Source organism: Rhinoraja longicauda, chromosome 16, assembly GCF_053455715.1.
Source record: "Rhinoraja longicauda isolate Sanriku21f chromosome 16, sRhiLon1.1, whole genome shotgun sequence".
NCBI lineage: Eukaryota > Metazoa > Chordata > Chondrichthyes > Rajiformes > Arhynchobatidae > Rhinoraja > Rhinoraja longicauda.
Genome location: NC_135968.1, coordinates 2,228,904 through 2,300,992, shown reverse-complemented (window position 1 = coordinate 2,300,992; position 72,089 = coordinate 2,228,904). Strand labels below are relative to the sequence as shown.

General features: G+C 44.8%; 1 pseudogene and 1 gene segment (V, D, J or C); both read right to left on the bottom strand.

The window, feature by feature from the left end:
- Positions 1-36,771: 36,771 nt before the first annotated feature.
- On the bottom strand, positions 36,772-55,026 carry LOC144600861 (Ig heavy chain C region-like; annotated as a pseudogene). Its single transcript, XR_013548190.1, has 7 exons — positions 55,002-55,026; positions 54,783-54,870; positions 54,119-54,209; positions 47,681-47,964; positions 45,776-46,093; positions 38,492-38,794; positions 36,772-37,186 (listed from the first exon to the last, which is right to left on the bottom strand). The product of XR_013548190.1 is annotated as an Ig heavy chain C region-like (transcript).
- Positions 54,512-57,684, bottom strand: LOC144601347 (Ig heavy chain V region-like). The segment is given in 2 exon segments: positions 54,512-54,870; positions 57,615-57,684. Coding segments are annotated over 2 exon segments (429 nt in total).
- Between the last annotated feature and the right edge of the window lie 14,405 nt (positions 57,685-72,089).

Genomic DNA, 72,089 nt, shown 5'->3' with positions numbered 1-72,089 from the left:
TCATCAGCCCCAGGGATTTTTCAAGGGAAAAATACACAAATTCTAGAGGGAATTGAAGGTGTGGTGTGTTACTTGGATTACATCCTCATCTCAGCCCCTGCCAGGCAGACACATGATGAAAGGTTGAAAGTGGTACTCAAACGACTTGAAACACACAGTGTAAGAATAAAGGCACAGAAATGTGAGTTCTTTCAGAACTCGGTAGAGTACCTGGGTCATAAGATAGACAAGGATGGTCTACACCCCACCAAGGTAAGGTTTATGCGATCAAAAATGCGCCCACTCCCAGAAACATATCTGAGATCCGATCCTTTTTAGGATTAGTGCATTACTATGGGAAGCTTGTGCCAAATCTGTCCACCTGTTTACATCCCTTGAATTAAACTTTTGAGAATACCATGGAAGTTGACACGTAAATGTGATCAAGCTTTCAAGTCATGTAAAGCTCAATTGGCAGAGAGTTCAATGCTTGTTCATTACGATGTAAATAAGCCGATAAAATGAGCATGTGATGCTTCACCATACGGTGTTGGTGCTGTGATCTCTCATGTGTTAGAAAATGGGAGGAAAGGCCAATAGCCTTTGCGTCTAGAACACTCAATGCCTGTGAGAGAAATTATGCACAAATAGAGCGAGAGGCTCTTGCATTGATTTTTTGGCGTTAGGAGGTTTCACAAATACTTGTATGGTAGAAGGTTTGTAATTGAGACAGATCACCAGCCATTGACAGTGATCCTAGATCCAAAAGCACACATTCCAACTCTGGCAGCAGCCAGAATGCAAAGATGGGCATTGATGTTGTCTGCATACCAGTATGACATTCAGTATCGTAAGGCACAGAGAACATGAATGCTGATGCCATGTCGAGATTACGTTTGGAATCGGAGGTTACACCAAACAGAGAGGACATATTTTACTTCTCTCATGTAGATGAGTTACCTAGCACACCAGGAGATATTCGGAAGGCTACTCGCACTCACAGATTTTTGTCAAAAGTGCAGGAATATATTACTAATGGATGGCCAAACAAACGGCCAAATTCAGAGGCAGAACTGTCACCATTCTTTGTTCGCAGGAACGAATTCTCAGTAGACCAAAGTTGTGTCATGTGGGGAGCGGCAGTTGTAATACCTGGAAAATATGAAGTAAAATTGGTAGAAGATCTTCATGATCAGCATTTGGGAATGTATCTAACAAAGATCCTAGCTAGAAGCTATCTATGGTGGCCTGGTCTAGATAAGGACATAGAACAAACGGTGAAAGAGTGTAGCACATGTCAAGCAGTTGGAAAGAATCCGCCCACAGTACCGCTACAGCCATGGAAATGGCCGGTTAGAGTGAGGCAAAGATTACACATTGACTTTGCAGAGTTGGATGGACAACAGTTGTTCATTGCGATTGAGAGTCGCTCCAAGTTGGTTGGGGGTGTTTCCGATGAACAAAACGACATCCAGCAAAACGATAGACATTTTGCGAGGGTTGCTTGCGCCCTATGGATTTCCAGAGGAAATTGTGTCTGATAACGGACCACAATTCTGTTCACAAGTGTTTGCACAATTCATGAAAGGGAATGCTGTAAAACATACTAGAGTAGCTTCATGCCATTCCGCGCCCAATGGAGAAGCAGACCGCACAGTGCAAATTGTGAAACGAACATTAGTCAAACAACAGCTGGATCCAAATCCAAAGAAAAGACAGTTGTCGTTGTTTCACAAACTGGCTAACTTTCTGATTACATACCGAAACACACCTCACACTGGTCAAACACCAGCTGAACTGTTCTTGAAAAGAAAACCCAGAACAAGGTTTTCACTGTTGAAACCAAACTTGGCGCAAACATTCGAAGAGAAACAGGGGAAACAAAAAGCATATCATGATGGAAGTAGAGCAAAGGAAAGGAGTGTTGAGTTAAATCAGAAGTTAAAGGTGAAAAACCATCATCACAAGTGGGTGAAGTGGTTACCTGGAAGAGTCGTAAAAAAGTGCGGACCACGGACATACTTGGTCAAGATGTTTGGAAGTGGTAATGTGAGAAAAGTACACATTGACCACGTCATGCCTTTGCAAGCACAGACCGGGTTGAAATCAGACAAGGTAGACGATTTATTCACAAAATGCTGGAGTAACTCAGCAGGTCAGGCAGCATCTCGGGAGAGAATGGATGGGTGACGTTTCGGGTCGAGACCCTTCAAAGTAGACGAGTCCGATAATTGGGTTACCCCTCAAGTACGGGTACCAGATGAACCAGAAATGGTACAAGAAGGTATAGAAGTTAGTGAGAGCTTGAATCAGCCTGAAAATGGAAGTTCATGTGGGGTTGACAGTCAAACAAAATTGACTGATGGACTGGAATTTATGAATGTAGGTCAAAAGGATTAACAACGAGTCCAGGTGGTTTTAAACAGTCAGAAACTTTTCGTCAGGGAAGATATCCAGAAATAAGGAGAAACCTAGTGGTTAGGTTAAATTTGTAAAGTTATTGGCTGAAATGTACATATCATTGTATATACCACATCGATGCATGATTGCCTCGTTTTATTCCGGTTGTATAAAAGTAAACTATCAGACAAGATTGTAATAAATTTCATACAGTCGGTTATATTCAAAACAAAATGTCCATCAGGATTTTTTTTATTAGGGTGGAAGGAATTGTAATAGCACCACCTTTTGTGGAGGATTGCAAATGTTTGAATAAACGACAATGCAGCTTTGCAGCCTTGGGAGTTAACTTGTTCTGTGTCTGAGCTCAGGATATCACAGTAATACCCTTAGAATTAAAGGGCGCTCTTTTTAAATGTGAGGAGGCACTTCCTTAATTTGTACAGCTCATTGCCACAGAGGCATGTGGAGGCCAAGTCAGCGGATCATTTTAACGCGGAGATAGACAGAGTCCTGCTTAGCACGGGTGTCAGGGGTTGCGTGGAGAAGGCAAGAAAATTGGATTAGGAGGCAGGGATCAGCCATGTTTGTACGGCGGAGTGGATTCGATTGGCCGAATAGCTTAATTCTTCTTCTATGACTTGTGAGCACGTGAACTTGTGAACAAGATAACATAGGGCCTTGTGCGATACAACATGGCAGGAACCAGGAATAACTATTTCAAAGAGAGGATGTACAGTTTCGGTCTCCTAATCTGAGGAAAGACATTCTTGCCATAGAGGGAGTACGGAGAAGGTTCACCAGATTGATTCCTGGGATGGCAGGACTTTCATATGAAGAAAGACTGGATAGACTCGGTTTGTACTCGCTGGAATTTAGAAGATTGAGGGGGGGTCTTATAGAAACTTACAAAATTCTTAAGGGGTTGGACAGGCTAGATGCAGGAAGATTGTTCCGATGTTGGTGAAGTCCAGAACAAGGGGTCACAGTTTAAGGATAAGGGAGGTCTTTTAGAACCGAGATGAGAAAGTTTTATGTCACACAGAGAGTGGTGAATCTGTGGAATTCTCTGCCACAGAGGGTAGTTGAGGCCAGTTCATTGGCTATATTTAGGAGGGAGTTGAATGTGGCCCTTGCGGCTAAAGGGATCAGGGGGTATGGAGAGAAGGCAGTTACAGGATACTGAGTTGGTTGATCAGCCATGATCATATTGAATGGCGGTGCAGGCTCGAAGGGCCGAATGTCCTACTCCTGCACCTATTTTCTATGTTTCTATGTTTCTATGTTTCTATGTACAATGCAGGGGTGCAAAGCAAGAGCAACGAGATATAAATTAAAATAACATTCCTTTAATCGTCCCATACCGGGGAAATTTACATTGTTACAGCAGCAAAGTGGATAGTAAGAGATCATTCATTATAAATGAAAGGATAGACAAGGATAAATTATCATCAGTTTTCTGTGGATCTAAGCATATAAGCATTGATCGGGCTAGATTAAATAAAGGAAAAATAGCCCTGTGAATTATTGCGCAGACCTGAATCCATCTGATATACATTGTTGTAGACGTTGTAACAAAGTAAGAGATTAAGGCCTAACATAAAATGTATGAAGACAACTTTGAATGTCATGTGAAGATACTTATAACAAAGGATAAAACCCAGAATAAGGCGCACAGCGGGGATACGGAGTGCGATGGAAATGGGTTCAAGGCTTTACGCTATTTAGTCGGGTTCAGTGTACAGTAAACTAACAAAGGTATCACGTATAAAGTGATACAAACTAGGACGGTGCCTTGCTCAACAACAACAGCGAAATTGACCAGCATCAACATATGCAAATAAGTACGTAAAACATATGTCCAAATGGAAAGCGGGCTTTTGAACGATAGATAGATGCAAGATTGTGTCAAGTTGAATATAGACGGAGAGAAGGTGTACAGCGATGTTCGTAATTGTGGGGTTGGATAAGTTGGAAATGGGGAAGGCGTGGTGTAAACATACAGAATGGAGCTCACTGTGCTACCCACGGGGCCCAAAATATATTTGGACATTGAGACACTGAAATATATAGAGGGACGTGACCTAGCGTGATAACGTTATGCAAAATAATGGGATAATTCAGTTTAATGTACGTAGTGAGAAGGCTCACTGAGATGACAATAGGTTCAGGGTCTTCCGTGATAGAGAGAGAGAGAGAATGCATCATAACATGGACAATGAGCAGAATAATATATTATGGACTCGAGTATAATACAGAATATAACCCAGCACAGAACACTGCAACGTTGGAAAAGTGGTTAGGCGTTGTGATATGTGGAGAGCAATGAACCAATGTGACATTACAACTGTGATAGTGCAATGGATTATCCAATAGACCGAAAGCCACACAATAGATAAAAGCTTCGTGTAATACAGGCAGAGAAATAATAATAATAATAATAATAATAATAATAATAATAATAATAATAATAATAATAATAATAATAATAATAATAATAATAATAATAATAATAATAATAATAATAATAATAATAATAATAATAATAATAATAATAATAATAATAATAATAATAATAATAATAATAATAATAATAATAATAATAATAATAATAATTATTATTATTATATTAATAATAATTATTATTATATTAATAATAATAATAATAATAATAATAATAATAATAATAATAATAATAATAATAATAATAATAATAATAATAATAATAATAATAATAATAATAATAATAATAATAATAATAATAATAATAATAATAATAATAATAATAATAATAATAATAATAATAATAATAATAATAATAATAATAATAATAATAATACACAACACAGCATCATAAAATGTACAGAGTTCATGTCCAGTCAAGTTGAATAAACATAGGATCTGCAGTAATTGTACAAAGAGCCTAACTGGGACAATTGAATAGAGTCGGTTTTGCAAACAGTGGCGCTTACTTAACGAGGCAGGTGAACAGGGAAATAGTCGGGATTCAGAGTAATATAAGGTTTGTTACAGACTGATAGAACGACATGAACAGGACTCAATGCGACCAGAAACAACTCACTTACAGCGATAGCACAAATAAATAGCGTGGTAACGAAGGCACATTGAATGCTTGCCTTCATTACTTGGGGCATTGAGTAAAAAAAAGTTGGGAAGTCGATGCACCTCGATACGACGAATTGTGGTATTGCGCGCTGTTCTGATCGGCCGATTACAGGAAAGATAGAGAAGCTTTGGAAAGGATGCTGAGGATTTGACCGGAATGCTGTCTCAGTGAGAGGGTTTCAGCTCGAACGAGCGGTTGAGCAGACTGGGATTGCTATTTCTGGAATGTCGTACGTTGAGAAGAGATTTGATAGAAATATATAAAATTATCAGAACGAACTGTCGGAACTTTTTCTCCCAGGATTGAAATGTCCAACACGAGAGGGCATATGTGAACGATGTGAGGGGAGAGATTTCATGGAGATATGCGGAGCAGGTTTTTTTTTAAACACAAACGGTGATGAGGCCCAGGGACGCATTGCCAGGGGTGGTGGGCAGATACTTTCGTGGCGTATAAGAAACATTTAGAGAGGCACTTGAATATAGAGGTATTCAGGGATATTGATCATTTGCAGAGAGATGATATCAGTTCAGATAGACATCCTGTTCGCCACAAACATTGTGGTCAGAAGAGCCATTCATGTGCTGTTCTATTTTGTACGTAATGCTTAAGCAAAGACCGGCATTTGTTAATGGGGTGAAGAACTGCATATACTGCTGCTTTTTTCCTGCTTCTGCCTACTTCCTTCACTGAATTTCCCGGCAACCTCCTCCCTGTGCCAGTTTCCCCTACCAACGAAGCCACAAGGAACTAGGGATGCTGGAGGCACAAGGCAGAAGTGCTCGAATAAGTGTTGAAATAACGAAGCGCGTCAAGCAACATAAGTGGGGGGAATTCATCAGCGGGAAGGGTCCCGACTCGAAACGCGCCTATCATTCTTTCCACGCTGCCGAACAGATGGTTACTCCAGCACATTTTGCTTGCTCCCCATTGAGCAATGCACTGGGCCAACCTTTTATCCCCGAACTAGCAATCGCGAGATCCCTGCGGCAAAGTGGAAAAGGGATGGAATTAAACTAAATGAAAAGATGTATCACACAGCAAAGAGTAGCCGGAAGCCAGAGGATTGGGAGATTTTCATAGGACAACAGAAGGTAACAAAACGGGCAATACGGGGTGAAAATATGAAGTACGAGGGGAAGCTGGCCTAGAATATAAAGAAGGACAGTAAAAGCTTCGTTAGATGTGTTAAGAGAAAAAGAGTAGCAAAATCAAATGTGGGTCCCTTGAAGGCAGACACGGGTGAAATTATTACGGGTAACAAGGAAATAGCAGAAGAGTTGAACAGGTACTTCGGATCTGTCTTCACCAAGGAAGACACAAACAATCTTGCAGATATACTGGAGGACAGAGGATCTAAGGAGGTAGAGGAACTGAAAGAAATTTTCATTAGGCGAGAAATAGTATTGGGTAGACTAATGGGACTGAAGGATGATAAATCCCCTGGGCCTGATGGTCTGCATCCCCGTTTCCTCACGGAGGTGGCTCGAGAAATAGGGGACGCATTGGTGATCATTTTCCAATGCTAAATAGATTCAGGGTCAGTTCCTGTGGATTGGAGGATAGCTAATGTTATCCCACATTTCAAGAAAGGAGCAAGAGAGAAAGCGGGGAATTACAGACCAGTTAGCCTGACGTCGGTGGTGGATAAGATGTTGCAGTCAATTATTAAAGAGGTAATAACGGATAATGCATTTGGATAGCAGTAAAAGGATAAGTCCAAGTCAGCATGTATTTATGAAAGGGAAATCAAGCTTGACTAATGTTCTGGATTTTTTTGACGACGTGACAAGTAAAATGGATGAAGGGGAGCCAGTGGATGTAGTGTATCTAGACTTTCCGAAAGTCTTTGATAAGGTCCCGCACGGGAGATTGGCGACTAACATTAGAGCATATGGAATTGGGGGTTGGGTGTTGACATGGATAGAAAATTGGTTGGCAGACAGGAAGCAAAGAGTAGGAGTAAACCGGTCCTTTTCAGAATGGCAGGCAGTGGCGAGTGGAGTGCCGCCAGGCTCCGTGTTGGGGCCGCAACTGTTTACCGTATATATTAATGATTTGGAAGATGGAATTAGAAGCAATACTAGCAGGTTTGCAATGACACAAAGCTGGGTGGCAGTATAAACTGTGAAGGGGATGTCAGGAGGTTGCAGGGTGACCTGGACTGGTTGAGTGAGTGGGTAGATGCGTGCAGTAGAATATAGATAAATGTGAGGTTATCACCATTGGCTGCAGAAACAAGGAGGCAGATTATTATATCAATAGAGTTAGGTTATGTAAGGTGGAGGTGCAGCGACACCTGCGTGTCCTTCTACAGCAGTCACTGAAAGTTGGCATGCAGGTACAGCAGGCAGTGAAGAAATCTAATGGAATGTTGGCTTTCATAACAAGAGAATTTCAGTATAGGAGCAAAGAGGTTCTTCTGCAGTTGTATAGAGGCCTCGTAGGACCACATCTGGAGTATTGTGTACAGTTTTGGTCTCCTAATTTGAGGAAGGGCATCCTTGTAAATGAGGCAGTGCAGCGTAGGTTCACGAGATTGATCCCTGGGATGGCGGGACTGAAATATGAGGAAAGATTGAAAAGACTAGGCTTGTATTCACTGGAGTTTAGAAGTATGAGTGGGGGTCTTATAGAAACATATAAAATTACAAAAGGACTGGACAAGCTAGATGGAGGAAAAATGTTCCCAATGTTGGGCGAGTCCAGAACCAGGGGCCACATTCTTAGAATAAAGGGGAGGCCATTTAAAACTGAGGTGAGAAAAACATTTCACCCAGAGAATTGTGAATTTGTGGAATTCTTTGCCACAGAGGGCAGTGGAAGCCAAATTAATGATGGATTTAAGAGAGAGTTAGATAGAGCTCTCGGGGCTAGTGGAATCAAGGGATATGGGGAGAAGGCAGGCACCGGTTATTGATTGCGGACGATCAGCCATGATCACAATGAATGGCGGTGATTGCCCGAAGGGCCGAATGGCCTCATCGTGCATTTATTTTCTATGTTTTCTATGTCAATGTAAAACAGTCATTGTAATAAACCTATATTGCTCTCTCCGAAATAACGCTCATTCGCCATTCCGACTGAAACGGCGACTCAATGAAACCATTCAAAATTGGAGCAAAGGAGGGGTTGTGCTTAACGTTTTTTTTTTCCAGAAATGCACTTTAATTGTAAAAGGATGAAAAAGTGAAGCTGATATGCGTGCAAACTGATTATTCACCTTGGTCAGATCATATTTAGCGGGTGGTCTCGTTTCCCTTCCCTTTCTTATGGGATAGCATCAGCGTTAGAACACTCTACACTATTCGCCCTCTCTGCAATTGATCACGTGCAAGGCACGCGATGACATAATCGGTATTCTGTGGTTGCGTAACTGTTTGGCGGAAATAACTCGCTTTCTGATGCTCGCCTCCCCTTCATTCCGCGTATTGGGATCTAAAGCCGGAATGCTCGCGCCTCCCCGACCGCTGACGACTCACTCATTTGCAAGGTTGAATCTGATAAATATGTCTTTGGATGGGCATTTTCCTTCAATTTTCTTTAAAGAAGCCTGATCCAAAATCTGCGTGCCCCCAGAAAGAAAATGAATCGCCTCATTACTCCAGGAAAAAATTGAACCCTTGAATATTAAAAATGCCCCTCGTGTTCAATTCTGTCACAAGACGAAGAATCCGAATCACATCTACTATATGAATAGCACTCATAATGTCATTTCCATTATGCCAAGTCGCCTTTTCCTCCTCTGATGGCTGAACATTACAAACATTCCCTAAAGGAGAATCTGCCCTTGCGAAATACCTGTCCATTAAATCCTCTCTTTTTTTTGCATATAAACAATATCATTCCACTTTGTATTCTAATGTTGGCATGGTGCCTCCAATCACACGAATAAGTGAGAAATAGGCTTCGGTGATTTGCAGCTGCATTTTCATCACAATAAATTATAATGTGCGGTCCCCCATTGTGGACATCTGTGAACCAAAAATTAATCTGCATCCCCGACCTCTGCAGCCTGTCACTATTCCAAATCCAGATTGGCGATCCAACTCAAATGACTAAACAGCGCTGGTTCTAATGCCACGTACAACAGATAATCCAGATATCCGGATCAGCCGTCAATTTAGCGGATGAACAAGACAGTCATCTACATTGCTATGCACTGTACTGTTAGCCGTCAGTTGTTTACCGAACTGCCTACTGCATTCGTGCCAAAGAATCCTCCTCCCCTCTGCTATTTTTGTTGTTGCAACCACAGCCAGAATATGATATTGTGAGTGCTTATGTTTATCCCCCAACTCACTCAAATACCTCGTGGCGGCAGACGTCTCTAGGGAGCAAAACCGAAGTTATTTGTAAAAAGTAAAACACAAAACGTACTCACAATTGGACAAACGTTTACTTGCCAAAGTACTACTGTCGTTACACTGTACAAAATAAACAAATCGCTTGTCATAATTATTATTACCGAACTTTGAGCATTACTTTTCGGAATAGGGTGCTGATGATTGGTATTCGAATTGAAATATGGATTCCGCCGGAACTGTCGATTATTTCAATGAGGTTTAAGTGTATTTTTAAGTTTATTATTGTCATGTGTATCGAGTTTCAGTGAAAAGTCGTTTCGGATGCTATCCAACCAAGTCGATAATACCGTACATGCGTGCAATCAAGCCAAACTCAGGTACAACGGGTAGCAAATACAACGAAAAGAGTAACGAGATTGTAACAAGATTGCATCGGATGACAGTGGATCCTCATTTGATATCAGCACGCAAACCGTCGCTACGCTCCGCCGCCATCTTTGCCCGAATTCTACAGCACTTGTCGTTTCTGGGTTGCATGTTCTATTCAGTATAGAATTGTTATGTGCACTACTTGAACCGGTTAGTAATGATATTGAAGGGATATTTGAGAGCATTCTTCAAATGTTCTCTAAATTTAGACTGCGTTCCAACATAAATACACGTGTTGGTACAGGAACTAAGAATCTCTAACATGTATCCGCTTTCTTGAAGAATGAATTTTGGGTCATTGGAATTAGAACCAGTTGGATAAATGTTGCTTGTAATCTGCACAAATAGGAAATTTGCAACATAGGTCAACCTTAACAAAATAAAACACCAGGAGATACAGAGAAGTAAAATAATGGACTTTCTCCGGCTCTCCATCTCGGGGTCACTCTGTTTCTCTCCGTTGCTCTGCGCCCGTAGTCTCCGGCGGGCCCGACTGGCTGCCAGAATGTGCCTGATCGTCAGAACATTCAGCAGCAAAATGAGGAGGAAGGGGATACATGGATTTAACGCACGGTGCAACCATTCATATACTCTCCATGCAAGTGATATATAGAAGATTGGCCTAATGCTGCAGAACCAGGGAACATTATCAACGACATACATAGGCTCATATTCAAAATATAAAGGGATGTTTCGCAAGGACGCCAGCACGCAGATGGTTACTATAATCACAGCCGCTGTTTTCTCGTTGCAGTATCGAAGCTTCAGTTTCTGGCTGCCAATAGCTAAAAAACGATCGAACGTGAACGCTACCGTTAACCACACTGAGGTGTCTTTTGAAATCCAGCTGAATATAATAACGAGACTGCAGGCAGGAGTGGTGGACAGGAAACTAAGTGGGAAATAAATAGCCCGCAGCCGACTTAATATCACAGCAGTGATAATGACCAGGAGATCCGCCAACGCCATGAACACCAGATAACGAGTAATGCATTTCGAGAGGCCGCACCTTCCTTGGGACAAAATCACAATTGTCACCAAATTCGCTGCAAAAAAAAGATATTATTAAAGTAGGTCATTGATAATCAGTCAGCCACCGATAAAGCCAATGGATTGACAGGCTAAATTCGTGTAATATTTCGCGGATTCAGCTAACCACCGAATATTTTTTGCTTAGTTAGCCTCGTGCCATGTCCGCGTTTGGTTATGGAATGGAATACAAAACGCCAGCTTCCCAAACATAATGAAAAAAAAGTTAAAATATCAATCCATTTCGCATCATACTGAAAGCAAATAACGATGTCAATTGGAGAAGATAATTTAGAATACTGTGTGTGGTTTAAATAAAATAATACATTTCCATGCCAAACTAAAATAGCGCTTCGTAATAACGGTATTGTGGACAGCTGCCATATGCGGTCAGCGATCAACCTTGGTAACCTTGGTAGATGTAATTGATACAATGTCTGCATTGAGAGCAGTAATGGGTCTAGTGGTATCAGAAGTGTAATTCCAATGGATGATGTGATCGAAGGAGTTACATCAGTCACCAAGATCACCGGTGCTTTATCGGGCGAGCTTCGGAGAGGAGAGACAATTTAAAATAATTCCATTCTGCATCCAATGATACCTTTGTGCCTCTTATCAGAAAATACAAATACTCCCGACTTGTCAGCAAAAGACGGTGCAAAAAAACAGTTTTTCTTGCAGGAACGTCAAGAGAATATTTTTTTGTAACAACCTCCTTTGCATCAGCCAACTTGATTGAATTCGTCATTTTGTACGAGATCACAAGGAACATACAGTATAGCGACGGAGAACCGGCATGCATTCGTTGAAGACAAAGGTGGTTGAAAATTGAAAATGCTTTTTAAATAAAAGACAAATCGCACATGCTTAGTTTTTACCTGGAACTCCGAAAGCGGCAAGAAAAGAATAATAAATGGCAAAGACCGGTCCATTCCCAGGTGCGTGCATTATTTCCGTGAGCACGATTGGCTGGAAATAAATTTCTGCATGAAACTTCTCAAAACTATTTATACCGCAGTTTAATCTCTGCGGCGGCAATTAATTCCATCATCATAATTGCTTGGCATAATGTTTTGAATAAACAAAGGAAAGCATATGGTACTACCTTATAACGATTTATGAAATTATATTATTTGAGCAATGTGGCTTAAAATCGTAACCAACTACTGTTGTTGTATGAAATGAAACATATCATGTCAATTGGGTGAAAACAGCTCCTGCAAGCAAAAAATATGGTTTCTTAAAATAGCGTTAGGAATAATCTGTAACCACTTGGATATCCTCAATGTCGACCCCAAAGAAAGAAATCGGCATCCTGGTGTGTGTCGCATATGTGTATGGAATCTTCTATCTACTTCTCGTCCCCACCACCACCCCACCCCACCCCCCCACCCCCACCCTCGCGCCCCCGTCCCCCCGATAAGTCGGCCTATCTTCCCCCTCTCCTCTCTCCAACACTTAGCTGCGCCTGGTGCGGTGGAACTTCTACCGCCACACCCCTCTCCGCTCTGGTCATCCCCCTTCACATGACTACTTCGTAATCCTTTTGGTGGTGATCACCCATCTATTTTCTACCTCTGTTGTATAATATCATATGTGAATCAGGAAGATTGAGGGGCTAAACTGATAGAAATAGAGTTTCTGCGTTTTAAATTAGAAATATGTTGTAATATAATTTAGACATAGAGAATTGCATTCCCGTATAAAAAACACACAGAATCGCACGCGCGCGCACACACACACACACACACACACACACACACACACACACACACACACACACACACACACACACACACACACACACACACACACACACACACACACACACACACACACACACGCACGCACACGCACACACACACACGCACACGCACACACACACACGCTGGCGCGCGCGCCAGCAACAGAGGCCAGAACAGTCTCTACGAATACGGGACCTGAAGTAATAGGCCACAGACCACATGTGATCGAGACGGTTCCCGATTAACACCCACAGATATGACCAGATTCGGTGTACATATTATTGGAACAGGGACCAGATACAGTAAGCACAGGTTATGAACGATCCGAATGGAGTAGAAACCTGTCCAGGTCATGGAAAGACAAGAGTCAAGAGTCAAGAGTGTTTTATTGTCATATGTTACAGTGACATTAGGAAATATTATCAGGTAAGCGAAAGTGAGGCATTGACGATGTGAGTAATAGAGTGGAGGTGTGGATAGGGAGGGAGGGAGGGAGAGCGAAAGAGCCAGAGAAAGAGATCTCTGAGAAAGAAATATAACAAAATAACTGCAGATGCTGGTACAAATCGAAGGTGTTTATTTACAAACTGCTGGAGTAACTCAGCAGGTCAGGCAGCATCTCAGGAGAGAAGGAACGGGTGGCGTTTCGGGTCGAGACCCTTCTTCAGACTGATGTCAGGGGAGCGGGACAAAGGAAGGATATAGGTGGAGACAGGAAGATAGAGAGAGATCTGGGAAGGAGGAGGGGAAGAGAGGGACAGAGCACTATCTAAAGTTGGAGAAGTCGATGTTCATACCACTGGGATGCAAGCTGCCCAGGCGAAGTATGAGGTGCTGTTCCTCCAATTTCCGGTGGGCCTCACTATGGCACTGGAGGAGGCCCATGACAGACTGGGAATGGGAGGGGGAGTTGAAGTGCTCGGCCACAGGGAGATCAGTTTGGCCAACGCGGACCGAGCGCAGGTGTTAAGCGAAACGGTCGCCGAGCCTGCGCTTGGTTTCGCCGATGTAAATAAGATGACGTCTCCGAGAAAGAAGTTGCATGTTATCAAAACAGATCGAATATACCATGCATAGATAGAATCAGTTGAATAGATAGATCGCATGTACAGTGCAGAATATTGCACAGCAGCGCATTAAATTGTATCTGTTACTTAAGACAAAATTCAATGTCTTCAACGGGTCGAGTAGAATCGAACGGATCCCTTGATTATGGAAAGAGAGTTTAGAAGCCTGTTAATGGAGGAGAGAAAGCTGTTGCTGAGTGTGGTTGTGCGCGTTTGAAGCTTGTCCCCGTCCCGTCCCCCCCGCCCCGGAATGCAGCATGGAGAAGAAAGAATGAGCAGGGTGGGACAAATCTTTGATTATGTTGGCTGCCTGTCCGCGCAGCGCAGTGTGGATGAAGTCAATGGTGGGACTTCTGGTCTGTGTTATGGAATGGTTTACATCCACAATCCTCAGCAAGGTCTTGCGGACTCAAATAGGGCTAATCCGAAACCACGATGTGAAGCAACCCAGCAGCAAGGTTTCAATGGCTCATCTATATCTTCCCAACTCCGTTACCCACGGGAGGAATGCGCCCTCCACTTGCGACTCGCGAGGTTACGGCCCGCGTGATCCGGTCTCCGACCCGCGAATGCCGAGCCACGAAGCTCTGGCTTCGGCTTCTCAGTGACACCTCCGGAAAGCGTCTGCCGCCGTGGGTCCCATGGTCGACAGAGCCTGCGGCTGGATCGAGGTCCTACCGCCGGCCCGCTAGGCTCATCCGCCGCAGCCGGAGGCCCGGACCGCATTGTCTCAACTGCGGCCCACGAGGCCCAACCGCCGGCCCGCGATGCTCAACCGCAGGCCCGCGAGGTTCAACCGCCGGCCCGCGAGGCCCGACCTCCGGTCCGCGAGGCCCATGCACCGACTGGCGAGGCTCTGACTCCGACTAGCATGGTTCCGGTCTCGGCTTCTCAGCGGCACCCCCGGAAAGCGTCTGTCGCAGTGGACCCTCCGGAGGGCGTTTCCGACCGGCCCCTGGCTAGACGGAGCCCGCCGCCCTGGCCTATATCGGCGCTATGCAGGCGTCTGGAGAGGATCCGGCAACGTTCGTGGAGTGGTCGTGAGAGCGCCGACCAATGCCGACGGACACGTGGAGTGAGTACGCCGCTGCAGCAGGAAGGAACAAAGGAGGATCCGTCGTGGGGGACCGCCATGGTCGAGGGTGAAGAGCAAAGGGGACCCGGCATGGGGGTGGCGGCTTTACCTTGAAGGGGGGGTGTAGAAAAATGGACAATGATTACCCGGCGTGAGGGGAACGCCGTGAAAAACAACGAACAATGGGCAATGGAAGACCCGGCGTGGGGGGGGGGGGGGGGGGGGTCGGCGTGAGGGAGGGAGAAGAAAAATGGTCAATGAAGGACTGACGTGCGTGGAGGTGGGGGTCGGAGAGGGGGTAGAATAAAGGGGTTACTGGCGCTGGGGCGGGGGTTTGTAACTTTGTCAGCGCTCTTTACAGGGCGACTATTTACCTACCTTGGCAAGGCATACAAGCAAATAATTCCACTCTTACTTGTCACATGTGACAATGATGTATCCAAATCAATTCAATTCAATTCAATGCATTTGAACAACAGTGTCCCCATTTCTCCCTTTAATTTCCACGTCATGGAAATTTGGAAATAACTCTACTGCTCTCCATCGTAACTGCGTCAGAGTCCTGTAATACCCTGCATCAGCTCTCCCAAATTGCTGATCACAATTGCCTTTGTGTAAGTGTGGATTAAACACCTCCCTGAACATGTGGCGTCGTCTTGAGGAAAGTGTTCCCGCCAGGCTGGCGGGGTTGGTATTCCAGGATTTTAATGCTGGGACGATGGAGAGCAGTACATTTATTTCCAACACTCTATGGCATGGAAATTAAAGGGAGAAATGTGAACATTCTTGTTCCAATGCTTTAAATTGAATTTAATTGAATACTTTAGATTTAGATTTTTTAGATTTAGATTTTTTAGATTTAGAGATACAGCGCGGAAACAGGCCATTCGGCCCTTGGAGTCCGCGCTGCCCAGCGATCCCCGCACACTAACACTATCCTACACACACTAGGGACATTTTTTACATTTATCCAGTCAATTAACCTACATACCTGAACGTCTTTAGAGTGTGGGAGGAAACCGAAGATCTCGGAGGAAACCGAAGTTCTCGGAGAAAACCCACGCATGTCACGGGGATAACGTACAAACTCCGCACAGACGGCGCCCGTAGTCAGGATCGAATCTGAGTCTCCGGCGCTGTATTCGCTGTGAGGCAGTAACTCTACCGCCACTTTATTGTCATATTTAACTTTATTGCCTTTCATCACAGTGAGGAATGTGGAATCCACTGTGATGGATGTATATGTTAATTTTATGTGGTTGTGTGTCTTGTTGGTTTTCACTTAGTCTGGCTGCATCATAACTCAAATTTCACCATGACCTTGAAACCTTGTAACCTTGAATCGGTAGCAATGAAGGCAAAATTAATGCATTTATATCAAGAGGACTAGAATACAAAAAAAACTGAGATGTAATGATGAAGCTCTACAAGGCGCAGGTCAGGTCGCATTTGGAGTACTGTGAACAAATTTGGGCTCCAATTATGAGGAGGGATATGGTCCAGAGTGTGTTCACAAGAATGATTCTAGGAATGAGTCGGTTAGAATATGTTGAGCGTTTCGCAGCACTGGGCCTCTACTCGCTGAAGTTTGAAGGGGGATGGGGACACCTCATTGAAACTTACAGAATAAAGAAAGGCTGTCTGTACTGGTGGGAAAGTCCAGGACCAGAGGTAGTTGTAATGGCACCACATTTGGTGGAGGATTGTAAATGTTTGAATAAACGACAGTGCAGCTGTGCAGCCTTGGGAATTAACTTGTTGTTCTGTGTCTGAGCGCAAGATATCACAAATTGGCGACGAGCGTGGGATTGTCGCCTACCCAGCTTTACTTGTCTGTGTAGATAAGGAATTCTACAGAGATACGGAGAAGGTTGTATAACTTTTGGTGTCAAGGAAAGCTGGAAATCGGCTCACGAGGTTGAATTCTGTGAGACTGATAAAAAAATATATATCTAAAATGGCGATGCCCAGTGGATATATCGGAAGATTGAGCGAGTTCCAGCAAAGCCGGGAAACATTCAATGCGTGCTTCGAACGTTTAGAGATGTTTTTTGCTGCAAATAACATCACTGAAGTAGTAGCTTTTGATGCAGAATCAAGACGTTTGAATGAAGCAATTAAAAATAGGAAAAGAGCAATTTTTCTCACTGAAATGGGTCCCGAGGTTTATGATACTGTGAAGAATTTATTAGCTCCAGCCAAACAAAAGGACACGCCCTTGAAGGATATTTTGAAGAAGTTAACAGAACATTATGACCCTAAGCCTTTAGAAATAGCTGAAAGCTATCGTTTTGGAACGAGGTGCCAACTTCCAGAGGAGGATATTAGTAATTTTATCGTGGTACTGAAGAAGTTATCAATTCATTGAAATTTTGGAAATTTCCAAGACCGGGCGTTAAGGTACCGTTTCGTGGGTGGACTGAGAAGTGAGCGGATCCGAAGTAAGTTGATGACGGTGTATGACCTGACCTTTGAAACAGCTTGTAAAACTGCTTTGTCAATAGATATGGCAGAAAGGGGTTCGAGAGAACTCAGGACAACATCTAGACAACCAGCGGAAGAGTTGAACAAGCTATAGTCGACAAAGACGTCAGAGAATCGTTGTCCATGGAAGGGTAGCAAGACAACGGCAAAGTCATGCTATCGCTGTTTGGGCTCACATCTAGCACAGTCTTGTTCGTTCTTCAAGGCAGAATGTTACTCGTGTCACAAGATGGGACACCTAGCGAAGGGTTGTCGAAAGGCTAAGCAGAAAATGTTCAACAACAAGTAAGCTGCATTCTGTGGATCAACTGCATATAGAGGAAGAGGTACTCGAAATATACACCATCTGCAGCAATGAGCTAGTAAACCGGAAGACAAAGAATGTGTCCGTGTAAATCCAGTTGAATGGAGCTCAAGTCAGCATGGAAGTCGACACAGGAGCATCTGTGAGCGTGATTTCAGAAATGGTGTATCGGGAGAAGCTCAGTCAAATTCCTTTGGAAGCGAAGAAAATCGAGCTACGTGGTTACTCTGGAGAGAAGATTACAGTGTTAGGATGCGTACATGAACCAGTTAGGTATAAGGAGCAACAGGCGGAGTTGCCCCTCGCAGTTGTAAAGGGGGGTAAACCTGCGATGCAAAGTCGAAATTGGGTGCAGATCGTGAAGCTCAACTGGAACGAGATATTCCTCGTTCGTGAAGAATTAAAGTGTCCGGAGGGCGTAATCAAGAAACAACCGAAGGTGTTTAGCGACCAGAGAGAGCCAATTAATGGGTACAAGGCGAATGTACGTGTGAAGCAGGATGCGACACCAGTGCATTGCAAACCACGGGTTGTGCCATATGCTCTTAAGGATAAGGTCGAGAGAGAACTGAAAGGACTTGAAGCTGAGAAAATTATCAGTAAGGTAGAAAATAGTGAATGGCCAACACCGATTATAGTTGTAACTAAATCTGATGGTAGTGTTGGACTGTGTGGGGATTATAAGGTGACCATAAACCAGGTACTGGAAGATAGCAGACCAGATACCCTACCAACGGCAGAGGATTTGTTTAGCACCCTCACAGGCGGCCACGTTTTCACAAAAATGGACTTGACAAATGCCTACTTGCAGTTGGGTGTAGATGACGAATCAAAACCAAGCTAGCTGTTAACACGCATTTGGGATTGTTTCAGTTCAATAGGCTTCCATTTGGTATATCATCGGCCCCAGGGATTTTTCAAGGGGTAATGGAACACATTCTAGAGGGAATTGAAGGTGTGGTGTGTTACTTGGATGACATCCTCATCTCAGCCCTTGCAAGGCAGACACATGATGAAAGGTTGGAAGTGGTACTCAAACGACTTGAAACACACAGCGTAAGAATAAAGGCAGAGAAATGTGAGTTTTTTCAGAACTCGGTAGAGTACTTGGGTCATAAGATAGACAAGGTTGGTCTACACCCCACCAAGGGTAAGGTTGATGCGATGAAAAATGCGCCCACTCCCAGAAACATATCTGGGATCCGATCCTTTTTAGGATTAGTGCATTACTATGGGAAGTTTGTGCCAAATATGTCCACCTGTTTACATCCCTTGAATGAGCTTTTGAGAATACCATGGAAGTTGACACGTAAATGTGATCAAGCTTTCAAGTCATGTAAAGCTCAATTGGCAGAGAGTTCAATGCTTGTTCATTACGATGTAAATAAGCCGATGAAGTTAGCATGTGATGCTTCACCATACGGTGTTGGTGCTATGATCTCTCATGTGTTAGAAAATGGAGAGGAAAGGCCAGTGGCTTTTGCGTCTAGAACACTCAATGCCTGTGAGAGAAATTATGCACAAATAGAGCGAGAGGCACTTGCATTGATTTTTTGGCGTTAGGAGGTTTCACAAATACTTGTATTGTAGAAGGTTTGTAATCGAGACAGATCACCAGCCATTGACAGTGACCCTAGATCCAAAAGCACACATTCCAACTCTGGCAGCAGCCAGAATGCAAAGATGAGCATTGATGTTGTCTGCATACCAGTATGACATTCAGTATCGTAAGGCAGCAGAGCACATGAATGCTGATGCCATGTCGAGATTACGTTTGGAATCGGAGGTTACACCAAACAAAGAGGACATGTTTTACTTCTCTCATGTCGATGAGTTACCTAGCACATCAGGAGATATTCGGAAGGCTACTCGCACTCACAGATTTTTGTCAAAAGTGCAGGAATATATTAATAATGGATGGCCAAACAAACTGCCAAATTCAGAGGCAGAACTGTCACCATTCTTTGTTCGCAGGAACGAACTCTCAGTCGACCAAGGTTGTGTCATGTGGGGAGCGACAGTTGTAATACCACATTCACCACATTCAAAACATCACTGAAGTCTCACCTGTTCAACACTGCCTTCAATCACTGACAGTCACCTCACCTTATTTTTTCTTTTCTGTTTGTCTACTTATTTTTTTTTCTATGTTTTAGTAAACCATGTAAAGCGTCTTTAGAAAAGCGCTATACAAATGTAATGCATTATTATTATTATTACCTGGAAAATATGATGTAAAATTGGTAGAAGATCTTCATGATCAGCATTTGGGAATGTGTCTAACAAAGAACCTAGCTAGAAGCTATCTATGGTGGCCGGGTCTAGATAATGACATAGAACAAACGGCGAAAGAGTGTAGCACATGTTAAGCAGTTGGAAAGAATCCATCCACAGTACCGCTACAGTGAGGCAAAGATTACACATTGACTTTGCAGAGTTGGATGGACAACAATTGTTCATTGTGATTGAGAGGCACTCCAAGTTGGTTGAGGTGTTTCCGATGAACAAAACGACATCCAGCAAAACGATAGACATTTTACAAATTGTGAAGCGAACATTAGTCAGACAACTGCTGGATCCAAATCCAAAGAAAAGACAGTTGTCGTTGTTTCACAAACTGGCTAACTTTCTGATTACATACCGAAACACACCTCACACCACTACTGGTCAAATACCTGCTGAACTGTTCTTGAAAAGAAAACCCAGAACAAGTTTTTCACTGTTGAAACCAAACTTGGCGCAAACAGTAGAAGAGAAACAAAAGAAACAAAAAGCATATCATGATGGAAGTAGAGCAAAGGAAATGAGTGTTGAGTTAAATCAGAAGGTAAAGGTGAAAAACCATCATCACAAGTGGGTGAAGTGGTTACCTGGAAGAGTCGTTAAAAAATGCGGACCACGGACATATTTGGTCAAGATGTTTGGAAGTGGTAATGTGAGAAAAGTACACATTGACCACGTCATGCCTACGCAAGCACAGGCCGGGTTGAAATCAGACAAATAGACGAGTCAGATAATTGGGTTACCCCTCAAGTACGGGTAGCAGATGAACCAGAAATGGTACAAGAAGGTATAGAAGTTAGTGAGAGCTTGAATCAGCCTGAAAATGGAGGTTCAAGTGGGGTTGTCAGGCAAACAAAATTGACTGATGGACTGGAATTTATGAATGTAGGTCAAAAGGAAGGCGTGACTGGATTAACAACGAGTCCAAGTGGTTTTAAACAGTCAGAAACTTTTGGTCAGGAAAGGTCTCCAGAAATAAGGAGAAACCTAGTGGTTAGGTTAAGTTCGTAAAGTTATTGCCTGAAATGTACATGGGCGGCACGGTAGCGCAGCGGTAGAGTTGCTGCTTTACAGCGAATGCAGCGCCGGAGACTCAGGTTCGCTCCTGACTACGGGTGCTGCACTGTAAGGAGTTTGTACGTTCTCCCCGTGACCTGCGTGGGTTTTCTCCGAGATCTTCGGTTTCCTCCCACACTCCAAAGACGTACAGGTATGTAGGTTAATTGGCTGGGTAAATGTAAAAATTGTCCCTAAATTGTGTAGGATAGTGTTAATGTACGGGGATCGCTGGGCGGCACGGACTTGGAGGGCTGAAAAGGCCTGTTTCCGGCTGTATATATATGATATGATATGATATGATATCATTGTATATACCACATCGATGCATGATGCCCTCGTTTTATTCCGGTTGTATAAAAGTAAACTATCAGACAAGATTGCAATAAAATTTCATGCCGTCGGTTATATTCAAAACAAAATGTCCACCAGGATTTTTTTTTATTAGGGTGGAAAGAGTTGTAATAGCACCACCTTTTGTGGAGGATTGTAAATGTTTGAATAAACGACAATGCAGCTTTGCAGCCTTGGGAGTTGACTTGTTCTGTGCCTGAGCTCAGGATATCACAGTAATATCCTTAGAATTAAACGGCGCTCTTTTTAAATGTGAGGAGGCACTTCCTTAATTTGTACAGCTTATTGACACAGAGGCCTGTGGAGGCCAAGGCAGCGGATCATTTTAACGCGGAGATAGACAGAGTCCTGTTTAGAAGGGGTGTCAAGGGTTAAGTGGAGAAGGAAAGAAAATTGGATTAGGAGGCAGATATCAGCCATGTTTGTACGGCGGAGTGGATTCAATCGGCCGAATAGCTTCATTCTTCTCCTATGACTTGTGAGCACGTGAACTTGTGAACAAGATAACATAGGGCCTTGTGCGATACAACATGGCAGGAACCAGGAATAACTCTTTCAAAGAGAGGATGTACAGTTTTGGTCTCCTAATCTGAGGAAAGACATTCTTGCCATAGAGGGAGTACGGAGACTGTTCACCAAATTGATTCTTGGGATGGCAGGATTTCATATGAAGAAAGACTGGATAGACTCGGTTGGTAGTCGCTGGAATTTAGAAGATTGAGGGTGGATCTTATAGAAACTTACAAAATTCTTAAGTGGTTGGACAGGCTAGATGCAGGAAGATTGTTCCCGATGTTGGGGAAGTCCAGAACAAGGGGTCACAGTTTAAGGATAAGGGAGATGTCTTTTAGGACCGAGATGAGAAAGTTTTTTGTCACACAGAGAGTGGTGAATCTGTGGAATTCTCTGCCACATAGGGTAGTTGAGGCCAGTTCATTGGCTATATTTAAGAGGTTAAATGTGGCCCTTGTGGCTAAAGGGATCAGGGGGGTATGGAGACAGGATACTGAGTTGGATGATCAGCCATGATCATATTGAAAGGCGGTGCAGGCTCGAAGGGCCGAATGGCCTACTCCTGCACCTATTTTCTATGTTTCTATGTTTCTATGTTTCTATGTTTCTATGTTCCTATGTTTCTATGTTTCTATGTTTCTATGTTTCTATGTTTCTATGTGCAAAGCAGGGGTGCAAAATCAAGAGTAACGAGATATAAGATAAAATAACATTCCTTTATTCGTCCCACACCGGGGAAATTTACAGTGTTACAGCAGCAAAGTGGATAGTAAGAGATCATTCATTATAAATGAAAGGAAAGGCAAGGATAAATTATGATCAGTTTTCTGTGGATCTAAGCATATAAGCATTGATTGGGCTAGATTACATAAAGGAAAAAGAGCCCTGTGAATTATTGCTCAGACCTGAATCCATCTGGTGTACATTGTTGTAGACGTCAATAGACAATAGACAATAGGTGCAGGAGGAGGCCATTCGGCCCTTCGAGCCAGCACCGCCATTCAATGTGATCATGGCTGATCATTCTCAATCAGTACCCCGTTCCTGCCTTCTCCCCATACCCCCTGACTCCGCTATCCGTAAGAGCTCTATCCAGCTCTCTCTTCAATGCATTCAGAGAATTGGCCTCTATTGCCTTCTGAGGCAGAGAATTCCACAGATTCACAACTCTCTGACTGAAAAAGCTTTTCCTCATCTCAGTTCTAAATGGCCTACCCCTTAAACTTGAACTGTGGCCCCTTGTTCTGGACTCCCCCAACATTGGTGACATGTTTCCTGCCTCCAACGTGTCCAACCCCTTAATAATCTTATACGTTTCGATAAGATCTCCTCTCATCCTTCTAAATTCCAGTGTATACAAGCCTAGTCGCTCCAGTCTTTCAAGATATGATAGTCCCGCCATTCCATGAAATTAACCTAGTAAATCTACGCTGACGCTGCACGCCCTCAAACAAAGTAACAAAGTAAGGGATTAAGGCCTAACATAAAATGTATGAAGACAACTTTTAATGTCATGTGAAGATACTTATAACAAAGGATAAAATCCAGAATAAGGCGCACAGCGGGGATACGGAGTGTGATGGAAATGGGTTCAAGGCCTTACGCTATTTAGTCGGATTCAGAACACAGTAAACTAACAAAGGTATCACGCATAAAGTGATACAAACTAGGACGGTGCCTTGCTCAACAACAACAGCGAAATTGACCAGCATCAACATATGCAAATATGTACGTAAAACATATGTCCAAATGGAAAGCGGGCTTTTGAACGATAGATAGATCCAAGATTGTGTCAAGTTAAGTATAGACGGAGAGAAGGTGTACAGCGATGTTCGTAATTGTGGGGTTGGATAAGTTGGAAATGAGGAAGGCGTGGTGTAAACATATAGAGTGGAGCTCACCGTGCTACCCACGGGGCCCAAAATATATTTGGACATTGAGACACTGAAATATATAGAGGGACGTGACCTAGGGATAAATGGGTCCCTTTCGGAATGGGAGGCAGTGACCAGTGGGGTACCGCAAGGTTCGGTGCTGGGACCCCAGCTATTTACGATATACATTAATGACTTAGACGAAGGGATTAAAAGTACCATTAGCAAATTTGCAGATGATACTAAGCTGGGGGGTAGTGTGAATTGTGAGGAAGATGCAATAAGGCTGCAGGGTGACTTGGACAGGTTGTGTGAGTGTGCGGATACATGGCAGATGCAGTTTAATGTAGATAAGTGTGAGGTTATTCACTTTGGAAGTAAGAATAGAAAGGCAGATTATTATCTGAATGGTGTCAAGTTAGGAGGAGGGGGAGTTCAACGAGATCTGGGTGTCCTAGTGCATCAGTCAATGAAAGGAAGCATGCAGGTACAGCAGGCAGTGAAGAAAGCCAATGGAATGTTGGCTTTCATAACAAGAGGAGTTGAGTGTAGGAGCAAAGAGGTGCTTCTACAGTTGTACCGTGCCCTGGTGAGACCGCACCTGGAGTACTGTGTGCAGTTTTGGTCTCCAAATTTGAGGAAGGATATTTTTGCTATGGAGGGCGTGCAGCGTAGGTTCACTAGGTTAATTCCCTGAATGGCGGGACTGTCGTATGTTGAAAGGCTGGAGCGATTGGGCTTGTATACACTGGAATTTAGAAGGATGAGGGGGGATCTTATTGAAACATATAAGATAATTAGGGGATTGGACACATTAGAGGCAGGAAACATGTTCCCAATGTTGGGGGGTCCAGAACAAGGTGCCACAGTTTAAGAATAAGGGGTAGGCCATTTAGAACGGAGATGAGGAAGAACTTTTTCAGTCAGAGGGTGGTGAAGATGTGGAATTCACTACCTCAGAAGGCCGTGGAGGCCAGTTCGTTGGATGCTTTCAAGAGAGAGCTGGATAGAGCTCTTAAGGATAGCGGAGTGAGGGGGTATGGGGAGAAGGCAGGAACGGGGTACTGATTGAGAGTGATCAGCCATGATCGCATTGAATGGCGGTGCTGGCTCGAAGGGCTGAATGGCCTACACCTGCACCTATTGTCTATTGTCTATTGTCTATAGCGTGATAACGTTATGCAAAATAATGGGATAATTCAGTTTTATCTACATAGTGAGAAGGCACACTGAGATGACAATAGTTTCAGGGTCTTCTGTGATACAGAGAGAGAGAATGCATCACAACATGGACAATGAGCAGAATAATATATTATGGACTCGAGTATAATACATAATATAACCCAGCACAGAACACTGCAACTTTGGAAAAGTGGTTCGGCGTGGTGATATTTGGAGAGCAATGGACCAATGTGACATTACAACTGTGATAGTGTAATGGATTATCCAATAGACCGAAAGCCACACCAATAGATAAAAGCTTCGTGTAATACAGGCAGAGAAATAATAATAATAATAATAATAATAATAATAATAATAATGATAATAATAATAATAATAATAATAATAATAATAATAATAATAATAATAATAATAATAATAATAATAATAATAATAATAATAATAATAATAATAATAATAATAATAATAATAATAATAATAATAATAATAATAATAATAATAATAATAATAATAATAATAATAATAATAATAATAATAATAATAATAATAATAATAATAATAATAATAATAATAATAATAATGTAATCAGACACAACACAGCATCACAAAATGTACAGAGTTCATGTCCTGTCAAGTTGAATAAACATAGGATCTGCAGTAATCGTACAAAGAGCCTAACTGGGACAATTGAATAGAGTTGGTTTTGCAAACAGTGGCGCTTACTTAACGAGGCAGGTGAACAGGGAAATAGTCGGGATTCAGAGTAATATAAGGTTTGTTACAGACTGATAGAACGACATGAACAGGACTCAATGCGACCAGAAACAACTCACTTACAGCGATAGCACAAATAAATAGCGTGGTAACGAATGCACTTTGAATGCTTGCCTTCATTACTTGGGGCATTGAGTATAAAAGTTGGGAAGTCGATGCACCTCTATACGACGAATTGTGGTATTGCGCGCTGTTCTGATCGGCCGATTACAGGAAAGACACAGAAGCTTTGGAAAGAATGCTGAGGATTTGACCGGAATGCTGTCTCAGTGAGAGGGTTTCAGCTGGAACGAGCGGTTGAGCAGACTGGGATTGCTATCTCTGGAATGTCGTACGTTGAGAAGAGATTTGATAGAAATATATAAAATTATCAGAACGAACTGTCGGAACATTTTCTCCCAGGGTTGAAATGTCCAACACGAGAGGGCATATGTAAACGATGTGAGGGGGGGAGATTTCATAGAGATATGCGGAGTAGGTTTTTATTAAAAACAGAAACGGTGATGAGGCCCAGGGACGCATTGTCAGGGTGGTGGGCAGATACTTTCGTGGCGTTTAAGAAACATTTAGAGAGGCATTCAGATATAGAGGTATTCAGGGATATTGATCACTTGCAGAGAGATGATATCAGTTCAGTTAGACATCCTGTTCGCCACAAACATTGTGGACAGAAGAGCCTATTCCTGTGTTGTTCTATTTTGTACGTAAGGCTTAAGCAAAGACCGGCATTTGTTAATGGAATGAAGAAATGCATATACTGCTGTTTTTTCCCCATACGGCTTTTAGCTTGTAAATATTTATAACACCAGTGAGAAATTAATTCAAGTCTGATGTAATATGAATAGTGGCGGAACACAGTGCGAAACGAGCAATAACTCTACATGATGCACAAAGGCAGGCCAATCGCCATAATGACACAGAAAACATTAAGTGTCAGGGAAAACATTGTATGTGCCTGTAGGTCCTGTTGCATTGATGATTTGCTGTATATCAGGCACACATATCAGTAAGCGAAAATCTAGTGCTGTATCGTGATGTGCAGACTTATTTTAAGTCGGGTTGCTGACTCGCGCAGTAATAGCGAGACTAGGCCCTGGTTCACACTGGATCCTGGATTAAAGCTGAATTAAAGCTACGACAGGTAGAAATATCTCCTTGTGCCAATTTGCTTCTCTCCTTGATAATATATAGTAGACCATTATGATCGTTACAAATACGTTGTTGTTTCTGGGAGCTGGCCAGGCACGCATTTCCTCTCATTTTACTACATTCTGATTGCGGACAATTTCAAAAACCGCCGCAGCGGGTGCAGACGGCTTTCGGCCATCGGGCGACATTGACCGGACTTAACGAATTCAACAGCTGTTTTTCAAATGCTAAAGTTTTGCAATACAATAATTGATGCTTAATTGCTGATGTGTTATTGGGCCCGTGTGTCTCTTTTTTGGCCCATGTTGAAGTTGCTGAGTTAAACGTGCAGAGACCTATTGACATTTCGCCATATATGGATTTCAAGGTGAGCACCAGGTTGGTCAGGGGTGTCGCAAGAAGCTGGGCAATGAAATTCGCCGAAGCGACTTCTTAGTATTCCCTGGGAGACATAAAATGCTGCAGTAGCTCAGCGGCACAGGCAGCATATTTTGAGATAAGGGATGCGTGAAATATCGGGTGGAGAGCGTTCTTCAGCCCTTCTTAATGTTCCCTAACAACCGATTAGAGGTGCGCCGTGGTTTGATCTGTGCAAACATCTAAATGTCCGAAAACTCTCTGGTCACTTTCCATAAGCTGCCATTATTCTTTATCAAAACGCATTCGTCAGTTGAGAGAAATCAACGAGTAACTTTGTTGATGCGTTTAATTCTGATGCGGGCGCAGCTGGACGCCACGGAGACGTCGATCAAAATGATCTAAGAAATCGAAGTCGGAGATTAGAACACTAAGAGACAGAAACAGAACAAAAAAATTGTCGCCGCCTACGCAACACAGAAATAGAGAGAGTGAGACGGAATCTTCAACAGATTCACCAGCAATGGTAGATCATTCAGATGTTCTTCTTTTAGTGATGGATCCATAAAATGGTGAAGCTATCCACGTTCACATGAAAAAGATCCCAAGTGCAAACAAAGAACTGGAGCAATAAAATGCGGAGGCGTGGAGTGATTCCTTGCTTTCATAAAAAGTAGTAAATCGAACAGTCGAGCCAGGGAATAGGCCTTTCGGGCCACAATCCCTGTGTCCAGCAAGCTGCCAGTTTAAACTAATCTCCCCTGCCTGCGTGTGATCCGAAACAATCTACCCCCGACACCTTCACCTCATGAAGGACAGAAGACCTCCGTGCGCCTTATTTCCAAATCTATATACTTACCTTTCCACTTTCAGTGAGCTCCCAAGATCCATGTACACCAATGCTGTTCAGAGTATTTCCATTAATTATAAACATCTCACTTTCATTCAACTCGCAAAATGCATCTCATACGTGTTTGGATTAAACTCCACCTGTCCTTTCACGGCATATGTCTGCAGAGTAACAATAATACAGCGTGGCAATGTGTGATTCGGTGCAACTCGTCAATGTTGAACAAATTAAACGAATTTAAACGAATTCAAACGAATTCTAAACGAATTCAACTTCCCCTTGTTTACCACACATTGTTCAAAAATCCGCCTTTTGATGTACCTGTACAAATGTTATTTAAATGTTGTTATAATACCTGTCTCCACGACGTCTGATGCAGCTCGTTGCAAATATCTACTGGATTTCTGAGTGGAAAAGAATGCTGATCATTTATTCTCAACACCCGTCTCTCCAAATAGATGCGCATTTCTCCTCGTGATCCACTGCAGTGTCCTGCTTACCTCTGCCGTTAGGCTTGCTGGTCAATAGTTCTCAGTTATTATACTTTCCAGTCTTCTTAAATTAGCATAATTCCTCGTTATAGACAATGGACAATAGGTGCAGGAGTAGGCTATTCGGCCCTTCGAGCCAGCACCGCCATTCAATGTGATCCTGGCTGATCATTCAAAATCGGTACCCCGTTCCTGCCTTCTCCCCCTATCCCTTGACTCCGCTATGTTTAAGAGCTCTATTTAGCTCTCTCTTGAAAGCATCCAGAGAATTGGCCTCCACTGCCTTCTGAGGCAGAGAATTCCACAGATTTACAACTCTCTGAATGAGAAAGTGTTTCCTCACCTCCGTTCTAAATGGCCTACTCCTTATTCTTAAACTGTGCCCCCCTGGTTCTGGATTCCCCGTCACTGGGAACATGTTTCCTGCCTCGAAAGTGTCCAATCCTTTAATAATCTTCTATCTTCCAATAAGATCCCCTCTCATCCTTCTAAATTCCAGTCTTTCAACATTCCGGGAATTAACCAACTGAACCTACGCTGCACGTCGTCAATAGCAAAAATGTCCTTCCTCAAATTTGGAGACTAAAACTGCACATAGTACTGCAGGTGCGGTCTCACTAGAGCCCTCTACAACTGCGGGAGGACCTCTTTGCTACTATACTCAACTCTTCTTGTCATCAAGGCCAACATGCCATGAGCTTTCTTCACTGCCTGCTGTATCTGCATGCTAACTTTAAGTGACTGATGAAAAAGGACACCCAGATCTCGTTGTACGTCCCCATTTCCTAACTTGACACCATTCAGATAATAACATACCTTCCTGTTCCTACCACCAAAGTGGATAACCTCACAGTTATCCACATTAAACTGCATCTGCCATGCATCTACCCACTCACACAACCTGTCCAATTCGCCCTGCATCCGAATAATAATAATAATAATAATAATAATAATAATAATAATAATAATAATAATAATAATAATAATAATAATAATAATAATAATAATAATAATAATAATAATAATAATAATAATAATAATAATAATAATAATAATAATAATAATAATAATAATAATAATAATAATAATAATAATAATAATAATAATAATAATAATAATAATAATAATAATAATAATAATAATAATAATTATTATTATTATTATTATTATTATAATTATAATAATAATAATAATAATAATGATACATTTAATTTATATAGCGCTTTTCTGGAAACTCAAAGACGCTTTACAGAGCAAACAAAACATAAAAACAAACAAACAAACGAAAAAAATATCCAGACGGAGAAGCGGCGAACAAACAGTGCCATCGTCCTCTCACGTCAGGGTCTGGCGTAAATGGTTGACAATAAACAATAAACAGTAAATGGTTGACAGTGAACAATACAGAACACAAGACACACAATTACAATTTAACACGGACAACCATCACAGTGATTCCTCCAGGCACACCCTCACTGTGATGGAAGGCAAAGAAAAGTCTTATCTCCTCCTCATTCTTCTCCCGCCGTCAGGCAGTCAAACTGCTGCCTCGAGGCGATCGAGTCTCCCGACTTTTGAAACCACCGCCGGGCGATGGATGGTCCCATGGCCGAGCCGGGCAGGCCGATGAAGGTCCTAAGCCCCCACCGCGCGATGGAAAGTGCCGCGGCCGAGCCACGCAGGGCGATGAAGGGCATACCATCCTCACACTTCACACTACCACCCTGCTTTGGGTCATCCGCAAATTTGCTAGTTACTTTTAATTCCTTCATCTAAGTGAGTAATGTATATTTGCTATTGAGGGCGTGAAGCGTAGGTTCACTAGGTTAATTCCCGGAATGGCGGGACTGTCGTATGTTGAAAGGCTGGAACAATTAGGCTTGTATACACTGGAGTTTAGAAGGATGAGGGGGGATCTTATTGAAACATATAAGATAATTTGGGGATTGGACACATTAGAGGCAGGAAACATGTTCCCAATGTTGGGGGAGTCCAGAACAAGGTGCCACAGTTTAAGAATAAGGGGTAGGCCATTTAGAACGGAGATGAGGAAGAACTTTTTCAGTCAGAGGGTGGTGAAGGTGTGGAATTCACTACCTCAGAAGTCAATGGAGGCCAGTACGTTGGATGCTTTCAAGAGAGAGCTGGATAGAACTCTTAAGGATAGCGGAGTGAGGGGATATGGGGAGAAGGCAGGAACGGGGTACTGATTGAGAGTGATCAGCCATGATCGCATTGAATGGCGGTGCTGGCTCGAAGGGCTGAATAGCCTACTCCTGCACCTATTGTCTATTGTCTTTTGTCTAAATAGCTGCGGACCGAGCCTTGCGGTACGTCACTAGTGACTGCCTGCCATTCTGAAAGGGACCCGTTAATCCCTACACTTTGTTGCCTGTCTGCCAACCAATTTTCTATCCATGTCAGCACCGTACCCCCAATAATGTTCGTGCAACATTAGCCAGCTTCCTATCTTCCACCACCTGTCCCGGTGTCTAGCGATGGTTTATCGTTGGTTCTCGGTGTCTTTGAACTAAGCACAACGGACTTAAGATATTGGTTCACAGAACGCTACAAATTCGGTCATAGCTCAGCGAATCAATCAGCATTTTCAGAGAATGGATAGTCTGAAGAAAAGGCAGACCCGAAACGATGGAAAAAATGGATCGACTGGGCTTATAGGAAGGAATTAAGAAGAATGAGAGGGGATGTTATAGAAGCATATAAAATGCTTGAGGAAATGGACAGGCTGGATGCAGGAAAAATGTCCCAGATGTTGTGTGAGTCCAGACCTATAGGAACAGTTTAAGAATAAGAGGTGGGCCATTTCGTACCGCGATGAGGAAAAACTTTTTTTCAGCAAGAGAGTTGTGAATTTGTAGAATTCTCCGCCACAGAAGGCAGTGAAGGCCAACTTGCTGGATGTTTGCAAGAGAGAGTTAGATATACCTCTTGGGGCTAACGGACTCAAGGGACATGGGGAGAAAGCAGGAATGGGGTAATAATTTTGGATGATCAGCCATGATCACATTGAATGGCGGTGCTTGCTCGAAAGGTTCGGCCTACCCCTGCACATATTTTTTGATGTTTCTATATTTTACCAATGTCTTCGAAGCAACCTGCGATATACTTGCTGTGTGCATTGTTCTATCAATTAACTTGGTCCTTCCTAAATAACTTGCTTGCCTATGTGCCACCAAGCCAAAGACAATATTGTCTTCTACATTTAGGAGACATTTTACCGAAACTGAGTTCTTCTGGGGAGTCTTTCTCCTTGGGCATGAAAATCCACCCTGACTACGACAAACCCTTAGTGTGACCTGCTTCTACTAAATTATTCGCAAGAGCCTCCACGAGAATCTAAGCACATCAGCTACAATTTTATAAACCCGATAAGGGATCCATTCGGCCCTGGTGCCGAAGAAGTCTTTGCATGCCATATTGTTGATTCCACTTCCTTCCACTTTATTGGCAAAACGTCTAATGTATGCTCTATCTTCCCGTGGGTAGTATATCTGGAAGGGCACACGGCCCCGATACTGGGCCCCATGACGACGGACCAAGTCAGTGTTCAAACAACGTATTGTCCGAAAAGACAAGCCCCATTCAGTGTTGATGTTGCACTATCCCACAGAAAGTAGGCCCAGTCTCTATTAAAATTACTCTGGGCCCAATAACTGTTGCCGCGGTTACCCCATTATTGCGCTTAATGGGCCAAATGCAATCAGACGAGACCAGTCCAGGATGTGGGATGAGCAGGTTGCATCGCTTTGTGTCTCCGTGTGGCTATTCTTATTTTGGGGGGCCGATACTCCCTCACTCACCCGCCATCAAAGGCCGCACCAATGTCCAAGTGAAAGCCGACCCAAGATGGGTACGAGGCAAATCGATCTGAACTAATTTACTATCCGTTGGTGTAATGTGATCCCAGCTAATTCCAGATGCTGGCGATTAATTCTTAATGTATATCCTTGTCTCTTGCCCGATCTATACTGCATACACAGAATCATACCCACGAACTTTGTTGATCTCTCTACCGGTGTCGGCTGTATCAAATGCACTCCCTTTGGTTTCAAACATTTTCAGAATATTCGCCGGTAATATAAGAAGGTATTGTGATATTGCTTAGTGCTTGGTGGAGCAGACAGTTCGTTACGAGGACCTATTTGTACAAGACAGCCACTGTTTAAGGGGAGGTTGCGAAAAGCGCTTATGTTGTCGTCTTCTCCTGGAACTTTGGCATAAAATGCACGCAAATATATATAACCTTCACGTAATCGGACAGCCAAGCGCACAATGGCCGCATAATCGAAGTGATTATTGCTCTACGAACCAGTGACGATATGAGAGAAAATATCTTGAAGGAAATGGAGGAGCACGAAGAAATACGAGAGCGCATTTAGCGCAAGGTGTTGGTTCCTCCGAGAAACCAGCATAGCAAACGGGGTTAGGCATTTTGTAGTTCCGCCTTTATTTGTGATTTAACAGAAAACATAATACAGAGAAGCTTTTAAAAGCATAACACGAAGTGTTCAAAATAATTGAATTCCACACTGAGGCCAGGTACGCTGAACATTTTGCTCGAGTGTCGACGGTTACCTCTGAATTAAGGAAAGGACAGTTGTGCAGGAAAGGAGTAAATAGCTATTTGCTCATACGCGGAATATGCGCACGCGTTTGATTTCGGGTATGTATGCATTTACATTACATTTTATGTACAGGACTTCGGTTAGGCCGCACTTGGCGTACTGTGTGGTGGTCAGGTCATCCCTTCGAAGGAATAATGTGGAGGCTTTGGAGAAGATGCAGAAGAGGTTTACTAGAATGTTGCAGGGGTTAGCGTTATTCGCTATGAGAAGAGGTTGGATAAACACGGGAAGCGTCGGTGGGTGAAGGGAGACCCTAGAGAAGTTTGTAGAATAAAGACAGGCATAGATAGTAAGTCTGAATTTAACATTAAGTTTACGATATCACACAAACGGCGTTCCCGACAATTTACACCACGGCATTCAACATTGGAAGGACACAAATATGGCCTATGCTAAAGAAAAGAATATATAGAAAATAGTTAAAAAGAAAAAAAGAAACATGTCGTCCGTTTGATAAAATCTGCTTATTTTCACATAATATTCAAATTACGATTTAAGTAGTTTGATGCTTTAACGCGACACTAAAGGAAACTAGGCAATATCAAGGAAGACAAATCGACAGAATGAACAATTGCTTCTGATATTGTCCGCTTCAGGTTGGAACATTCCCTTGGTTACAACGGAATTGCCCATAGACCGGTCAGAAACGTTCTATCGTCACTTAACCTGCAAAGAAAGGGCGAGAATATGAAAGTGCATTAGCAGTCTGTGACTTAGATGCCAGGACCTCCAAAGAGTACGATAATCGTTTTTTGCCGTACTCTTCAACCAGGTGGAAAAGTAAGTGGAATTAACTCACCTTCACTAGAGTTAAGGCAGCGCCGTAGGAAATGCTCAGAAAGAACAGGCTAATGAATGTGGAAGCGGTTCTCCAGATGTTGTTTTTGTCTTCCTCGTAGTCCTCAATGGCGGCGTAATCTACGAAAAGCAGAACGCGAAGACGTTCACAATGTTTTCTAAGAAAAAACAATGTATTTTATTTATTATTTACCAAAATAATACGAATATTAATATCGGGGATATTAATTTACCTATGAACTGTTTTTACGTTGAGGTGATCATCCTCAACAATTACATACAAAATCATGGCCACTTGTAGCTACCGCAGCTAATAAAGAACCGTTTATGGATAGATATGGAGAAAGCCATGTATATGTATGTTTCTGGGATTACTTGTTCATTCGACAAACGTCCGCTTTCCATTAATGTAATTTACTCACCGGAATGGTATAAGAATTGAAACTGGTTATTGCTTGCATTGTTATCAGATAACCCTTTAATTGGAGATGGTGACCGGAGTTCGGCGAATGATCTCACTGGATGGAAACATTGGATCCAAATAATTTGCCATAATTCCCACATGAGAATCCTGTTTTCGGATAGGGGATGGAGGAAGGTTTGTGTACAAAAAATAGCTTTAAACCACTTTACAGGCATTATTTTTGCTAGTGTGAAATATGGGGCACGAATGATCTCCCGTTACGTTAAATCTTTAGGAGCCCGTGGAAAACTAGTGGCTAAATGATCTGAATTGCCCTCCCGTTTCCCTTTAACTACGTGGACGTGTATGATTATCCTAACATCGTTTTCGTAATGGTTCACAGTTGTGTCTGTGTGTCTGTGTGTGTGTGAGTGTGTTTGTGTGTGTGTGTGTGTGTGTGTGTGTGTGTGTGTGTGTGTGTGTGTGTGTGTGTGTGTGTGTGTGTGTGTGTGAGAGTGTGTGTGTGAGTGTGTGTGTATGTGCGTGTATGTGCGTGTGTGTCTTTGTGTCTTTGTGTATACGTCTGACAACATATAATGCGTGCATTGTTGTGGGAAATATACTTCAACAGCAATCAGCATTTGTGAAAAAGAAAACATATAATATGAGCCAAAATATCTGCTTACGTGTATTGTCACAGGAAATTTCCTATGAAAGTCCATTGGTATAAAAGTGAGCGCCGACATGTATTTGTGTTGTTTTAATGTGGGTTTTTGTGCAAATATACGCTTTGAGCTAACCGTCCCTATTATTTTGCATTTCAAAGAATGTTTGATTGCTGATCTGTTTAGGTGGATGTCCACGTGTCGTGGTGTGGATATGTCGTTAATTGCGTTTTATGTATGTTTATCTACGACCCCATAAATTACTTTATTTTCGTGGGGTTTGTCATGATTTGTGGTTAGTATCCTTCGTGTACATCTGGGGGGAGCTGGAGACGGATGTGACCTTGTCTAATGCTCGAGCCGGCGTGCTGTTAAATCTCACGCCGCCTATGATATTTGGCTCGAAGTTCGTGTTCTCAAGAGTCACTCGTTGTGGTTATCCCATCAATCGCCTGCACATATTATCAAGCGTGATGACCGTTTAATAACTGAACGCCACAGCATTCTCGACCGGAAACTAAATGGCCCAATTCTTCGTGGGGATAATCTATAATTTTATTCTTGTTCTTTAGGTTCCACTTAGTTGTACTTGGAATTACGTTGCTTTCCTTGCATAGCTATATTGTTTCTGCTCTACGTTCCTGAAGACATTCAGCATCTTGTACATCAAAGGACCGATTACACTCTCTTATTATTAATATATGGACGTTCCTCTCCCATTGCTCCTTTTTGGGCGAGTTTATGTGTGTGTGTGGTGTGCGCGCGTGCGTGTGTGTGTGTGTGTGTGTGTGTGTGTGTGTGTGTGTGTGTGTGTGTGTGCGTGCGTGTATGTGTGTATGTGTGTATGTGTATGTGTGTGTGTGTGTTTGTTTTTTTACATCCTCGTGCAATTGTGTTCTTATATGTTGAGTATATGGCACCATGTAAATATTTCATGCGATTTTGCAGATGGGCATTCATATAATAAGACAGTGCCTGTGCATTTCATTCTATATGTGGAAATAGAAATGCGCAGAAATATACGTGACAGACTCACGGCAAAATGCACTTTGCCCTCATGCGGGGGTGAGTTGCTACTATTTTTTCGGAGAGGCAACCCCTACAAAGCGCAACGTCTGAGATCCTGCCTCAGGTCTGAATGGATCAGAAAGGGGAGAACGAGGGAAACGGAGATCCAAAGACATGGACCCATATCTCCCCAGCAAGAGCAAGAATGTTGAAATGTGTCTTTGATTCGTGCAGAGGTGCAGCTGTGAATTATCTACAAAACCCCGATGTTACCGTGCAGTCTGCATCCGTTTTCCATGAATTGTCGCCAAGATTGTCCAATTTCAAGGTTTATATATAATCATCGTTTTGGCAAAATTATCTATATAATTAATTGAGTGGCCATGTGTTCAGCTCAAGATTGGAAGGTGAAGGCATTTATTAGTATTTATTTCAGATAAAAATGCAGCTAAATCATTCTCATTGACAGGAATTGACAGTATCCATCAACACAAGGGAAACGTTCACAAAACTGGGTTTACCGCTGGACTTATTGACCGTTCTGACGATGGTCATCATGGGGAGTGCTTCGTGCCCCACCAGACAGGAGAAAGAGGCTCCGCTTGCCCACTGCTCTGACCCAACGGATAATAGGCTGTACATGAAGAAGGAATTGTTGCCGTTCTCCGCCACCACCTCGATGTTCCTGTACTTGCTTCTCATTAATTGTCCACGTGACGAAGATCCTGCGAGGTGAGAATCCTCTCACAAAGCAGGTAAGAGTGACAGTCCTGTGAACGGAGATTTCTTCTGTCGGCGCCAGAAGGACTTAGACGGACGGTGTCAGCAGATGTTGACCTACGGAACAATTCAAACGGCGTTTATTACACCATTCGATTAAAGGAATGAAAAGCTAATATATTTATATGTGAGTGAACTGCCAACCGATAAACTATGCATATTGCATTTCCCTTTTGTGACTTGTCTCTTTGTTCAGACATATACACATGAATGTGCCTCTGTTCTGTGCAAGGCAAAAGATTTGTATGAATAACTTCAAACTCTTCACAACACAAGATCAAGCCTTTTGTCCTCTCTGATCTGTGTTATTTCTGATGATCATGGTTGTCTCCTGTTATTTTTGTCATTTATTACCAAATGCAGTTCCACCTTAGTTCATCTGTCTCATTCAATTCCCAAGAGTAACCGAATGAGATTTTATCAAACCATGGTAGGAGTAATCAGTGGATGCCAGCGGAGAATATTTAGCATGCAAACTGATGCTTTGCAAGTGAATGATCGAAAACGATGCAAATGATGGATTTCTAAAGTGAATTCAGGCATCGCAGGAAACAATTAGCACGTTAGACAGCGTGTACGCAAAGGGACAGTAAGAGACGCATTTGTATGACAGGTGGGGAAAAACGACTCATTCTTAAGTTACAGAGATGGTGTTGTCGGGAAATGAATTTCGCAATGGGCATTTTGAGCTGGACAATACAAGAAAACTGGAAAACGAAACACTCCTGGGCTCTTTGGCTGCGGCCTTCCTCTGCGTTACACCGAATCCGGATGGCAAGCTTTCAGAATGGCATTCCTCAGACTGTCTGTGTAGATACAGAGCATTGGAGTCAATATTAAATGACCTACATTCAGGTGACGTCTTTCCAATATACGGCATCTGAAGGTTCCTTTTTTTTTAATTTCAAGAAACTCGTTTCATGTGCCTCGCTCAGAAGCGGGCATTTCTGCTGTTAGTGAGAGTACCTGCGCTTAGTAATCTCTAGCAACACAGCATAAATTGCTAGGCAAACCCATATCCCTGCAAGTTACAACACCTTGCGCTTTAAAAATAAACGCTGCAATGCTCTAAATATACAGACTGTTGCATTGACTAGAGACAACGTATCTGCACAGTGACCAATTTAACATCGATGCTTCCATTAACCTGTCCGCACCTCATATTCACTGCAAAGCGAACTCGTATTCTCTCTTTTACAGTTCTGAACAAAGACTCAATGAAGTGTTAGCACTATTTTCTTTTGCATATATAGTGCGTCGCCGACGGAGTGATCACAATCATTAATTTTGGTCTTATCTCAGAAGAAAGGTGCATCAGTCACCTCTAGCCCACCGAACCTTTCTGCAGCTACCCCAGCTCACCTTTCTTCCAGTTGATTCGTTCAGTTTTTGCAGTCATCATATCTTCATGCTTTACCACGCATACGAAATTATCCCCACTCAGCCAGTCACGTGACGAAATTTTTACTTTGCTCTCTACGATATCCGCATACTCTGAGTGCTGGATCTTTGATTCCAAAGGGATATTTTTGCGGTTCCAAGATACTTCGATATCATACGGTGCATCGGATACCAGACAGGATAACGTCACGGTCATCTCGAATAACTCTTGTTCAACAGGTGGTGGAAGGATTGTGATCTTTGGCTCGCCGCAGAAACTATCCTCTGTGGCACAATAATTAATGTGAACATAAGAATTGCCGAGTAACCGGGATCGAATGTTTACAGCAATCATCCGCCCCCCCAACGTTAATGTGTTCATGACCCCTTCTGAGTATTGATTCTAGGAATTGTGGTCCTAACTCCTGTTGAACGGACTTTTCTCTCTGTGCAGAAAACAACGCAATGAATTGAATGAGAGATCGCGTCATGAGATGTCCCACGATAGGCACACAATGCTGGAGTAACTCGGCGGCTCCGGCACCATATATGCAGAAAACGAATACGTGACGTTTCTGTTTGAGACCGTGCTTCAGACGAAGAGTCAGGGAATGCGTACCCAGATGTACTAATAGGTACGAATAAACAAAACAAGGATCTCCGCCTCCGTGCCAGTGATAACACACATATTCCGTCTCCACCGGCTCCCTCCAGTTGGACTGCACCGGATGACCTTCTACCCTCCTGGTCATTTTCATTTCTAGCTGCTGCCGTGGGCCGTTTTAACCTTTTCAGTCCCCTTGCCAACACTCACTCTGCAGCACTCTAGCGTTAGCATCGAACCCGCCGACAAGGGAGGTGCCTTGGTCGTCTGGCTGAGGCCACAGCCCAACGCAGGGACACCTCCTCCTATTTACCACTGGAACATGGCTCCACAGACCAGGCCATTATATCGCAGACCATCTTTAATTTTATCACTTCCGGCTGTTTGCCCTCAAAAGCCACCCGTACCTTATCGACCCTCGTCACGCAAGGCGCGGTTTCACCTGCTCCCCAAAATCCGTTATTTTTGTCTGCCAGATCCTGCCCCACTGAAGTCATTTCCATGCATCGCAGCTCCATCCTATCTCCTCCGATTCAATCCCTCCCGACCTATGTCCAAGACACGTCACATGTCCTTCGTTCCTTCAATTGCTTCCGTTCTCCAGCCGCCAGTGCCCTCAACATTACAATGGGCAGTGTTCTGTGTGGCTGTGTTCTGCAGCTGCGGCTCACCGGCAGTCTCTCTGTTTTTTGTTGTTGTTTTTTTGTCATTGTCGTTGTTAAATGTACGTTTTGTTTTATTTTTAATTCTGTGTATGTAGGGGGGTGGTGGGGAGGTTGGGGGAAACCTTTTTTCAAATCTCCTCCTCAACGGAGATGCGACCTTTACCGTGTCGTATCTCCGTTCGCGCTACGGCCTAACATCGTGGAGTCGGCGGCCTCCAGCTGGGATCGACCTCAAAGACTCCGGTCGCAGGGCCTGGACTTACCATCTCGGAGGCTTCGGCCGTGGGCCCTGCAGACCGCAACATCGGGAGTTCGCAGGTCCCTGGCTGGCGACCGGCTTTTGGGAGCTCCAGCCGTAGCAGCTTCGACCGCCCCGAAGCGCGAGATATGATCAACCCGCCCGCAGGCCCTTCATCGCCCTGCGTGGCTCGGCCGCAGCACTTTCCATCGCCCGGTGGGGGCTCAGGACTTTCATCGGCCTGCTCGGCTCGGCCCTGGGACTTTCCATCGCCCGGTGGGGGCTCAGGACTTTCATCGGCCTGCTCGGCTCGGCCTTGGGACTTTCCATCGCCCGGTGGGGGCTTCAAAAAGTTGGGAGCCTCGATCACCTCGTGGCACCACGGGAGAAGAATGAGGAGGAGATAAGACTTTGCCTTCCATCACAGTGAGGGTGTGCCTAGAGCAATCACTGTGATGGCTGTTTTGTGTAAAAAAAATTATCTGTGTGTCTTGTGCTTTTTAATGTCTACTGCCGGACCCTGACGTGAGAGGACGCTGGCGTTGAGTATTAGCCGCTTTTCCGTCAGGATAGTTTGTCTGTTTGTTTCTATGTTAATTGTTTTTGTAAAGCGCTTTGAGTATGTGATAAGGCGCTATATAAAATAAATGGATTATTATTATTATTATTATTCATTCTACACATCCATCCCCCATCAGGTAGGTCTTAATGCCCTACGTTTCTTCATGGACCGTTGAACCAGCCTATTTCCCTCTACTACCATTCTAATCCGCTTAAAGGAACAACTATTCACTCTCACCAACGTCTCATTAGAATCCTCCCAATTCCTCCAAAGGAAAGACGTAGGCATGGGCCCATGGGCTCGCATTCGCCCCAGCTACGGTTGCCTCTTTCTCCGCTACATTGACGACTACAAAAGGGCTACGTCTTGTACCAATGCTGAACTTACAGACATTGTTAACATCATTACCAATTTCATCCCTGCACTCAAATTCACTTGGACAATCTCCGCCCTCCTCCACTTTCTTGATCTCACCGTCTCCATCACAGGAGAAAGCTATCGTCAAACGTCTATTACAAACCTACGGACTATCACAGCTTGCTGGGCGACACTTTTTATCCTGTCTCCTGCAAACACACTAACCCCTAGACACTTTCCCTCTCTCTCCACCGCATCTGTACCGGAGACGAGCTGCTCCATACAAGGACAACCGAGGTGTTCTCATTCTTTAGGGAACGGAGGTTCCTCTCTTCTATCATAGATGGTGCCCTCGCCCATGTTCCCACAGTATTCTGCAGATCCACTCTTTCTCCCATCAACCCCCCCGTCTCAAGAGGGACGGAGGCCCCATATTCCTCAACTTTCGCCCTATCAGCCGTTGCATGCTGCACATAATTTTCCGAAATTTTCGCCACCTGCAACGGGATTCCACCATCGGTCACATCTACCTATCTCCACCACTTTCCGCCTGTCCAGTGAACTTCCCTCAGCAACTCCCTGTTTAATTCATCCCTTCCTGCAGCAATCATCCCACCACTTGCAACAGCAGGAAACGCAACACCACCCCTGATACTTCCTCACTTGACTTCATCCAGGGACCTCGACAGTCCTTTCAGATGAGGCAGAGGCTCATTTGCACCCCCACCAACCGCTGTATCCGCTGTTCTCGATGTGGGTTCCTGTACATCGGAGAATCAAAGCGCAGACTGCGGCGGTCGTGTCGCTGAACACCTTCACTCTGTCCGCCTTGCCCTGGGCGATCACCAGCTTGTCAAACACATTTACACCACACCCCATTACTGCCACCAGGTGCAGTACCGCTCCTCACCGCCTCCCCGGGGACGCCGACTGCCTAGGCCTACCTGAGGCCGTCACCACCGATCTCCACCGCCTTCCCGGGTCCGCTGCGACCACCGCCGACCTCCACCGCCTCCCCGTCACCACCCACCGCCTCCCCGGGGCCGCCGCCGCCGACCTCCATCACCTTCCCAGGGCCGTTGACTGCCGAGGCCTACCTGAGGCCGTCACCACCGACCTCCACCGCCTTCCCGGGTCCGCTGCGACCACCGCCGACCTCCACCGCCTCCCCGGGGTCGTTGCCGCCGATGTCCGAGGCCCCCCTGAAGCTTCCACCGCCGCTGCCGTCGACTTCCACCGCCTCCCCGGGGCCGCCGATTGCCGAGGCTTACCTGAGGCTGCCGCCGCCGACCTCCACCGCCTCCCCGGGGCCGTTGCTGCCGACGAGCGAGGCCTCTGCAGCGCCCCTGCTGCCCACGTCCTTCCCGACCCTTTCACCGCTGCCGCCGACCTTCCCGACCCCTTCACCGCCGCCCACTCCCTCCCCGGCCATCCGCTGACCGAGCCGACCGCCACTTACCCGGACTCCAGGTCCCCGCGGGCCTCCCCCAGCGACTGTGCCGACCCGCACCGCTCCACTGCCCAGCAGCAGGTCACAGCCGTCGCTGTACCCGGCTCCCGGGACCAACAACAGGCTGCAGCTCCACCCGGCTCACAGACACCGCGCTGGGCCCACAGCCCCACCAGGCAGAGCCCTTCATCACTGGTGGGTCCTATTGCCCATCCCCTACTATAGGTAACTGCAGCAGGGGCTCCACTGGGTCTCCACCTCCCTCCTCCAGCCAGTTGACACCAAGTACTCCCCACATCGGTCCTCATGCCCCCCGTTGCCCTGATAACCCACCACCCCCCACCATACATCCCCTCCTCCTGCCCCCCTGCCTCCATCCGACCCCAACCCCCACCATTGCCGGGTTCACCATCCCCCCTGACCTCCCCCTTTCAGACAGCGAACGGTCGGTCCTCAGCAGAGGCCTTACCTTTGTTCCCCTCCGCCCCCACATCAACGAGTTCCGCTTCCGCCATGACGTGGAGCTCTTCTTCCGCCGCCTCCGCATCCGAGCCTTTTACCATGGTAAGGAGTCCCGACCTCCCACTGATGACCCCTTCTCCCGTCTCCAATGGACCCCCTCCTCTTGGACCCACCCCCGGGTGGCCAACTACCCTCACGAGAACTTTTTATCTCAAACTGCCAGCGTGACATCAGCCACCTCAAATTCTCCACTCCCCTGACTAACTCCAACCTCTCCCCTCCTGAACGTGCAGCCCTCCACTCACTCCGCAACAACCCGGACTTATCATTAAACCCGCTGACAAGGGAGGGTCTGTGGTAGTCTGGCGTGCTGACCTCTACCGGACCGAGGCCAGACGACAACTGTCAGACACCTCTTCCTACCTATCCCTGGACCATGACCCCACCGATAAACACCAGACCTTTATCAGCAGCACCATCACTGACCTCATCATCTCCGGCGATCTACCCCCCCCGTGCCTCCAATCTCATAGTTCCCCAGCTCCGCACGTCCCGATTCTACCTCCTACCCCCAATCCACAAACACAACTGTCCCGGCAGACCAATTGTCTCTGCCTGCTCATGCCCCACCGAACTTTTCTCTACCTACCTCGACTCCATCCTATCCCCCCTGGTTAAATACCTCCCCACCTACGTCCAAGACACCTCACACGCTCTCCATCTCCTGGATAACTTCCGGTTCCCAGGCCCCCACTCCCTCATTTTCACAATGGATGTCCAGTCACTCTACACTTCCATCCCCCACAAGGATGGTCTCGAAGCCCTCCGTTTCTTCCTCGACAGTAGAACCAGCCAATCTCCATCGACCAACACTCTCCTCCGCCTAGCAGATCTGGTTCTTACCCTCACAACTTCTCCTTTGACTCCTCCCACTTCCTCCAAACCAGAGGCGTAGCTATGGGCACTCGCATGGGCCCTAGCTACGCCTGCCTCTTTGTCGGGTACGTCGAACAATCCCTGTTCCAGACGTACACTGGCCCCATCCCCGAACTCTACCTCCGCTACATCGACGACTGCATTGGTGCTACCTCTTGCACCCATGCAGAACTCACTGACTTCATACACTTCACCTCCAATTTCCATCCTGCCCCTAAATATACCTGGACTATCTCTGACATCCCCCTGCCGTTTCTGGACATCACCATCTCCATCACAGGAGACAGACTAGTGACGGACATTTACAACAAACCCACCGACTCGCACAGCTATCTGGACTACACTTCTTCCCACCCGGTCCCCTGCAAAAAGTCTATCCCCTACTCCCAATTCCTCCGTCTATGCCGCATCTGCGCCCGGGATGAGGTGTTTCACACTAGGGATTCCGAGATGTCCTCGTTCTTCAGAAAACGGGGCTTCCCCTCCTCCATTATAGATGAGGCTCTCACTAGGGTCTCTTCTACATCCCGCAGCTCCGCTCTTGCTCCCCCTCCCCCCACTCGCAACAAGGACAGGATCCCCCTCGTTCTCACCTTCCACCCCACCAGCCAGCGGATCCAACATATCATCCAGCAACATTTCCGTCACCTACAACGGGACCCCACCACTGGCCATATCTTCCCATCCCCTCCCCTCTCTGTGTTCCGCAGAGACCGTTCCCTCCGTAACTCCCTGGTCCACTCGTCCCTTCCTGCCCAAACCACCCCAACCCCGGGCACTTTGCCCTGCAACCGCACCAGATGGAACACCTGTCCTTTTACCTCCCCCCTGAACTCCATCAAAGGACCCAAACAGTCTTTCCCGGTGAGACAGAGGTTCACCTGCACCTCCTCCAACCTCATCTATTGCATCCGCTGCTCTAGATGTCAACTTATTTATATCGGCGAAACCAAGCGCAGGCTCGGCGATCACTTCGATGAACACCTGCGCTCGGTCCGCATTAACAAAACAGATCTCCCGGTGGCCCAGCACTTTAACTCCCCCTCCCATTCCCAGTCTGACCTCTCTGTCATGGGTCTCCTCCAGTGCCATAGTGAGGCCCGCCGGAAATTGGAGGAGCAGCACCTCATATTTCGCCTGGGCAGTTTGCAGCCCGGTGGTATGAACGTCGACTTCTCCAACTTCAGATAGCTCCTCTGTCCCTCCCTTCCCCTTCTCCTTCCCAGATCTCCCTCTATCTTCCTGTCTCCACCTATATCCTTCCTTTGTCCCGCCCCCTGACATAAGTCTGAAGTAGGGTCTCGACCCGAAACGTCACCCATTCCTTCTCTCCCGAGATGCTGCCTGACCTGCTGAGTTACTCCAGCATTTTGTGAATACATCCCATTCATATGCTGTCGGTTCTGTCCTGGGCTTCCTCCAATGTCAGAGTGCAGCTAAACGCAAATTGGAGGAACATCACCACATATTTCGGCAACCTAAAACTCAGTGGTATGAATATTGATTTTTCTAATTTCAAGTAACCCTTGCATTACATCTCTCTCCGTCCACCTCCCACCCTAGTCAACCTACCAGTTTCAATGCGGTCCTGTTTCGTCTCACTATTTGTATCTACTCGTTATCCCATTTCCAGAGCAACAATGGACCATTGTGGCCTCGACCTTTCCTGGTTCAACGTTGCTGGATTTGATTTGTTCTTTTCATACCTTTCATTCATTTTTTTTGTACATTCTCATACCACTATCTTCCCTCTCCTCTGATTCTAAGTCGGAAGAAGAGTCTCGACCTGAATCGTCACCTGTCCATTTTCTCTAGAGACGCCGAACCCACCTAACCCGCTGTTACTCCAGCATCTTGTGGCTCCTTTCGGTGCATACCAGCATCTGCACTTCCTTCTTACACATGGGCTTTCCCAACGTCAGTGAAGTTCTACCATCGTGAACGCTAATGTTTGCACTAATACCTGAGACATACCACGAATGTATTTCTTACCTTGCGACCTAGTGATGCTTTGGCTTTTCAAAACTTCTTCATGGTTGACTTGGCAGGTATAGACGGAACCTGCTAACCACTCTCTTGCTGGGAATGTCAACTGGCTGGTCGCCGAGAAGTTACCTTCACCGTTCACCTCGAAGGCGGGAGAGGTGACGATGCCAGAATCCAATGGCTTTCCATTCTTCAGCCAGTTCACAGTAAATTTCGCTGGGGTGAAATCGGTGATCAAATACACGGCGATAGCTTTCCTGCTGCGCTGGATTTCATCAAGGGCAGTTGTGGTAATGGTGACGGTTGGATGATGTACCACGCGATCTTGAAGAAAATAAACTTAATTGAAATTAATCGTCGATTAATATTGACGCCCATTCTTTTGCCCAAAAAAAGAACACTTTTTCTGATTAAACATAGCCTCCCACTCACCTGGACTTGACGGGATGTGGCTAAATTATTTGTTTATCATGGTACATCGAGTGCTCGTAAATGGGGAAATTGTAGCTCGGTCAGTCGTCGTCGCCGGGATGTAAAGGGCCGACAGTTCTGCTTTTACCCTGTATGACTCTGTGTCTGTGTTGCTAATACGCTTGATAATGATTTTAACGATGCACTCAGGCGCATTGATGGTTCGTGAGTTAAAATGTAATTTATCTTTGGATTGATCAGTTCCTCGCGAATGATATGGATGTGCTCGTGATGATAATACATTTATGAGCACTCTTTTCAAGATCCCTTCCAAGTAAATTTTTATTTTTTAATGATTTTGTACATGGTGAATTGCCTCGATAATTGAAGCATCGGCTTTCGTTCCGCACTAAGAACGAACGACAGTGCTTCGATATTATCAATATCGCTCTCGCCCCTCGGTGCTAGGAAACAAAACTTACCGTACATGTCGAAACATGAACAGCAGATGTTGTTTGATTTTTTTAAAAGACGCAAAGTGCTGGAATAGTTTAGCGGGTCAGGCATTTTGTCCGTTTCTATTGAGACTTTAACCCTTTGGTGGTTAAGTTGAAAATTGAGTTTCATCATTGTTCCAGATGTTGCATGGCATCTGTGAATGCAGCCGCACTTTCACATACTTTTGAGACATGAATTGAATGTCTTTGACCGGGTGGATCATGGAGCTCAGATAAACGTTCAACATGTCAGTATGACATCTATATACTAAATCTCTCGTTTGTTTGTTTGTTCCTGAACTACACGCAAAACGGAACACGATAGCGTGGCAATTTTAGGCCCACCTTACTCACTGTCGTTCTTTTGGTGCTAATGGAAGCAGTTTCTTTGAAATCGGTGTGATATTTTTAAAGTTATTCACATTTTAAAGTTTAAAGTTATCTCATAGGGAGGGAGGGGCGAGGGAGGGAGAGAGGGGGGAGGGATGGAGGGGGTGGAGGGAAGATAAGATGTTTGAGGGGTTGGAGTGGGGGGAGGGTAAGTGAAGGGGATGGGGAGGGGGAGAGGAGGAGGGGGTTCAGGAGGGGGAGGGGAGAGGAAGGAGAGAATGCTGGGGTGAGGGGGGCGAGAATATGGGGGTTGAGGGGCATGCAGTTGGGGGGAGGGGAAGGGGAGAGGAAGGGCTAGGGGATGGGAAGGGGGAGGCGGAGAGCACGTGGATGTAGTGGGAAGTGAGGAGGAAGAGGGAGGGGGAGGGAGGGAGGGAGGGAGGCGGAGGGGAAGGGGAGTGGGTGAGGCGGAGGGGGGAGGGGGAAGGTAGGGGAGAGGGGCAGGGTAGGGAGAGATGGTGCTGCACCAATGCAGGAGCGGTTTGGGCTCAACGGGTCCACTTGGTCTAGTGAAGAACAAAACCGAATAGGGCACATTAAGTAAAGTACTTATGTTCAATTGCCAAACCCCGCACCCTCAACTCCACTCTCGGCCTCGCGGTGCTACACGAACCTCGTACATTCATGTTGTACACTTTGTTGTCGTGCTGAACCACGCAGTAGATGTCGCCTCTCCCTGCCTCCGCCTCGGTGATGGTTAACTCGCTGGTCCGGTTGTCTGTAACACTGCCGGGTAGGTCTTCACTCCGGTGATCAGATCTTTATCATCTTTCTTCCAAGAAACACTGGCGCCCAAAGGGGAATAGCCCAACACCAAACAACCGTATGTCAACGAACCACTGGAGCCGTGATCCTCACAGGTGAAGAGAATGAAGGGGCTGGGTGCGGATGGAGCCGCTGCAAGTCAAAGATCACATGAATGTTAAACCCACTCTCGTGCTCGTTTCGCAAAATATTCAGTAGGACGAAACAATATACCGCAATTCGTTACGCAGCTTTCTATTTCATTAAACTTCACGAGTATCATAAACTATTAATTCAACCATTAACCTTGGTCCCAAGTTGGATCACATTGGTGGAAAACTTCTTGGGATGCCAATATTTGCTAGTTACTGTCAAATGTACGCACAATCTCGAGTTGGAAATATATCGATAGGCTTCCAGTATTAATTAAGTATAAATTCCCAGGGTTACTCAGGACTGTATCTGAAATATGAAATATGAAATAAATAAATAAATACTCAATGCTCAGTAGCTATAACTAACGTTGGCCTCTGGGTTACAATCTCACAAAACTGGAGCAAGGGCAGAACTACAGAGATCAGTGTAGACATGTGCGTGGGCGTCATCTGTGGTAAAAGTTGGGAATACCCGCTCCTTTTAGGATGAGAACCTCGGGTATCCTGGTATGGAACAAATCATCTTGGGAGCAGTTGCGTTGAGACGGAATAATTTGGGGTTGGGACATGGAGTCTTTGCAGAGGCAGGGTGGGAGGAGGTGTAGTCCAGGTAGCTGTGGAGTCCGTTGATTTGTAATTTATGTCAGTCGGTATTCTATCTCCCGCGATGGGGAAGGTGAGATCAACAAAGTGGAGTTATGTGTTGGAGATGCTCCCGGTGAATTCGATCGTAAGGTCTATGTTTGTCAACAGATTAATGAATTCGACGAGTTCTGCATGGGTACAGGATGAAGTGTTCGGGGATAGGGGCAGTGCACGTCTGTGTCAGGTATTGTTCCATACACCCAACACAATCGTAGGTTTCGCTAGGGCCCGTGACGGTGCCCATGGCTAGACTTTGGATTTGGAGGAAGTAGCAAGTGTCTTGGTTTTATAAATGGTTCATAGATTATCCGATAAAATCAGAGAAAATGGAAAGATAACTGTGGTTACCATATCGGGCGGCACGGTAGCGTAGCGGTAGAGTTGCTGCTTTACAGCGAATGCAGCGCCGGAGACTCAGGTTCGATCCTGACTACGGGTTCTGCACTGTAAGGAGTTTGTATGTTCTCCCCGTGACCTGCGTGGGTTTTCTCCGAGATCTTCGGTTTCCTCCCACACTCCAAAGACGTACAGGTATGTAGGTTAATTGGCTGGGTGAATGTAAAAATTGTCCCTAGTGGGTGTAGGATAGTGTTAATGTGCGATCGCTGGGCGGCACGGACTTGGTGGGCCGAAAAGGCTTGTTTCCGGCTGTATATATATGATATGATGATATGATATGATATCGAGCGTCCGAACATAAATTGGGAGAAAACAAATGAAACTATCACAATCTTGTTCGTAAAGTTTGACCTAAAATGTGTCCATCGTACAAAACCAACTAAGGGGGTGGATGTCATTGCGACGGTAGCTGTGTTATTTAACGAGAAATAACACACTTATAATGCCACTCTTTTATCGTATTTTGTTCTCCGATCATTCACAACATTATTCTGCTCATTTGTATGCCGACAGTAATTGCAAGTACTGTAAATTCCAGAAAGCAAACCAGTCGACAGTAGGTAAGAAAATTAAATTCATACCAGATTAAAAACATGTAAGAGATTGCGTTGGTCGGGATTAAAAATAACTCTCGCAGTATAATGTCTCAACTAATAAACGTTAAGTACACAGCTTCAAGAAACTAGATGCAACATATAAATTGTAAGATCATGTTCATACTTCGTAATTAAATCAATTGGCACTGGTGTCAAATTTAGTCTGTGTTCGCCATTGCAATGGACTGCGCCTTAATGAATTCAATAATAATCAAATAAAGATTAATGTTTATACAATGACGCTCAGTGCAGTTTCCAGCATCTTTAAAATGAGTTTACGTTTACAATGTCATCGGCACTGAAGAACTAATGATTAACATTTTATCACAATCCGATAGGAACCGAATAAAAAAGTTACCAATAATAAATTACAAACTTCAATCTATTAAAATATATATCTACGTTTGCTTCGTGACTTTAACAGCAAAAGGCGTGTTTTAATTCATATAGAGGGAGTCTACTTTCAATAGTGAAAATGCACAATGTTGCTAAATCAATGTTTTAATTAAATAAATGCTAATATAATTTTAACGTCACTCAAACCCTCCAAACAGCTATCGAATTCAATTCTCACTCTATTGACGGATTAGTGGGATAACCTGTTCTATAATTAAAATCGCAGAGAAAATTTCGTTTACAACATTCCACATCATTTCCCCAATTTTCATTTTTTACCATAACAATTCGTAAAACTGCCATTTTTCATTAGCAATTTAGTAAATGGAGGAAAGATTTATGTTGAAATTTCTTTGGGAGCCATCGCCAAAAATGAATTCAAATTGTCTTTCTAATAAATGCATGGATGAAAAATTATTTAAATACTACAGCTGTGCCGAAATCTCCCCATTTTACATGCAACATGTTTTCCGAATAGGTAAACTCGTGATTTTTAACAGAAAACATAGAAGTGCATCATCGGGTTGGGCAGCATCTGTGGAAAGAAAAAACCAAGAAATTTCCATGTCGATGATGCTGGGATGATTAATCCATGGCAAATTCAGTTTCATTTACAGATGTAGCATAGAAATACATCCTCTGCTAACCGAATCCACGGCGACACACGAGTGCTACGTTATCGCATTGTCGTATCCATCCCCGACACGCCAGGGACAACCACAAACTGGCAAACCTGCACGTCTTTGGGATGTGGGAGGAAACCAAAGCACCAGTAAGAAAGCATAGGGAGAAGGACATTCCTCATTGTCCGTGCCAGATTTCGGGACCGAAATCGGGTCTCTAGCGGCACCAGCAGTCTATCGGAACCCCTGCCTAGGATTTGTCTCTCGCCACAGGCTGCGTGGCCCTCTGAGTGTTTGCAGAATTTACTAATCCTGTTTAAGATTTCCAGCAATTTCTTCTTATTTTTATTTTTTTAACACATATCTTCTTGCGATCAGGGCGGCACGGTAGCGCAGCGGTAGAGTTGCTGCTTTACAGCGAATGCAGCGCCGGAGACTCAGGTTCGATCCTGACTACGGGTGCTGCACTGTAAGGAGTTTGTACGTTCTCCCCGTGACCTGCGTGGGTTTTCGCCGAGATCTTCGGTTTCCTCCCACACTCCAAAGACGTACAGGTATGTAGGTTAATTGGCTGGGTAAATGTAAAAAAAAAATAAAAAAATTGTCCCTAGTGGGTGTAGGATAGTGTTAATGTACGGGGATCACTGGGCGGCACGGACATGGTGGGCCGAAAAGGCCTGTTTCCGGCTGTATATATATGATATGATATGATATGATATCATTGAAATATCCTAATCCGGAACTCCGTACAACACGGAACCCGGTCGCTCCCATTCGAATGGAACGTACAAAAACGTCACATTGCAACAATATCGTCTCCAGCAATGACTTGCTGAATGGTACCGCTGATGGTCTGAATCGCATAACCCAAAATTACTGAAACTCTTTACAAAAATCCAAATATCTCTGTTTAAAGACCACAGAAATCCAATGGTCCAAAAACCACCGAGCCAGTCGTTGTTGATAAAACAATAAATTACACAATAACAATGAATTACACAATAACAATAACACAATATTAAGTAGATACATAGACAATTGGCGCAGGAGTAGGCCTTTCGGGGCATAGAGCCAGCACCTTCATTCAATGTGATCATGACTGATCATCCACCATCAGTTCCCCGTTCCTGCCTTCTCCCCATACCACTTGATTCTGCTAGCCCTAAGAGCTCCATCTGACTCTCTTTTGAATGAATCCAGTGAATCGGCCTCCTCGGGCTTCTGAGGCAGATCATTACATAAATTGACAACTCTCTGTGTGAAAAAGGTTTTCCTCGTCTCAGTTCAAAATGGCCTAACCCTTATTCTGAAACGGTGGCCCGTGGTTCTAGACTCCCCCAACATCCGGAACATGTTTCCTGCACCGAGCCTTTCCAATCCCTCAATAATTTTATATGTTTCGATTAGATCCCCTCTCATCCTTACAAATTCCAGTGAAGACAAACCCAGTCGCTCCATTATTTCATCATACGACAGTCCCGCCATCGCGGGAATTAACCTAGTAAACCTACGATGCACTCCCTCAATAGCAAGAATGCCCTTCCTCAAATTAGGAAACCAAAACTGCACACATTACTCCAGGTCTTGTCTCACCAGGGGGCTGTACAATTGCAAAAGGACCTCTTTGCTCCTATACTCAACTCCTCACTTTATGAAAGCCAACATGCCATTATCTTTCTTCACTGCCTGCAGTGCCTCGACGCTCACTTTCAGTGACTAATGTACTAGGACACACAGGTGTCGTTGTACATCCCCTTTTCCTAACTTGACATAATTCAGATAATAATCTGCCTTCCGTTTCTCGCCACCGAAGTCGATAACCTCAGATTTATTCACATTATACTGCATCTGCCAATCATCTCCCCACTCACCCAACCTGTCCAAATCACCCTGCATCCTCATATTATCCTCTTCACAGTTCGCACTGCCACCAAGCTTTGTGTCACCTGCATATTTGGTAATGTTACTTTTAATTCCTTCATCTAAATCATTAATGTATATTGTAAATAGTTGCGGTCCCAACACCGAGCCTTGCGGCACCCCTGCCAGTCATTGACTGCCATTCTGAAAGGGACTTGTTAATCATTACACTTTATTTTTCCTGTCTCCCAACCAATTTTCTATCCATGTCAATACCCTACCCCCAATACCATGGGCTCTAAGTTTGCCCACTAACATCCTGTGTGGAACTTTATCAAAGACTTTCTAAAAGTCCAGGTACACAACTGCCACTGGCTTACCCTTTTCCATTTTACTTATTACATCCTCATAAAATTCCACAAGATTTTCAAGCACGGTTTCCCCTTCGTAAATTTATGCTGACTTGGACCAGTCCGTTACTGCTATCCAGATACGACGCTAATACATATTTAAGAATCGTCTACAGCATATTTCCCAAAATCGATGTCACGCTAACTGGTGTATAATTCCCTGCATTCTCTTTCCCTCCTTTCTTGAAAAGTGGGATAACATTTGCTACGATCCTATTCACAGGAACTCATCCGGAATCTATAGAACATTGGAAAATGATCACCAACGAGTCCACGATTTATGGAACTACCCCCTTGCCGACCTGGAGATGCAGACCATCAGGCCCTGGGGATTTATCAGCCTTTAGTCCCATCAGTCTACCCAACACCATTTCCTTACTAATTTGAATTTCCTTCAGTTCCTCTGTCACCCTAGATCCTCTGTCCTTTACTACACCTAGTAAATTGCCATTATATAGATAGAGTTTCACGGACTTTGCTTTCTGAGCTTTGCTGTAACATCGGCTCACATTGCCAACTCGTTGTACTTCAATATAGACACTAAGCGGTGGAGTATCTCAGCGGGACAGGCAAAGTTACTCCAGCTTTTTGTGTCTCCCGTCAGTGTAATCCAGCGTCCGCGGTTCCTTCCTACTCGTTGCACTTGAAGATAACTGCGCAATTAACCCTGACGCTGATCCTTACACTTTTGCGTTTTGCTGCTAGAAAATGTTACTTCTCCCATGAAAGTTTTCTCAGCGACTGGATTAAAGGTGGCAATGCGATTCTACCAATTAACACGCGCTTCAAAAACTAGAAAATTGTACACAAAGGATTAATCCTATCCTCTCGTTTGTTTTATGTGCGCTGAGGGGAAACAAAGTGAGACAAAGTATCCGCTGTTGATTAGAAAGCATAGTTTGATCCATCGCAGATCATGGACCAAAAAAATCTCAAACAATTTGAAAGCATGGTGAAGGCAAATTGATGCACATTTTTCGGCTAATTAAGAACTAAACAGCATCAGTCTCAAAGTCAAAGGATCGGAAGTCATAGCACATAAGGCAAGTTAATTCGGGAATCTCACTGCAGCAGAATCACATAACATTTCTAAATTAACGTCGATCCAACATTGCAAAGAATGGGTAATCAATCCAGAAGAACTATTTCTTACAATTGTTGGAAATATAGAGTAAAATTACAACTGGATACATCTAGATACTGAACAGGATGAAGTTTCTTACCGTTGGTTACCGTCAGCATGGTGCCTCCTCCCCAGTATTCAATACAGTCACGGTGTTACATTCTATGGAGTTCTCCATACAAGAATATGATCTGCACAAAGTAGGCAAAAAAGAACAACATTTCTGTAATTATTCGTATTTCACATCTAAGGCGAATGCCTTATTGCTCTTTGAAAAGAATGAATGCGTTAAAAAGAATAATTTCCAACAATAATACGGTACAACTGTGTTGTGTATTAAACAGGGCAGTGAAATGTGATAAGAATAATTTACATGTAAAATATAAATTACCCCAAGTTACCGATACAATAAAATGTCCTAAGATATTCCTGGACATGCATATGCTCCTGTTGCATAAAACATTGAATTGGAAATATCATATCCTGGTCCTGATCACAGTATTATGGGATGTTGATGTTTCTGCATTGGTAGGAACCGCTGTGCCATTGTTCTCGCACAGTAATAGGCAGAGGTGTCTTCGATCCTCAGGTTCCCGGCGGTCACGGTGAATATATTATTGGAAAGGTCTTTGGACGGAGACACTCGGCTCTCCATCCCCGGAGCGAAGTTCTTCCTAGAAGATGAGTAGTAGGAGAGCAGCCACTCCATCCCCTGCCCGGGGACCTGACGGACCAAAAACATATAGTAGTTGCCAAGTACGAACCCGCTGGTATTACATGTCAGAGTGATGGAGCCTCCAGGACTGTCGGTCTCTGCCTTCGGCTGAGTTAAAACGACATCGGAATGGACACCTGCAAGTTAAAAAAAGGCATGAAAGGCAAAGTTAAATTATTGACCATTGATCCCCGACTCTAATTAACAAGGGGAAAGAAATTGGGAGGGTGCTAGAGCGTGTAGCAGGGGAATGGCGTAGAGAATATACCACTGAGAATCTTGCTCGAAGAATTTGTCCAACTAATTACTCACGGGCTATTAACGCCAGGAATAGGCTCAGTGAAACCGCCGACCTCATCCCGCTGGGAAGTGTGACCTGGGTTGTTTCTGTGCAGAACCTCGCAACAAACCAACTGCAAGCAAGTTGGATTTCGGATCTCCTAGAGAGAATTAAATACCCGGCAAAAGAGGGTGTGGCTGTGGGCGGGGCCTGTAAACCGAGAGGAGAAGCGGTCGGAGCTGAGACACGGCTCCGAACTCAACAGCAAGATGGACTCACGCTTTCACATCTATTAACTGATACAGATGCACAAGAGGTTAATAAAACTAACAAGATCCAGGACCAGTCTTCTGAATAACATATCATCATTATCACTGTGAACTGCGACAGGCGTCACGGAGTACGAACGGAATAATATTTCTGAACCGATTACTTCACGGCCACATACTTGCCTACCAAGAGACAGATCTGTGAGCGGATTCCCACAAATGCCCTCAAAGTAAATTAAACCGATGCTCCGCGGCAGATAATTGTGTGACGGGTCCTTATTTCAGTGGGGCGCGCAGGATGAAAGTCGACTAAATGCTGCGGCCTCAGTTTAGTTCCTAAAATATTTATTGTTATTTTCCATCTTCATTGATATATTAAAACTGCAGTGCTCACTGGGCATTGAAACCTCTAAGTTGCTGATACCGTACGTTTCCTCCCCTAACACAATATAAACTCATGGTATAGTTATAAATCGGATGGTTCAAAGATTAGTTTCAAGGTGCAGGGTTTTTTTCCGTTAAATATGTTTGGAATTCCTCAAATTTGTGTAAAAATGCGACAGACCTTATAATCTTTATCGATAAGACAATATCAAATAGACAATATACAACAGGTGCAGGTGTAGGACATTCGGCCCTTCGAGCCAGCATCACCATTCAATTTGATCATGGCTGATCATTCACAATCAGTACCCAGTGCCTGCCTTCTCTCCAGACCCCCTGACTCCGCTATCATTAAGAGACCTATCTAGCTCTCTCTTGAAATCATACAGAGAATTGGCCTCCACTGCCTTCTGAGACAGAGAATTCCACAGATTTACAACTCTGAGTGAAAAAGTTTTTCCTCATCTCCGTTCTTAATGGCCTATCCCTTATTCTTAATCTGTGGTCCCTGGTTATGGACTCCCCCAAAATTGGGAACATGTTTCCCGCCTCTGGCGTTTCCAATCACTTAATAATCTTATCTTATATGTTTCAATAAGATCCCCTCTTATCCCTCTAAATTCCAGTCTACACAAGCCCAGTCGCCCCAGTCTTTCAACATACGACAGTCCCGCCATTCCGGGATTTAACCTAGTAAACCTACGCTACACGCCCTCAATAGCAAGAATGTCCTTCCTCAAATTTAGAGACCAAAACTGCACACAGTGCTCCATGTGCGGTCTCACCAGGGCCCTGTACAACTGCAGAAGGACCTCTTTGCTCCTATACCCAACACCTCTTGTCATAAAGGCTAAGATGCTATTAGTTTTCTTTACAGCCTGCTGCACCTGCATGCAAACGTTAAGTGACTGATGAACAAGGACACCCAGATCTCTTTGCACTTCCCCATTTGCCAACTTGACACCATTCAGATAATAATCTGCCTTCCTGTTCTTACCACCAAAGCGGATAACCGCAGATTTATCCACATTAATCTGCATCTGCCCATTCACACAACCTGTCCAAGTCATCCTGCATCCTTATAGCATCCTCATCACAGTTCACACTGCCACCCAGCTTTGTGTCATCCGCAGATTTACTAACGTTACTTTTAATCCCTTCATCTAAGTCATTAATGAAAGGGGTGGGGGGGGGGGGGAGATGGGAAGATGTGGCCAGTAGTGGGATCCCGTTGAAGTTGACGGAAATGTTGGAGGCGAAATATGTTGGATACGCTGGCTGTTTGCGTGGAAGGTGAGGACAAGGGGGTTCTGTCCTTGTTACGAATTGGGGGTGGGGAGGGGGAGCAACAGCGGTGCTGCGAGATATAGAGGCCCTTGTGAGAGACTCATCTATAATGGAAGAAGGGAAGTCCCGTTTCGTAAAGAATGAGGACATCTCTGATGCCCAAGTGTGAAACACCAAGGACGAAAACCAGAGATTAAAGCTGATCATATATAGAAGGGAGTAAATCGATAAGATGTGTGTGTGTGTGTGTATGTATGTGTGTGTGTGTGTGTGTGTGTGTGTGTGTGTGTGTGTGTGTGTGTGTGTGTGTGCGTGTGTGTGTGTGTGTGTGTGTGTATTTTTTTGTGTTTGTGTGCTTGTGTGTGTGCGTGCGTGGGCGTGTGCTTCTGGGCGTGCGTGTACTTGCGCGTGTGAGAGGAAGAGAGACGAGAGGTGAGAACAAATATTTGAGCAAGGATCACAGACAGACAGAGATACCTGCCTTTGTTGTGATCAAAGGGAGACACAAAATGCTGGAGTAACTCAGCGGGACAGGCAACGTCTCTGGAGAGAAGGAATCTGTGACGTTTCGGGTCGAGGCCTTCTTCAGACTTCTTCAGAGATGCTGCCTGACCCGCTGCGTTACTCCAGTATTTTCTGCCTACCTCCGATTTAAACTAACATCTGCTGTTCTTCCCTACACATTCGTTGTCATCAACATGAGCCGTTCCAATAATATTGGGGCTGTCCATTCCAATATCGGGGTTGGTTACAGAAAAGGCAGTACGGGGAATTGATAACAAAGCAAACACAAAATTCTATTAAAATGTCATCATGAGATGGAAAGGAAATTAATGGGTGGCAAAGTGCAGGATGTTATTGATCATAGCCATTGATGGAAAATAAGGGATATGATACATGTTCTCAGTTCGTCTAGCTTTGTAGGAAATATTATTGGCTATCATCATCTGTAGCACTTCGACTTTACACATTTTTTTCTATAGGGGAGAACGTTGACAACATAAAATAAATGTATCTGAAGTAATCTGTTGGGAGATTTGCATTTCTTTCTCACTTTATCTGTTTTGCGCCTCTGGGTAAACATTGTTTATGTTTCTGTCCTTCAGTAAACGAACCTGGGTCTGGGGCTGTTGAAATCAGCGTTTATTTAAATCAGCTCATCTGTGTTTCCAGCCACTTTTAGAGCAATACGAGCGAGGCAATGAAGATATCATTCTCGACGGCGATTAAATGTTTTAAGGATATTCGCAGTTGACGCGAATCAACTGAATTCTCTGAGAGAGTCTATTTTATCATATTTTGTTCAAAGCAATTGATTTGTGATTTTTAATTATGGATTCACTTCAGAAAAATATTTTGCTGTCTAGTTGAATCTCCACTTGAAGAAATGTTTAAACACGCGAAGTCAATGAAGGAATCGAGTTCTTTCCACGCCTCCACTCTAGGTTTTGCATTATAAAACACACACACACTCACGCCCACACGCTTACACACACACATACACACACACACGCACCAACACACACGCACACACACACACAAACAACACACACACACACACACACACACACACACACACACACACACACACACACACACACACACACACACACACACACACACACACACACACACACACACACACACACACACACACACACACACTCACACACACACACACTAAAAAATACACATATATCAAGCACAAGCCCCTGCCATGTACGTCCAGGCCGAAGTAGGAATTTAATTGTACCGCTGTCGGCATTTATGACAATTACACATTTTTGATACTTGACGCTTCATGTCTTAGAAACATGGAAGAAACATAGAATATTGAACAATAGTTGCAGGAGTAGGCCATTCGGCCCTTCGAGCCGGAACCACCATTCAACATAATCATGGCTGATCATCTAAAATATATACCCCGTTCCGGCTTTTTCTCCATTTGCCTTCATTCCTTTAGTCCAAAGAGCTATCAAACTCTGGATAGGATAGACTGGAAATTTATACTTAAAGAGTTGAATGTGGAGATGCAATGACAAAGATTTAAGGGCCGCATGTGAGTCCAAAAATTGGTTATCCCTGTCTGGCGAAAAAAAATAAAAATTTAAGTATAAATTTCCAGTCTATCCTATCCAGTTCCCGTCTGATACCTTCAAAGTATATTAATAGTTGATTAATAACATTGTCTTTGCGCTGTATATAAAAGATGCTTCAATCGCATTTGCTATTACATATGGTCTTGAAAAGAAAATATCATTCCTCCACAGTGATAATGTAATCAGTTTCCATTTAAATCGGAAAAAAAGCTTTAATCTCACATTTCATCCTCTCTTGCCATCTTATGTAAATGTAAAATTGTCTCATCCGAACGGAGACGAGACCTTTTGTTCTGGGTCGTGTCTCGGTTCCCGCTGCGGCCTACCATCGGCCATGCACCTGGAGCTGGCGGCCTCTACCTGGGACTCGCCTGTGGAGGCTCCGGCCACGTGAGTCCAAATAGGCCGCGGTATTTTCTCTGCCCGGCGGGGGCTTCAATGTCGGGAGCCCCGACCGCCCCGACGCGCAGCGGCAGCGGCAGCGGCAGCGGCGGCGTCTTCGCCCGCCCCAGATCGCGCACCTTTCACCGTCGGGCGCGGCCTGGAACATGGCAACTACAACAGCCTGACCGCGGAAGAAGACGGCAGGGGAAGCTAAAATATATTCTGGTATTCCATCACAGTGAGGAGGTGACTGGAGGAGACTCACTGTGATGGATGATTCTTTCTGTTTGATTGTGTGTGTTATTGCTTATTTTTATTGCTCTTATCGTTGGACTGTGGGTAATCTTTCATTTCACTGCAAATTTATGTGTATGTGACAAAAAAACTTCAATTGACTTGAGAAGACAAACCTAAAATGTGGGAGCGGAAATGTTTAATGCAGATAGGCGAAGCAAGTCTTTTTACACGGAGTGTGGTACGGACCCGTAACGCCTGGTGGTGGCGTGGGTGTATATGATAGCGGTGTTTAAGATGTTCTTTGTCGGCACAGGGAAGTGCAGAGAACGTAAGGATGTGGATTAGGACAGGCAGATCAGTTTAGTTTGGAATAATGTTCGCCACAAACATTGCGGAGAGAGTGGGGGAGGTGAGAGGGGGGTGGTGGGTAAATGGTGGGTGGGGGAAAAAGCGAGAGTGGGAGGAGAGAAGGGGGAGGAGGTGAGAGGGGGTGGGAGGGAGAGAGAGTGTGGGTGGGGGGAAGGGGAGATTGGGGGTCAGCGAAGCGGGGAGAGTGGGGGGAAAGGAGTGGGGGAGGAGTGAGAGGGTGTGGGAGTGAAAGGGGGGAGGTTGCGTGGGGGGAAGGGGGACAGTGAGAGTGGGGGTAAGGGGGTGGGGAGGCGGAGTGTGGGAGAGGAGAGAGGTGGTTTGGGGGGAATGGACAGTGGTGATGGGGGAAGAGGGCGTGGGGGTGGGGTGGAAGGGCGACAGTCGGTGGCAGGGGAGATTGGGGGTGGGGAAGAAGGGATATTGGGGCGGAGAGTGGGGTGGGGGTAAGGTGGTTATGGGGGTGGGGGAAGGGGGCTGGGGGGAAAGGCGGGAGGGGTGGGAGGGGAAGGGGACAATAGACAATAGACAATAGACAATAGGTGCAGGAGTAGGCCATTCGGCCCTTCGAGCCAGCACCGCCATTCAATGTGATCATGGCTGATCATTCTCAATCAGTACCCCGTTCCTGCTTTCTCCCCATACCCCCTGACTCCGCTATCCTTAAGAGCTCTATCTAGCTCTCTCTTGAATGTATTCAGAGAATTGCCCTCCACTGCCCTCTGAGGCAGAGAATTCCACAGATTCACAACTCTGTGACAAAAAAAGTTTTGGCTCATCTCTGTTCTAAATGGCCTACCCCTTATTCATGAACTGTGGCCCCTGGTTCTGAACTACCCCAACATTGGGAACATGTTTCCTGCCTCTAACATGTCGAACCCCTTAATAATCTTATACGTTTCGATAAGATCCCCTCTCATCCTTCTAAATTCCAGTGTATACAAACCTAGTCGCTCTAGTCGTTCAACATATGACAGTCCCGCCATTCCGGGAATTAACCTAGTAAACCTACGCTGCACGCCCTCAATAGCAAAAATATCGCTCCTCAAATTTGGAGACCAAAACTGCACACAGTACTCCAGGTGCGGTCTCACTAGGGCCCTGTACAACTGCAGAAGGACCTCTTTGCTCCTATACTCAACTCCTCTTGTTATGAATGCCAACATTCCATTGGCTTTCTTCACTGCCTGCTGTACCTGCATGCTTCCTTTCAGTGACTGATGCACTAAGACACCCAGATCACGATGTACGTCCCCTTTTCCTAACTTGACACCATTCAAATAATAATCCGCCTTCCTGTTCTTACAACCAAAGTGGATAACCTCACACTTATCCACATTAAACTGCATCTGCCATGCATCCGCCCACTCACACAACCTGTCCAATTCACCCTGCAACCTCATAGCACTTCCTCACAGTTCACACTGCCACCTAGCTTTGTATCATCGGCAAATTTGCTAATGGTACTTTTAATCCCTTCATCCAAGTCATTGATGTATATTGTAAATAGCTGCGGTCCCAACACCGAGCCTTGCGGTACCCCACTAGTCACTGCCTGCCATTCTGAAAGGGACCCATTTATCCCCACTCTTTGCTTTCTGTCTGTCAACCAACTTTCTATCCATGTCAGTACCCTACCTCCAATACCATGTGCTCTAGTTTTGCCCACCAATCTCCTATGTCGGACCTTGTCGAAGGCTTTCTGAAAGCCGAGGTACACCACATCCACCGGCTCTCCCCTGTCAATTTTCCTAGTTACATCCTCAAAAAATTCCAGTAGATTAGTCAAGCACGATTTCCCCTTCGTAAATCCATGCTGACTCGGAACGATCCTGTTACTGCGATCCAAATGCTCCGCAATTTCGTCTTTTATAATTGACTCCAGCATCTTCCCCTCCACTGATGTCAGACTAACTGGTCTATAATTTCCCGTTTTCTCTCTCCCTCGTTTCTTGAAAAGTGGGATAACATTAGCTACCCTCCAATCCACAGGAACTGACCCGGAATCTTTAGAACATTTGAAAATAATCACTAATGCGTCCACAATTTCTAGAGCCCACAAGCACCCTGGGATGGAGACCAGCAGGCCCTGGGGATTTATCAGCCTTGAGTCCCATTAGTCTACCCAAAACTTTTTCCTGCCTAATATGGATTTCCTCCAGTTCCTCTGTCACCCTTGGATCTCTGGCCACTAGAACATCTGGGAGATTGTTTGTATCCTCCTCAGTGAAGACCGATCCAAAGTACCGGTTCAACTCTTCTGCCATTTCCTTGTTCCCCATAATAAATTCCCCTGCTTCTGTTTTCAAGGGACCCACATTTGCCTTGACTATTTTTTTCCTCTTCACATACATAAAAAGGTTTTTACTATCCTCCTTTATATTATTGGGTAGTTTACCCTCGTACCTCATCTTTTCTCCCCGTATTGCCTTTTTAGTTATCTTCTGTTGCTCTTTAAAAGAGTCCCAATCCTCTGGCTTCCCACTCTTCTTTGCTATGTTATACTTCTTCCCTTTATTTTTATGTTGTCCTTGACTTCCCTTGTCAGCCACGTGTGCCTCTTACTCCCCTTAGAATCTTTCCTCCTCTTTGGGATAAATTGATCCTGCAACTTCTGCATTATTCCCAGGAATACCTGCCATTGCTGTTCCACAGTCTTCCCTGCTAGGGCCTCCTTCCAGTCAATTTTGGCCAACTCCTGCCTCATGCCTCTGTAATCCCCTTTGCTATACTGTAATACTGACACCTCCGATTTTCCCTTCTCCCTCTCCATTATAGAGTAAAACTTATCATATTGTGGTCACTGCCTCCTAATGGCTCATTTACCTCGAGTCCCCTTATCAGGTCAGGTTCATTACATAACACTAAATACAGAATTGCCTTCTCCCTGGTAGGCTCCAGTTCAAACTGTTCTAAGAATCCATCTCGGAGGCACTCCACAAACTCTCTTTCCTGGGGTCCATTACCAACCTGATTTTCCCAGTTTACCTGCATGTTGAAATCTCCCATGACCACCGCAGCATTACCTTTGTGACATGCCAATTTTAGCTCCTGATTCAACTTGCACCCTATGTCGAGGCTACTGTTTGGGGGCCTGTAGAGGTCTCCCATTGGGGTCTTATTACCCTTACAATTCCTCATCTCTATCCATACTAATTCTACATCTCCCGATTCTAAGTCAGTGAGAGTGGGGGGTGAGGGGTGGCGGGAGTGGGAGGGAGGGAAAGGAGAGAGGGAGTTTGGGGGAAGGGAGGTGGTGATGGGGGAGAGGGAGTGGGGTTGGGGAGGAAGGGAGACAGTCGGTATCAGGGGAGAGTGGGGGTGGGGAAGAAGGGAGAGTTGGGGAGTGTGGGGGTGGGGGATGGGGTGGTAGGGGTGGGGGGGAGGGGGAAAGTGAGAGTGCGGCTGGGGAGGAGAGAGTGTGGGTGGAGGCTGTGGGGCAAACGGGGGAGGGGGGAAGGGGGACAGTGAAAGTAGGGTTGACGTGTTGGGGGGAGGGGGAGGGAGGGAGAGGAGAGAGTAGGGAGGAGGGGGTGGGGGGAAAGGGGGGTGGGGGGAAGGGGACAGTGAGAGTGGGGCTGGGGAGGAGAGAGAGGGGGAGGAGGAGGTGTGGGGGAAAGGGGAGGGGGTGAGGGAAGGGGACAGTGAAAGTGGGGGTCGGGGAAGAGAGAGTGTGGGTGGAGGCGTGGGGGGATGGGTGGGGGGATAAGAGTGTAGGGTGGGGTGGGGGAGGATTGGGGCTGGGGAGGGAGGAGGGAATAGTGGGGAAAATGGGGTCCGGAAGAGGGAAGATTGGGGTGGGGGGAGTGGGTCGCGGCAGGGAGAGTGGGGGAGGGTCTAATAGGGGTTGGGAGGGGGGTGGAGGCTGGGATGGGGGAGTGGGGGTGGGGGAGGGGCAAGTCGGGGTGGCGCAGGGGAGGGGCAAGTGTGGGTGCGTAGGGGGGGGCGGGTGGAATGTGTCAGTGGGGGGAGGAGTTGAGGGATAATGGGGATTGAGTGGGGGGTTGAGGGTGCTACACAAATACAGGAGAGCCTTTTGTTCAGGGCTGCTCAGTCACACCCTCTCCTCTTCCCTGTCCCCCCTCTACGATAAATAGGCCCAACTGGCCCATTTGGTCTAGTTTACACTAAATTTCTGCACCTGTTTATATATATTGTTTGCCTGTTTTCTGTATTTACCACGATCAGAGGTGATATGCATTTTACCTGTTCAGATATGTTGTTTATTTGATCTCACGATATATTTTCTCACTTGTTGTTTTATCTAATCTTGTCTTTGTCCCGCATAAATCATATTAGACTTAGCCCTATATTCATTAAACTCAATGTAAATGAAAAGGAAATATTTAACCGCTCTTTTCACAATACATCGTGTTTTCTTTTCTCATATTCAATTCAGTTTAGTTTAGAGACAGAGCGAGGAAACAGTCCCTTCGGCCCACCGAGTCCACGCCGAGCAGTGGTTCCCGTACACTAACACTATGCAACAATTAACCAGGTATGTAGGTTAATTGGCTGGGTAAATGTAAAAAATTGTCCCTAGTGGGTGTAGGATAGTGTTAATGTACGGGGATCGCTGGGCGGCACGGACTTCGAGGGCCGAAAAAAGGCCTGTTTCCGGCTGTATGTATATGATATGATATGATATGATACAGACCTATACGATTTTCGAGTATGGGTGGAAACTGGAGCACCCGGAAAAAAACGCACGCGGTCACATGGAGAACGGACAAACACGGTACAGACAGCATCCAGTCATAATCGAATCTGGCTCTCTGGCACTTTAAATCAGCAGTTCTACCACTGTGACAGCTTGTCGCCCCATATGGCACTGTGCCGCCCTATATCGACAATAATAGACATCGTCCTTGTTTAAGGGTTGTATTTAGTTATATAACAATAGACAATAGACAATAGGCAATAGGTTCAGGAGGAGGACATTCGGCCCTTCGAGTCAGCACCGCCATTCAGTGTGATCATGGCTGATCATTCTCAATCAGTACCCCGTTCCTGCCTTCTCCCCATACCCCCTGACCCCGCTATCCTTAACAGTTCTATCCAGCTCTCCCTTGAATCCATTCAGAGAATTGGCCTCCACTGCCTTCTGAGGCAGAGAATTCCACAGATTCACAACTCTCTGACTGAAAAAGTTTTTCCTCATCTCAGTTCTAAATGGCCTACCCCTTATTCTTAAACGGTGGCCCCTTGTTCTGGACTCCCCCAACATTGGGAACATGTTTCCTGCCTCTAACGTGTCCAACCCCTTAATAATCTTATACGTTTCGATAAGATCTCCTCTCGTCCTTCTGAATGTCACCCATGTTTTGTTTTGGTCACCTCCTTGCTTCTAACTTGATCACTAGTTCTGCACTTTAGACAGACTGTACACATTAGAACTGTACACATTCTGGACCTAAATTAATACCCGGATGACATACAAAAACTTTGGCAACATCCTTGAAGTTTACAATGGAGCTCTGATCCAAACATGGAGCAGACACTGTGTTGCAAATGTGAGGTGAGAATGGATGCCCTGGACATCAAAGCTCAATTTGATGAACATAGCTTCAAGTAACCTTGGTAAATATTCCACAGGTAGAATCATATATCACAAAGGAAGTGGTCTGTAGTCATTGAAGTCAAATATCCCAGCCCGAGAATATCACTGCATGAGTTCCCATGGCAACGCCCTGGGCCCAACCATCTTCAACCGCGTCATCAATGACCTTCCTCCCATCATAAGGGTATATGTGAAGATATTTTCTAATGATTGCACAATGTTCAATTCCATCTCCTCGGAAATTAAAGCAGCCTCTGGCTGCATAGAAGACAATTTTCAGATGTGGATTGATAACATTCGCACTACAAAAGTGCCAGGCAATGAATTGATCAAATTAGATGAAAACAAAATGATTTTATTCATGATGAATCATCCATTTGAAACCTTCCCAACATAAATTGGAGTTCCTATGTCCAGAAAGTGAGTGTCATATTTAAGTCATAAAAATAAGATCAGTATTTCCAATTCTACGTTTGAGCCACTCATTTCGTACTGGACCCCTCCAAACATAGGTCTGAAATTCACCTGGAGTGGACTGACCATGAGCATGCTTTTATAAAGCTGGGACAAAAAATTGTAAAAGTGTCATTCACAGACAAATGACTTGTGGGGTAAAGAGTCTACCAATGAAAGAAGAACTCAGAAACCCAAATTGTTCCCATCATTTCCGGCAGACACATCGAGAAGCATGGCCTGCAATATAATTTTGAATGTCTAAGCTAAAAAAAAAAAAAGCATCGCCCCTTGTTCTGAAGCACAATTCCATGTCACATTAGGGCCTACGTCTCGATAATTCACACTTAAACACGCATTCATCTGTAAAGTCCAACGTCTGTATGTGCTTAAATCCCAACCTGACTCAACCTTCTGTATCTTACACTGAGCACACTGCCTAATCGGCTTGCAAGGATATTGCATAGAACCTAGAAATGTACAGCACAGTTACATGCCTTTCAACTTACAATCTCTGTGCTAAATATAATGCCAAGATAAACTAATCTCACCTATGAGCACATGTTTCACATCCCGCCTGAATGTGATTGTTAAAAATAACTAGATGTAAACCCAGAGAGCGTATAGATTGCAATATATTACAGAATAACATTTTACAAATGACGTAACATTGTGAAAAAAATCTAATAGCGTTAAAACTGCAAAAGTAACAACGTTTAAGAAGCAGGAGAGCCAGAAATGAGCAGGAGAAAGGTCAAACAGTCGAACATCTATCAGAGGGGAAATATGGAGTGCCATGATTAAGCAGATAATATCCGGGTGCTTAATGGTATATAAGCGCTTCTAACAGATTGTCCATTATTTTTTGAAAAGGCAACGGTATTTGAAAAAATCCGTGTAAGACTTTCAAGATGAAATGTATGTCCTGGTTTGATTCTGGATGAGGTACTTGCACAGATCAGTTATGGCATGTTAATTATTTACAATGCGTGATAATAACATCACGATGCACACCGATTACCGTGTCTCGGCCTTTTCACGGCACAAATAGAGTTCGGGTGAGAAGTGTCAGGCTAACACAAAGAACCTGCGGTGTGATGTGTTTAATGGGTACGAAATTGGCAGATATAACAACTACAGCATGGAAACAGGCCTGTCCGGCCCTACCAGTCCACGCCGACCATTCTCCCTGACCTAGTCTCATCTACCTGCACTCAGACCATAACCCTCCAATCCCCTCCTATCCATATACCTATCCAATTTACTCTTAAATAATAAAATCGAGCCAGCCTCCACCACTTCCACCGGAAGCCCATTCCATACAGCCACAACCCTCTGAGTAAAGAAGTTCCCCCTCATGTTACCCCTAAACCTTTGTCCCTCAATTCTGAAGCTATGTCCCCTTGTTGGAATCTTCCCCACTCTCAAAGGGAAAAGCCTACCCACGTCAACTCTGTCCGTCCCTCTCAAAATTTTAAAAACCTCTATCAAGTCCCCCCTCAACCTTCTACGCTCCAAAGAATAAAGACCCAACCTGTTCAACCTCTCTCTGTAGCCTAAGTGCTGAAACACAGGCAACATTCTAGTAGATCTCCTCTGTACCCTCTCCATTTTGTCGACATCCTTCCTATAATTTGGCGACCAGAACTGCACACCATACTCCAGATTCGGCCTCACCAATGCCCTATACAATTTCAACATTACATCCCAACTTCTATACTCGATGCTCTGATTTATAAAGGCAAGCATACCAAACGCCTTCTTCACCACCCTATCCACATGAGATTCCACCTTCAGGGAACAATGCACAGTTATTCCCAGATCCCTCTGTTCCACTGCATTCCTCAATTCCCTACCATTTATCCTGTACGTCCTATTTTGATTTGTCCTACCAAAATGCAGCACCTCACACTTATCAGCATTAAACTCCATCTGCCATCTTTCAGCCCACCCTTCCAAAAGGCCCAAGTCTCTCTGTAGACTTTGAAAATCTACCTCACTATCAACTACTCCACCTATCTTAGTATCATCTGCATATTTACTAATCCAATTTGCCACACCATCATCCAGATCATTAATGTAAATGACAAACAACAGTGGACCCAACACAGATCCTTGGGGCACTCCACTAGACACTGGCCTCCAACCTGACATACAATTGTCAACCGTTACCCTCTGGTATCTCCCATTCAGCCATTGTTGAATCCATCTTGCAACCTCACTATTAATACCCAACGATTTATGAAACAATGAGGACATCAGATTTGAACTGAAGAAGGAAAGCAAGTACTGACAATATTATTTAACTGCGGTGTAACTTCAAAATCTTGTGCCGCAAAAATTTCTGACCAACCAGAATATGACACACAAAATATTAGCGGGAGGTGCAGCAGCCGTCTTGGGAGGCTGATGGAATGAGGCCTGTATTGAAGTGGGATAAATAAATCGTATGTGGTCACTGTTGAGATTGTCTCCTCAGGTGAATAGAAGAGGGTTCCGGATAAAGCCTGGGAAGTAATAAGTGGAGGAAATGTAGAGGAAGGATCTGCAATTGTTGGTTTACACCGAAGATACACACAAATGGCGGAATAACTCGCCGGCTCAGGTAGCATCTATGGCGAAAAGGAATCAGTGACTTTCGGCTCCAGTCCGTTCTTCTTCAGACTGACAGTCAGGGGAGAGGGACAATATTAGACATTCTAATATTGGATAAAATACTTACTTTTGGGCTTAAACATCAAGGGAGATGGAAACTAGCGGCATGTAAGAGTACAAAGAACAAACGAATGTAAGGTATGAAAAGAACCAATCAAAGCTACAACGATCAAGCAATGTTGGAGCCCGCAATGGCCTCTTGTTGGCTGTGGAAAAGGTGATAACGTGTGGATACAAACCGTAAACCTAAGCAGGGCGACAGTGAAACTAATAGGCCGACTAGGGTGGGGGAGGAAGAGGAGAGATGGATTGCGAAGATTAGAGGAGATAAAAAAAATCAATATTCGTACCGCTGGGGTTCGGGATAGGGCTAGGATTAGGGAGAGTGCAGGTAAGGATATCGTTTGGCAGATGGTTGAGTCGCGGACATTGGCCTCCTGACTTTCCGTTGTTCTATTTCATTCCTCCATATCTGCAACATTCGATGTAGACGTGAGGCCAGTCAAGGCGTTCTGCGCTATTGTGAAAGTGAATGACATTAAATCAGGCTGAATTATTATCATTTATTCACATTTAAACTCGCTGACACGTCATTTTTACCATGTCATTCCGCATGGGACATATATAACATATAACATATAACAACTACAGCATGGAAACAGGCCCGTCCGGCCCTACCAGTCCACGCCGACCATTCTCCCTGACCTAGTCTCATCTACCTGCACTCAGACCATAACCCTCCAATCCCCTCCTATCCATATACCTATCCAATTTACCCTTAAATAATAAAATCGAGCCAGCCTCCACCACTTCCACCGGAAGCCCATTCCATACAGCCACAACCCTCTGAGTAAAGAAGTTCCCCCTCATGTTACCCCTAAACCTTTGTCCCTCAATTCTGAAGCTATGTCCCCTTGTTGGAATCTTCCCCACTCTCAAAGGGAAAAGCCTACCCACGTCAACTCTGTCCGTCCCTCTCAAAATTTTAAAAACCTCTATCAAGTCCCCCCTCAACCTTCTACGCTCCAAAGAATAAAGACCCAACCTGTTCAACCTCTCTCTGTAGCCTAAGTGCTGAAACCCAGGCAACATTCTAGTAAATCTCCTCTGTACCCTCTCCATTTTGTCGACATGGTCAAAGGAAATATCTGCAACGCGATTTCATGAACAACAGTGTTGCACACTGAATAATATTTATTGTAACGGATCACGGCAGAAAACGAACATTAACGATTGGAACAGGGTCGGCTATTTGGCCCTTAGAACTGGTTCTGCCTCAACCTGATCCAGGCTGATCATCATGTGTCTGACTATTCCAAATATTATTAGACCCCTCCAACTCCAATAATTGTATCTAGCAAATTTGTGAATGAATGTTTATTCACAAAATGCTGGAGTAACTCAGCAGGTCAGGCAGCATCTCGGGAGTGAAGTAATGGGTGACGTTTCGGGTCGAGACCCTTCTTCAGACTCATTGTGAATGAATGTAATGAGTACCTATTCGGTCTTTTAATCATTTGCACTTCTTATTTTCAGTCCAGAGTAGCTTTGGTTCCAAACTGTCAGAAGAGTACAATTAAATTATGAAACCTCATGACTCATTGGTTATCCCATTGTGTCCCCAGTTGAAGGGTACGAGACACGTGTTGCTGGGCAGATCTTGGCGTTGTTAATTCGCAGTCAGCAGCTCGGGCTGGAATCAGTACATTCATTTCTCTAAATAATCCACGGGTGCTTCAGTTCAGTTACACCCTGGTCTTTGCTAACGATGGAGTGTTGGACTCCAGCCGCATAATATGCGGGGGAAACGTGAACTCAATTGGAATCAGAATAAATTTGAAATGCCATGCATTTTAAAAAAAAGAAGCCTTAAAGGCGAGTTCGAAGGCTAATAAAATTAAGCGGCACATATATGCGGCAGGGACAACGTGATAGGTTGGACGATATATTCGGCCCAACTCGCCCATACCGGCCAACAATATCCCAGCGTCACTAGTCCCAATTGCCTGCGCTTGGTTCAATAGACAATAGACAATAGACAATAGGTGCAGGAGTAGGCCATTCAGCCCTTCGAGCCAGCACCGCCATTCAATGCGATCATGGCTGATCACTCTCAATCAGTACCCCGTTCCTGCCTTCTCCCCATACCCCCTCACTCCGCTATCCTTAAGAGCTCTATCCAGCTCTCTCTTGAAAGCATCCAACGAACTGGCCTCCACTGCCTTCTGAGGCAGAGAATTCCGCACCTTCACCACTCTCTGACTGAAAAAGTTCTTCCTCATCTCCGTTCTAAATGGCCTACCCCTTATTCTTAAACTGTGGCCCCTTGTTCTGGACTCCCCCAACATTGGGAACATGTTATCTGCCTCTAATGTGTCCAATCCCCTAATTATCTTATATGTTTCAATAAGATCCCCCCTCATCCTTCTAAATTCCAGTGTATACAAGCCCAATCGCTCCAGCCTTTCAACATACGACAGTCCCGCCATTCCGGGAATTAACCTAGTGAACCTACGCTGCACGCCCTCCATAGCAAGAATATCCTTCCTCAAATTTGGAGACCAAAACTGCACACAGTACTCCAGGTGCGGTCTCACCAGGGCCCGGTACAACTGTAGAAGGACCTCTTTGCTCCTATACTCAACTCCTCTTGTTACGAAGGCCAACATTCCATTGGCTTTCTTCACTGCCTGCTGTACCTGCATGCTTCCTTTCATTGACTGATGCACTAGGACACCCAGATCTCGTTGAACTCCCCCTCCTCCTAACTTGACACCATTCAGATAATAATCTGCCTTTCTATTCTTACTTCCAAAGTGAATAACCTCACACGTATCTACATTAAACTGCATCTGCCATGTATCCGCCCACTCACACAACCTGTCCAAGTCACCCTGCAGCCTTATTGCATCTTCCTCACAATTCACACTACCCCCCAGCTTAGTATCATCTGCAAATTTGCTAATGGTACTTTTAATCCTTTCGTCTACGTCATTAATGTATATCGTAAATAGCTGGGGTCCCAGCACCGAACCTTGCGGTACCCCACTGGTCACTGCCTCCCATTCCGAAAGGGACCCATTTATCCCCACTCTTTGCTTTCTGTCTGTCAACCAATTTTCTATCCATGTCAGTATCCTACCCCCAATACCATGTGCCCTAATTTTGCCCACTAATCTCCTGTGTGGGACCTTGTCGAAAGCTTTCTGAAAGTCGAGGTACACCACATCCACTGACTCTCCCTTGTCAATTTTCCTAGTTACATCCTCAAAAAATTCCAGTAGATTTGTCAAGCATGATTTCCCCTTCGTAAATCCATGCTGACTTGGAATGATCCCGTTACTGCTATCCAAATGCTCAGCAATTTCGTCTTTTATAATTG